The 72,089-nt window shown below is 44.1% G+C and overlaps 1 protein-coding gene and 1 long non-coding RNA gene across 3 annotated transcripts; both read right to left on the reverse strand.

The window, feature by feature from the left end:
- Window positions 1-21,346: 21,346 nt before the first annotated feature.
- On the reverse strand, window positions 21,347-22,968 carry LOC126991352 (uncharacterized). Its single transcript, XM_050850115.1, has 2 exons — window positions 21,522-22,968; window positions 21,347-21,378 (listed from the first exon to the last, which is right to left on the reverse strand). Exons 1-2 carry the CDS (start codon window positions 22,966-22,968, stop codon window positions 21,347-21,349), a joined length of 1,479 nt encoding a protein of 492 aa, XP_050706072.1.
- Window positions 22,969-32,206: 9,238 nt separating this feature from the next.
- On the reverse strand, window positions 32,207-34,491 carry LOC126991351 (uncharacterized). 2 transcript variants are annotated; one of them, XR_007745436.1, is made up of 3 exons: window positions 33,595-34,491; window positions 33,397-33,495; window positions 32,207-33,099 (listed from the first exon to the last, which is right to left on the reverse strand). It is a non-coding gene; the product is annotated as an uncharacterized LOC126991351 (long non-coding RNA). The 2 variants fall into 2 exon arrangements; XR_007745435.1 differs by having other exon boundaries at window positions 32,207-33,198.
- Between the last annotated feature and the right edge of the window lie 37,598 nt (window positions 34,492-72,089).

Here is a 72,089-nt window from a genome sequence, read left to right on the forward strand (position 1 = left end):
TGTGGGCGTTTCCAAGAGTAGCTTAACAACCCTGGTGATAGATTAACCTTTCTTCTTTACTCTGAACCAAAGAAAACAGTCAATAGAACCTGAATAAGCTCCTATTAGACCTTTAGAAATAGTAGACGTGGTTACCCTCATAGCGATGACATAATACCCTTATACAGCGCATGCTTGCCAAAAGGGGGCAGCACATAGCGGGGCATGTTTATACTTTTTCAGAGGATCCTTATACTTTTGACATAAGCTAATAGAGTGACTATGAGGGCTTAGAAATGGCACCCTATAGTTGCCAGGAGTCGCCACTGTAACCATTCCCAACCCCTCATAGCCCCTCGGCAACCACACATAGCCCCCAAAATCCCCACATAACCCCACAAAACCCACATACGCACATTGTTATGGTTGTATTTTACTAACGAGACCAGAGCAATTTTCATGCTAGGAGCGGGGGTGTCATGCGGTGAAATTTCCCTAAACCTATTATAACCCACTTTCAAACTCACACAACTCCCCCACAACCCCACGTAACCCCTCCCCAACCCACCACAACCACATATATAAGCCCTTGCCAACCCCTACAACCCCACTTGACCCCAACACACCCCTCCCTCAAGTGTCTTAAACAGCGATGGTCCGCCCCTGGCTTCCCCTACTCCCACCCCTCCCTCCTACCCTTCTCCTTGACACACTGTAAGGTTGAATGACACTGTGAGGATGACAGACACTAAGCTTGATAGACCCTGTGAGGTTGACACAGCGAAGTTGACAGACACTGTGAGGTTGACACAGCGAAGTTGACAGACAATATGAGGTTGAGACACTGTGAGGTTGACACAGCGAAGTTGACAGACAATATGAGGTTGAGACACTGTGAGGTTGACACAGCGAAGTTGACAGACAATATGAGGTTGAGACACTGTGAGGTTGACAGACCCTGTGAGGTTGACACAGTGAGGTTGACAGACACTGTGAGGTTGAGACACTGTGAGGTTGAATGACATTGTGAGGGTTCAGACACTGTGAGGTTGACAGACGCCATGGTTGACCCACTGTGAGGTTGAATGACACTGTGAGGTTGACAGATACTGTAAGGTTGAATGACACGGTTTGGCTGACAGACACTGTGAGGTTGACAGACACTGTGAGGTTGAATGACACGGTTTGGCTGACAGACACTGTGAGGTTGACAGACACTGTGAGGTTGAATGACACTGTGAGGGTTCAGACACTATGAGGTTGACAGACACTGTGAGGCTGAATGACACTGTGAGGGTTCAGGCACTGTGAGGTTGACAGACACTGTGAGGTTGAATGACACTGTGAGGGTTCAGACACTGTGAGGTTGACAGACACTGTGAGGGTTCAGACACTGTGAGGGCTCAGACACTGTGAGGTTGACAGACACTGTGAGGTTGAATGACACTGTGAGGGTTTAGACACTGTGAGGTTGAGACACTGTGAGGTTGACAGACACTGTGAGGGTTCAGACACTGTGAGGTTGACAGACACTGTGAGGTTGAATGACACTGTGAGGGTTTAGACACTGTGAGGTTGAGACACTGTGAGGTTGACAGACACTGTGAGGGTTCAGACACTGTGAGGTTGACAGACACTGTGAGGTTGAATGACACTGTGAGGGTTCAGACACTGTGAGGTTGACAGACACTGTGAGGGTTCAGACACTGTGAGGTTGACAGACACTGTGAGGTTGAATGACACTGTGAGGTTGAATGACACTGTGAGGGTTCAGACACTGTGAGGTTGAATGACACGATAAATAGAAGATTACTGAACATATCTCAGCACTAAAACAACCCTACACAACATAATAAGGACCGGTACAGCCTTAACATATGGAGAAATGTATCCGGTAGTGAAGAATGGCAACACCCTACAGCTTCCATACTTCCAAAATTAAGCTCGAAGAGGCATTGTATGATAAACAGAACACACAGTATGATAAACAGAACGTTGATTAACATATCTCGTCACGAAAACAAACATTAGCAACACCAGCATGGCCGGTAAAGCCTCAGAACGTGGAGAAATAATATGACAACTACTCGATCGACCGTCAGCTGGCGGCCCCAATGACCCGTAACTCGCACCACGTAACACAGTGATAGACAGCTTCAGGGGCTCATAAACTAGTACAAAACTCGTCCATTACAATACCTAGGCTTTCATTTAGCATAGAAAGACACCGGGAATACTTAAATCTGATAGCGACTGCCATCAGCTGGCGACCTCAATGACCCCAAAACTAGGTCACTTAACTCAATGATAGACGGCTTCAGGGGCTCCCACACTGGTACAAAACACGTCTGTTGCAATACCTAGGCTTTGTTTAGCATAGAAAGACATATTGAAGCGTCAAATGCTCATATACACACATAAGGAAAAAATGGTCAACTTGTGGGAAACGGCAACACCTCCTACCATGTATACAGGCTTATACCGTGCTTTGTTATCACGCAGCGTGGCTAACAGTGTACTAGTGAAGATATTTGACCACTGCCATACTGAAGAACAACAACACAATGATCGGTATTGCCTAAAAGCAGGATTAAATATATCGGCTTATGGCACCTCACGCGGCAAAAAGGAAATTATTCAACAAGACTTTGGGCCCACGGCAACACCTCCCATCACATATACAGGCTTGTACGGGGCTTTGCTATCCCTCAGTGTGCTTAACAACAGACTGAACAAGATAACTAACCACTTTGATATGCAGGAACAACACTGCAATAACCGCTATGGCCTAAAAATAGGGTTAAATATATCCTCACATGGCACCCTCACGCCGCAACACACGATTCGTACCCAAAATATGCAAGTCGACTCGGCCAAACGGCAACACTTTTCAACACAGGTAACGCTCTCACAGGCCTACGAGGGCGTATATACCTGCACAGTGCGGGGAATATTACATAACTAAGCCTATTGTACCAGGAAGATAAACATAAACCACACTAGAGTCCCCGCCATGGCCTGAAAAAGGGAGAAATATACACTTGACGGCACCTCCACATTCTCTCAATCAACCAGGCAGAATGAATGGCACCTGGCCGCATCGGGCGTACAGCCACTCCCGGTGAGGCCTATACTGGATCCTAGGGGTGCTGTAGGCCTATAAATCAACCTCAATATAACTCCTGTCGCCTCAATACGCGATAATGGAAACTTAAACATTCCAAAAATTACATCGGGGTTGCGTTTTGGGGTTGACCTTTTGACCTTGAGACCCGGAGGAAAAGGAGGAGTTACGTTATCAAGGGAGGGAAAATTAACATAGGAGTGTTTCTACGGCTATATTGAGTCTATATCTATGTATCTATTTACCTATCTGTATGTCTATCTGTCTAACTACCACTGCAATGACCTCTTTCTATCTATTGACCATTTCTTGTGTATTTGCCCGTCTGTCTGTCTGTCTATCTGTCTATCTATCTACTTATCTATATCCGTTTATCTGTTTGTCTATTTATCTATATCTCTGCCTATATATCTATCTATCTATCCCTGTGCAATAACCTCAGTATCTATTGGTTTATTATCTGTTATCATGCAATAACCTGTGTAAATCTATCTGTCTGTCTAGCTATTTATCTATTCTCTTCATTCTGCCCTCTCCTCCTACTCCTCCTCCTCCTCCTCGTTTCATCTTTTCTTTTTATCTCCATCTCTCCCTCTATCTTCTCTTATTGTTTCCTCCTCCTCCTCCTCGTTTCATTTTTTCTTTTTATCTCCATCTCTCCCTCTACCTTCTCTTATTGTTTCCTCCTCCTCCTTCTCCTTTCATCTTTTCTTTTTATCTCCATCTCTCCCTCTATCTTCTCTTATTGTTTCCTCCTCCTCCATCTCCTCTCATCTTGTCTTTCTTCTCTTTCTCTTTTCAGTTTTCACTCTTCTTTTCCGCTTCCTCTATTTTCCTCTTTTCTTCCTCCTCCAATCCTCCTCCTCCTTCTCCTAGCTCATACATGTCTTTTGTTCAATATATACTTTCTCCTTCTATCTGGGTATATGCTAATTGTACCACTACTACTACTACTACTGAAATGCCTGAATTTTTCTCTTTACTATACTCCCACACGACCACTGCGTGTAACGAAACACACGAGAAATTAATCCAGACAAGGGAAGTTTTGCCGGGGATCGAACCCGCGACCAGCGTAACGGGAGAGCCGCTCCTTTACCAGTCGGCCAAAGAGGTACCCCCCTGGCTAAGTGGGTTATGGGAGGCTCGCCCATCAGGCAAGTCGTGTCACTACACTACTACTACTACTACTACTACTACTAATGATAATAACAATATTAATAATAATAATGGATATGAAACATTGCTTGACTGTTTTGCACGTTCTATTTTGCTTTATTTAATTGGACAGCAGATAAAGACATGGTAAATACAACCAGGTAAACACACACACACACACACACACACACACAGATTGAAGGAGATGGACTTGACGACACTGGAACAAAGAAGGGAGAGAGGAGATCTGATCACGCTGTATAAGTTGGTAAATAAGTTTGATGAGGTGGATAGAGATGATCTCTTCTCAACTGTGAGGACACAGGGGCTGAGAGGACATGGAAAGAAACTTAATAAAGGAACCTGCTTGAGTGACTTGAAAAAGTAGGTTATAGTTTTCCACACAAAAGTGTTAACACATGGAACAGCTTGCAGGAAGAGGTGGTGGAGGCGAGCAGTGTCCACCTAATGAAGGAAAGGCTGGATGAATGTATTTATGGAGACGGGACTATTAGAGCTTAGCTCGGGCCACCTAGACTACAAATAGCTAAACACACACACACACACACACACACACACTTGTGAAAGCAGTGTAGCGGTACAGCGGTACAGTACCTATGATTTTTTTTTATATATATAGCCACGGACGCTAAATATATAGCTGCACCTTCCACCACCACACAACACCCAGCCGCACGTGCCCCAATAATGAGATTCCCTTGTAGTTATGACAGAAATCGTTATTCTGTTTTGGTAATGGTGGAGAGGGAGGAAGGGAGACCCGAGCCCCAGACCAAGGCCGAGTAGTGCCTGGCGGGGCGTGTTGACGTGTGTGTGTGTGTGTGTTGGTGAGCAGCGTTCATTGCAAGGTGTGTTCCTCCATATTTACCGCATAAAATGAAGACAAAGATTCTTGTGTTGCCCTGTAATGTGTTGTTCTATGGCTGTGTTGTTGTCAGTGCTAAGAGGCTGGGGGAGGGAGAGGCTTAGTGAGGCAGACTATGGTGATGCCAAGGTTATTTACTTTGTTGAATCTCGTCGACTACGGACACAGCTGAGGTGGACCTCCGCTGCTTCCCACTGGCTCCTCTCCTCTTGCTGAAGGTTTGTAGAAAAGATATATGAAGAGATAGTGATGTTTCATAAAGTAGATTATGAGATACTGGCACGGACCTAAAACGAATCTTTACCAAGACGATTTCCGTTGCCACTTGGATAACCTGGCGCTGGTGGCTGGTCAGGTACTGTTGACAGCCACTTGTCCAGGTGGTACTTGAAGGTGTCGGGTGCTACTGCAGTCAGGTTCCTTATGCTGGGAGGCACTGCATTGAATAGGCGTGCTCCAGTGTGGGTGAAGCTGTTGTGCACGATGGTTTTCACTCTTGAGGACTCTCTTGCCTCGCATTCATCTTCTGCCTCTCCGACTCAGGTTGCCTCTGGGGATGATTTGAGAATGTCTATTCGGGAGGAAATAGTAGAGATGGACGAGAGAAGAAAAGGGAAAGAATCAGTCATATTCAGGGGTGTAAAGGTCGAGTCTAATGAAGATGCAAGGACTAGCATTGCAAACATCACTCGCTATCTTCTGAATACCACTCCATCTATGTCTGATTTATTTTGTATTGATAGAATCAAGGGTCTTTACAGAGTTAAAATTGCCGATGATGACTCGCGTAGGAAGCTAGTGATGGAAGCAAAAAATCTTAGAAACAACCACGAGTTCAATGGCATTTATGTTAATAGGGATTTAACATTCAAACAAAGAAAAGAACTGTATGAGAGGCGACAAAGGAACAGGCTAGCTGGTGCCTCAGCTCAGCCTGTAGCCCAGCCTGCCAGTTCTGATTCTCTTGGCTCAACTGCCCCCCTACTACCCAACTAAATGTTAGTTTGTGTAATGTAAATAGTCTTATCAATAAGGTTGCATTTGTTAAGCACTTCTTATTTTCAAATAATGCACATGTATTAGGGGTTACTGAGACTTGGTTAATTAGTACTATTCCAGATGCTGCAGTTTCAATTACTAATTATAACTTATTCAGAAATGACGTTTCTGGTTCAGTTCATAAACATGGAGTTGGCATTTATGTACATAATTCTTACAGATGTCTCAACATGAACATCAAAATACCTAACGTCTGCTCAGTCTTTCTTCCAGATTACAAAATATTTATTGTAGTTGTTTATAGACCTCCCTCTTACTCTCTTCAAGACAATAATAAACTCATAGATTTTCTAACAGATTTTTGTACTAACAGGGAAGTAATAGTGATTGGTGATTTTAACCTTCCTTCTATCTCTTGGTTTCTAGGCGGTGTAAATAATGTAACTGCTAATACTGATAAACTTTTTCTAGACTGTTTCACCTCATTAGGCCTCACTCAGTGGATTGATGAGCCAACAAACATCAGGGCAGGCAATACTTTAGATCTATTTCTCACTACTGAAACTGATCGAGTAGTCTCCTCTAATGTATTTCCCCCATTTCCCAACTGTGATCACTGTGTTATACTTTGTGGCTATATTTTCCAGTACAAACCTGTGAAGTCAAATGTCAGCGCTGCATCCCCTTTCTGGCCTAAAGCCAATTTTAAGCAAATTAATCAATTCTTGTCCACTGTAGACTGGGACTTTGAATTCCAGAATATGAACTCTAATGATTCATACAATAAATTTTGTCCTATATAAACTATCTTGGAAGAACATGTGCTCCACAAAAAACTCTTCGCTCCTCATCAAGTGCCCCTTACAAACCATGGGAATACAAACCTCCTAGAGCTCTTATAAACATCCGAAAGAATAGTTGGAACCATTACAAACAGATGAGAGCAGTACATGCTAGAAACTCTGTACTTGCTTTTGAAGCTTTGCAAACATTTCTGGATGTAAATTACCAGTACAGGAACTATTCCACTCAGAAACAGATTTCTTATGAGGAGGACATCCTTAATAATTACTCAGTTAAGCCCAAATTATTTCACTCGTACATACGCGGGAAAAAAGTAGGCTGTCCTTCCGTTGGTCCTCTCGGTAATGCAGAAAACTTAGTATCCGACCCTAAAGAGATGGCTCAGCTCTTAGGTGGTGCTTTTTCCTCAGTGTTTACCATACCCTCTGGTCTTCCACAGTCACCACACCAAATACATGATGGCTCCTTTCACCAGATACACTTCACAGTTCATGATGTTGCTAGGGAACTCGGTGCTATTAACCCTTCCACTGCAATGGGACCTGACTCTGTTCATCCAGTATTACTAAAACATTGCTTCACTAATTTAGCATATCCTCTGTTTAAAATATTCGTTTCATCTATAAATTCGGGGAGATTCCTGAAATTTGGAAAAATCTTCAGTAGTACCTATTTTCAAGAAAGGTAAACGAAGTGATCCTCTTAACTATCGCCCAGTAAGCCTCACTTCTGTTAGCTGTAAAATTTTAGAGAGAATAATTGTTGCTGCACTGCATAATTATTTGGAAGCCAATTCAATACTGAATGTCAACCAGTTTGGTTTTCGCTCTGGCAAGTCTGTGGAGGATCAGCTCTTACTTACGTATGATGCAGTCTCTGAGTGGATGGACACGGGCAATATGGTTGATCTTATTCTCTTTGATTTTTCAAAAGCCTTCGACACTGTTAATCACCAGATTCTATTTACTAAACTTAATTCAGTGGGCATTAATGGTGTTATTCTATCTTGGATCAAGACATTTCTATCCCATAGGACTATGGAAGTTGTAGTGGGCGGACAGATCAGTTCTTCATTTCCAGTAATTAGCGGTGTGCCACAGGGTTCTGTGTTAGGTCCTACTTTTCCTTATTTACATAAATCACATCTCCAATACTTTAGTATCAAACATAAAATTATTTGCTGATGATCTTAAACTTTATCTTCTGATAAAGCCTCAGAGCCTTAATACAGTGCTGGAGGGCATTAGTATTGTCCAAAGAGATATTGATTCTTTAATTAAAGTTGCAGAATCTTGGGACTTAAAGATTAATACTGACAAAACTAAACTCATGAGCTTTGGCACCGACCTCCGTCAGTCTTATGATTTGGGCCCGTATTCATTTTATACTGTTAAAGGCAATCCCCTAAGTTTCAGTTTTGCTGCAGTAGATCTTGGCATAACCACTGATCCGTCATTAAGATTCCATCACCATATCCAATCTGTAGTGTCAAAGGCTGCTGGTTTGTCATATTCCTTTCTTAAGTCAACCTTGTGTCGCTCACCTTCCTTTATGGTTAAACTATTCATTACACATGTACGTCCACTTCTTGAATTTGCATCCCCAGTATGGAACACAGGTTATATTACTGACTTATCTCTTCTAGAATCAGTTCAGTGTCGATGGACTAAGCTTATCACAGGTTGTGAGACTATGTCTTATGATCAGCGACTTAAAACTTTAGATCTTTACTCTGTGAAAGGAAGACTATTGCGGGCAGATATTATTAAATGTTGGAAGATCTTCAATGGTATGTCAGCTATATCACCTACAGATCTATTCACCATGGCACCAACAAGGGATATTACTAGAGGGCACAAGTTCAAAATTTTTGTTCCTCACAGCACTTGCGAAGCCAGACATAGATTTTTCTCAGTTCGTGTGGTGAGGCTGTGGAACTCACTCCCCCCAGAGGTAGCAGAGTCAACCAACCTAAACTCTTTCAAGAAGGGACTTGCTGAGTTCCTGGGAGACACTTTATTTCATTACTGAGCTCAATCTACTTATTACCATTCTAAACAGGCTTTTAGCACACTTTCCAGTCTTATCTTTCTTTGTCTTGGTTTTCTGTTGTTCTCTAATACACAAGACTGGCGTGCTAGCCACTGTGGGGTTCCCTCCAAGGGAGCCCAACCAGGTAAGAACCAGGTAAGTCTCCACGGCTGTGTGATACTGTTCGGGCAGGCAGGGAGGGGGCGGCCTGGTTCTCAGCGTTACCTTGGAGACTGGCTATTACCTTCTTTCTTCTTCTCCTCCTTTCCTCCTCCTCTCCTTCGTGCCTGTGTCAATGGCTTATTCTGTCTTTATCACGTGTTAGTCTCTACGGGTGTGTGATACTGTCATTGTTGGCAGGCCGGGGAGGGAGGGAGGCTTGTTCTCAGCACTGCCTTGGGGACTGTTTACCTTTTACCTTCTTCTTTCTTCTTCTCCTATCTGGCAAGGCTTTCCTAGGAGTTGTGGGCATATCCAGGCTTGACCCTGGTGGTGGTGTGACCCTTCTGCACCGTAAACCTGAAGAAACACTCATTAGAGCACGCCTGACCCCCCTTTGACCTTTAGAAACAGCTGATGTGAGAACCAAAAGTGTCTTATGATACCGACCTCACCTTCAATCCAAGGTCTCACAAATAGACAAAAGAGGCTCAATTCTAATTTCTTACACAAGGCCACAGATGGGTGGGGGTGTTTGTCTAGTATTACACCCGGTGCCCCCAAGGCCCAGTCTGGTTGGCAGTGTCAGACGTTTCCACCCCTCAACTCTTCCCAAAGGCCAAAAAGGAGATAAATCAGATTCTAATGAGTGTTATTGTAGGTTCATGGAACAGAGGAAGGGTCACACCACCACCAGGGTCATGAAGCTACCCTTGAAAACTCCCACAACTCCTATGAAAGCCTTGTCAAATGTGTGCACTTGGACGATGAAGTGCTTAAGAACATGACCACTGTCTTTAGGGTGTTTCACGGGGGTGGTGCAAGGGCTACAGATGGGGTGTTTGTCTAGTATTACACCCGGTGCCCCCATGGCCAGGCCTAACAGTACTTGCTATGATTTTGTTATGGGTCACTCAAAATAGGTGAATACTCTGAGCCTTGCCGTGCCTTCTCAACACTGGCCTGTGACGTCTGGTGTGTGTAATTCCCTGCCAGATTAATATTTAGGAAGTTATTGGGACTGTGTAGATTACCTTTGGTCACACCGCTGCCAGTGATAACAATGGTGAAGCATATTTCATATTTATCCTAAACAAATAACCTTAACAAATCTAACCTGATCAAACCCAACTATGGATAATATTGAAGTGAGGGCAGCCACCTCTAGCAAAGTTAATACAACATGGATTCTTTTGTCATCCCTGAATGCAGTACAATAACAAATGACCTCCGGAAAATAGAAAGGGGGTGACGCCCCCCGCTAGGTAGGTTATGTAAGGTTGAATTAGGTTAGGTTGGTTTGAACTAGTTGGGCAAGCGGTGTCGGCTGACGGAAATACCCAGCGTGGGATTTAATGATTTTATTTAGTGATTTCTGGAGAAAAAAAACAATGAAGAGAATTGTATTTTGTTCAGAAACAAGCAGTCGGTGTCTCAACATTATTAGGCTGCCCTCTCCTCAATAGTCCCCCTGACTGTTTCTGTCCCAACTTGCTTCACCCCCTGCCCAAAATGCAGTGTGTCAGGCTGTGTTCATTAACTTCTAACATAACTATTGAATTTTCTTTAATTTTCCAAAAGTTATTATTTGCTGCCCTGGTCTTGGTCCTGGTTCAGGAGGTAGTTGTCCCTTTCGGATCCAACTACAGCCTTCATAACGGCCTACTCCCTCAGGGCCAACTCCCTGAAAATCCAAAAATAAAATATAACCGTCTGAAAGAGCCCGTAGAGGCACAGATGGGGACATCTACAGGAGTCCACCCTATCCGGTGCGCTCTGCAAAGGCTCTCTCTAGGAATTCCTTAACCCCTTCTATTGTTCTTCTGGTCATTGTCTGCAGTGTACTCAGACCTAACAAGAATTCTATCACCCTTTCTACATCCCCCTCTAGCATCCTATTCCATACTTCTGTTCCTAATTCCTGTGTTATTATTTCTACCAAACTCTGCCTAACCCTATCATACCTAGGACACTCTAGTAGCATATGTTCCACTGTCTCGTCAACCCCCCCTTCACACATACGGCATACCTTGCTTCCCCCATTTGCCCACCTATATGTCCTATTATTCACCTCTAAGGATTTAGTCCTGGCCTTGAAGAGCAACACACACCCCGGCTACCATCGTAGAAGGCTTCACACTTGGGTTTGGCCTTCAACTTGTACCATTCTAGAGAACTCTTTGCCCCCACCCTTTGGCTCCAGTCTATCTTGCCCCTCTCCTGAACTCTGTCATTCACTGTACGCTTCACTTCCTTCACCTCCCCCCCTAGCGTCATCTCCGAGAGTGTGAAGCCCTCCAGCCCACATCTCTTGTCCCAGCGTATGCTAGACTTGTTCCACTTCGTCCCCTGTCCCGCCCACTCATATACCTTGCGCGCCCATCTATTCTCACTCATCTTTCTTAGCCTGACTTTGTACCCTAAAACTGCTTTACCTATTCTTTCCTCAAAGGTGCTCCAGCCTACTTCCCCTCGCACTGCATCTACCGCCGCATACCTGTTGGCACCCAGAGCCAGCCTGCCTACTCTGTTCTGTACTACCTCCAGCTTATCTAGCTCCTTGACTGTCCACCTCATGCATTCTAGGCCACACATGAGGCCTGGTACTGCCATGCCCTTCCATATCCCCCTAACTACCTCATACCTGTTAGCTCTACATCTAGCCACACTTCCTAGCCTTCCTACCCACTGATTTGCCCTAGAAATTCTATTCTGTTTGGTCCTATCTGTTCCATTCTCGTCAACTATGATCCCTAGGTACTTGTATGAACTTGTACGGCCTATGTTCATCTCTCCTAGCGCCCAGGTCCTTCCCTCGTCCGTAGCCTCAGCATTTACTACTACTACCTGACTCTTCTCACTACTAAACTTCATATCAAAGTCCCTCCCATACTGTGCTACTACATCCAACATTTGTTGTAATTCCTCACTATCCTCACTCATGAGCACAATGTCATCTGCATGCATGAGACATCCTAGCCGTTCACTCCCCACCCTTATCCCATACCCCGATGCCCTCAACCACTCTGCCAGCTCCTCTGTGTACAGCCCAAACAGTAGCGGGGGCAGCACACACCCTTGCCTAACCCCTCTATGACTGTTGACCCACCCTGTCTCTATATCCCCTAGGTTGTATACTGCCCGTGTGTTCTCATACATACTCTATTATCCCTACTACCCTCTCACTCACTCCTATTCTAGTCAACAATCGACTTAACAAACCCCTATTTACCCTATCATACGCTTTTTCTATGTCAAGGAAAGCAAGGTATACCTTGTTAACTACAAACATGTTGTCCTCCCCCTTCTGTCCTTACCAAAACCATTCTGTTCCTCCCCCATTACCCTGTTTCTTTCACAGCATTTACTCATCCTATCACTAAGTAGACCACTGAAAATCTTTCCTATTGTGTCTGTGACAGCTGTGGGCCTGTAGTTTTTTAACTCTTTCCTACTCTTGTGCCCCCCTTTGTGTAGCAGAGTCACCCTACCTTTGCTCCATTTTCCCGGTACTTTTCCCTCCAACCAAATCTTTCTAAACAACCTATACAGCCCCTCTATTTACACCTGGCCCTCCTTCTTTATAAAACTCATTAGGAATCCCATCCCTCCCTGTTGCTTTCCTAGCCTTGAGTGTCTTTACATATTCCCTGATCTCTTCCCTACTGAAGCAGTCCCCCATAGCCTCAAATATTTTCCTGCTAGATTCCAAGTGCACCTCCCCTAACTCTACAGGCTCAGTCACCCCCGCTATCTCCTCCCAGAAGTTTTTGATTTCCTTTATTATTTCTTCTTCCCCTTTCACTACTCTGTTTCCCGCTACTATTTCTTCTACGTTGGGCTGTTACCTATTTTCCTCCCCCCTCAGGAAGGCATACCAGTCTCTTCCCCCCTCCTCTCCCTTCTCCCTGAGTTCCTCTACTGTCTCCCTCTCAGTCTCTGCCCTCGCCTTCCTAATGAGTTGCTTTACCTCCCTTTGCTATACCGCTGCCACGTGTTTTCATCTTCTACTCTACCTGCATCACCGTTTGTTTCCTTCCTCAATCTCCTGGTTCTCTTATTCAGCTCCTTTCTCTCTTTCCTTGCCTTTTCGACGTCTTCGTTCCACCACCTCTTTCCCTGTTTCCTACCTCTTCCTATCTCTAGTATTCCTAACCTCCTCTTGGCTGTCTCATTTACTATCCTCCACATCCTGTCATTCGTTTCATCCACACTACCATCCGCTCCCCATTCTACACCTGTTAGGTCTCTTCTGAAGGCCTCCCAGTCACCCCCTCTCATGTTCCAGCGGCAATCTTTATTCCTGTTTCCCCCTCCTCCCTCTGGCCCTGGCTAACACAATTTAAGACCATCATATTGTGGTCACTTACTATATTTGTGAGCCCCTCCTCGTCTATCCACATATCCCTAACCATCCTCCTAGCCTTCTCGTTTACAAGGATATAATCTATAGCTGACTCCCTTCCCCTTTCTGCCCAGGCTACCCTTCCCTCCGCTATGGTTAAATTTAATATTTCTGAGTCATGCTCCTCCACAAACTCTAATAACAAAGTCCCATTTCTGTTTATCTCCTCTCCTAGGATACCAATATGTCCATTCATGTCTCCCATGGCAATTACTTGCTCCTGTCTATTTTCTGCTATTACCCTCCCTACCCTCTCATACTTCCTTTCCTTCTCTACCCTTGCACCCGTCCCTTCCACTGTCATGTAGCACACTACTATGATTAGGTGCTCCAACCTACCCTTGTCCCTGTACCCTATTCTCACTGCTTGATTATCCTCGCTTGCCTCACTGTTACCCACATCTAGTTCCTCAAAAGTTAAGCCCGAGTCCTGTTTTATAAATAAACCTACTCCCCCACCTTTCCTTGGGTTTGTACTCCTTCCCTTGGCTATAAAATTGTAGTCCCCTGACCTGACTTCTAGTCTTTCCCTCAGCTGGGTCTCGGTAGCCCCCACCACATGGAAGTCCCACTCCTCAATTCCTTAGCCATGTCCTCTAACTTCCCTACGCCCATGCCCCTAACATTTAGGCATCCCAGACGCCTCCCATGCTCCCTTGCCTCCCTCCCCTTCTGTCCCTGCCCTACACTGCTATGGTTTTTGTTCCCCCTAGGAACTGCACTCAGAGATCTAAAGGCAACAGTGTCAGTATTAAATTTTCTCAAAATAATTGCCATAAATGAAATATTATTCAAAATTGTGGTAATATTCCATGAGTTGAGCCGTCTCGCTGCAAGGGACACCTTTTTGCAGTGTGAAGCAGCTGCCTCGTGCACACTCAACACACGGCCGCGCTTCTCTCTGTTGGAAGTCACTTGTTCGTTATATATTAGTACTGTGAAATGTGGTCTGAGGGGCATGTGTCGAGCACAGGCCAGGCTATGTTAGGTTAGTTGTAGTTGGATTCGGTCAGGTTAGATTGCTTGATTGTCCATGATAAATAAATAAATATTGTCTGGGAGCATATATTGAGGTATTTATTTCCTCATATTGAATTTTGGCAACAGAGCACAGGCCAGGCTATGTTAGGATTCGGTCAGGTTAGATTGCTTGATTGTCCACGGTAAATAAATATTGTCTGGGGGATATATTGAGGTATATATTTCCTCTTATTGAATTTTGGCAGCAGAGCACAGACCAGGCTATGTTTAGTTAGTTTAATTGTTTATGATAAAGAAATAAATATTATCTTGGGGGGATATGCTGTATTGAGGCATGGGCCAGGTTTAGGTTAGGTAGAGCCAGCTTAGGTTAGGTTAGTTTAATGATAAAGAAATAAATATTATCTTGGGGGGATATGCTGTATTGAGGCATGGGCCAGGTTTAGGTTAGGTAGAGCCAGCTTAGGCTAGGTTAGTTTAATTGTTTATGATAAAGAAATAAATATTATCTTGCATGGGATATACTGTATCGAGGTAAGTTATGTTAGGTTAGGTTAAGTCAGGTTAGATTAATTAGTTGTTCATGATTAATACATTGCTAGCTTGTCGCTGCATTGTTTGTTGTTGTCTCAGGTGGTCGTCGGCCCGGTGGGTGTACTTCTGTAATTTTACTAATTATTATAAGGTAATGATTGATTGATTGATTGATAGTTTATTGTTGCAGGGAAACAACAAAGGAGAAGGGAGGAACATGCCATCCCAACCCCCAGGCAGTACAGAGTGTGATTATACAACTAGTAATACATGTGGAGGCAGTACCAAGAAACGATAAAGACACAATGGCAGGAATGAATGCACGACAAGGGAGGGGGGTACCAACAAGGAGGGGGGTGCCGGCCTCCCCCTGGGCAATGATGATGTGCTGTCCGTGGCAGTGTTCACCCACGAGGCGCCCCAGCTGGTGATGCTGTGCCGGGTGTGTTGTTCCCTGAGCAGTAATTATGCTGTGCTCCAGGTTAGCTGAGCCTATAGAATGTACTCTAATGCTTTATTGCTTGTTTTTGTTACCAAGGTATGTTTAGCTGATGTACTGTAACATTTTGGGGCTGTTTTATTATCAAGGTATATTTAGGCGAGGTTATAGAATGTACTCAATACTTTATGGGTTGTTTTTTATCAAGGTATATTTAGGCGTTGTATATACTGTTTTATTATCAATGTATATTTTTTGATGTTTTTATCAAGGTTTACTTAGTGAGGTTATAGAATGTACAGTAATCTTTTAGGGGTCTTTTTTTATCAAGGTGTTTTGTTGGGCCTGTTTTTTATCAAGGTTTACTTAGTGAGGTTATAGAATGTACAGTAATCTTTTATGGGGCTTTTTTTTATCAAGGTGTATTTTTGGGCCTGTTTTTTATCAAGGTTTACTTAGTGAGGTTATAGAATGTACAGTAATCTTTTATGGGGCTGTTTTTATCAAGGTTTACTTAGTGAGGTTATAGAATGTACAGTAATCTTTTATGGGGCTGTTTTTATCAAGGTGTTTTGTTGGGCCTGTTTTTATCAAGGTTGACTTAGGTGATCATAAAATGTACAGTATTTTTTTATGGGGCTGTTTTTTTTATCAAGGTATATTTAAGTGAGGTTATAGAATGTACTATTTTCTTGGGGGGGGCTTTTTTATCAAGAATATTTAGGTTGTTATGAAATATACTCTAATATTCAAGGGGCAGTTTTTTACCAAGGTATATTTAGGTCTGGTTAGATTAGTTAGTATTTATTTTATTTTAGGTTGTTAGGTAAGTTAAGGTTATTTATTTATTTGTTTATATTTTTTCTGTGGTTTCCAGCACTGGCGGCAGTGCTTCCAGACAGTGGCGTATATAGATCCATGGAGAGGGGGGGGCCACAGTCACCCGGCCCATAGGAATAAATCTAGGATTTTTCAATGTGTGAGCAGCGACCAAAACGAGCCTCTAGAGTTGGGGTTTGGTGAATATTTTTAAAATGAACCATTTTAGGGTTACTTTGTAGTCTCAAGATCGGTATATTGCACAATTAATATATATTAATGGTAAACCAATTTAAAAGCTTACGTATACCTATACATACCGGGTAAAATAAGAATTACAGTTTTTGAACAATTTGTATTTGGGAAACAAAAAAAAAAAAATATCTATATATATATATAGATATATATATATATATATATATATATATATATATATATATATATATATATATATATATATATATATGACACACAACTGTCTTCTTCCTCTACCCTAGACATCCTAGGACTGTCCTTCACTAAAATCTCTTGAAACTTCATATTATCTCCTGAGGAGATAATATGAAGTTTCCAGTTGCTAAATCAGCTCATATATAAAACTAAATTTCACCTGATTAAGGAATTGAGAGAGAGAGAGAGAGAGAGAGAGAGAGAGAGAGAGAGAGAGAGAGAGAGAGAGAGAGAGAGAGAGAGAGAGAGAGAGAGAGAGAGACGTTTCCAATATTTAACTACGTATGGTAGAAATGTATGAAAGACTGAAAGTTGATAAATATATATATATATATATATATATATATATATATATATATATATATACATATATATATATATATATATATATATATATATATATATATATATTGTGTGTGTGTGTGTGTGTGTGTGTAAAAGTAGAGTCTATAGAATTATATACTACAATATAATGAACAAAAGTTATTAAATTATACTTACATTCACGATACTGCCACTGGACTTTCTAGAAGGATGTTTGGGTCTAATCTGCGAGAACATCATTTCTTTCATTTTCTGAGTATTTGGCAAAGTATCTTGACCTTGCACAAGAATAATGTTTAACCTAAGACGATGTCACATCAAAGGTTGAGGGAAAGCTTTCAGAAGTTTTGATAATTGATTCCAATGTCTTTACAGACGTCAATGGTCAGCCGTCTGTCTGTCTGTCTGTCTCTGAATTTTTCCCCTACGTTCCCCTACGAAAAGACGATTTTCACCGTAGGTGCCCCCTACTCCCTACAAAGCCCTGAAATCCCCTACCGTAGGGATTTTCCCCTACGCGTGGCAACACTGACTTAGCTCCTCCGGCGGCCCGCTCCTGAAACCGACCAGCCAATAGGAACATGAAAATCTGGTAATCTCTGAATTCTGATTGGCTCGTGCTCCTCCCCAGGCCTTCCATTCCTAGAAACTAGAGCTTTCATAAAAGTCAGCCGATGTCAGCAAACTGTCATCGGATCCCACCTCTTCGCTCTTCTCTTCACTCATTTTTAGATCAGGAAAACACATTTCTCCAGTCTATTATTATTTTCTTCTATCAGTTTAAGAACGGAATTAACTAATGTAGTATGTAATGAGAACACTGTTTTATGGGCTGGTTTTCTTATGATAGAAAACGTATGGAGAAGTAATGCAGGAAAGAGAACGGAAAATTGTAGGGGCTCTATGTGGAGATATTCTATTTATAATAGCTAAATAATTTAGCTATTATAAATAGGTCCGCATCAGCCTAAATATGAGTTTAATGTAAGAAGGGGGCTCTGAAGGGCACATTACTGATGTTGAAGACTTGGAGAACTAATAATCAATATCAATAAAAAAAAAAAATCGCCAAATTTTAACAGGATAAAAAAAAAAAAAAAACTGAACCAAAGGGGGGGGCCATGGCCGAGTGGCCCCCCCCCTATATACGCCGGTGCTTCCAGATGGTCATCCTCAGAGCACCACATTCATCAGAGTCGGCCCCAAAACCTTCATGGGCACTCCAGTAATGAGGTCCAATCAAACCACCATCCAGGCCCCTCAAGAAAGCCTACTGCCGCTATAGGCTGACACATAAAAAAAAAAAAATAATAATAATAATAAATAAAATGAATAATAATAGTAATGATAACTGTTAGGTAATGTGCCGTGGGTTATGGTTAAACTGAGATTGGAGTGGCTGCACCTTGCAGGGACTTGGTACCTTATTGTATTTGTTTATTTATTGTCTCCATATCCATATTTATCCAGGTTTCTTAAGTTTCCACAAGCTCTTTGCCTCCATCACCTTTTCTCTTAAGTCATTCCCAGTGTTTATGTTTCTCCTTGGAAAGCTGTAGTCCTTAGTATCATGATGACATGTTCCCTTCCTCATGTTTTTCCTGTGACTTCCTAGCTCTGCCTTCCCTTCCCTTGTCAGTAATAGGTCTTTATCACCTGACTCCTGCAAGTCACTCACTGGTTCACATCCTGCAGTCAGACCTTCTCTCTCCCCTTTTATAGAAGTGAATGTATTGATATTTTATGTGAGTGTAAGGAAGTGACCCTTTGTGTTTTGTGCAGGCATTACCCGGTGGGCGTGCTGCTTGACCTCCCCTGACCCGGAACCTCACGGCACACTTCCCAGAACAGGACCTCATCCACTAACCCTCAAGGTAGGCTAGAGTTCCTTGACAGAGAGAGTACATAGGTGGCCCTGTGTATGAGGCTGCTGGGCGCCATTATTGGCCCCTCGAGCACTAGGCACGAATGGTCTGCTGACCCTGTGCCGGGCTGTGCCCAAACCAACCCCTCGAGCACGGCGCCAACTTTGAACTGAGGTATCAGAGACATAGTTTTTTCCTATTTATGGAGTGGACACGGCTGCTTTTTAATGTAGCAATGCCTCTCCACCAGGCTTGCTGCTGTAGTAACAGGCTGGAGAGGGGAAACAAAGTTTATAAATTCCCAGCAAGTCTGCTGAGAAGATAGAGTTGTGCCAACAAAGTCAGTCTTCTCGGGAGGACAGCATCTTGTTGGTCAGGTTGATGCCAGATATGCAGTGTGTGTGTTTTGCTATAATAACTGCCCTCCCTGTGTACTGTCTATGGGGATTATTGTGAGAGATAATGCTACAAGGACTGAAACAATCGTTCACCTCACTGTCACCAGAGGTCCAGACATGGTTGCTGATGAGGAAGCTGTCGCCCATATGTCCAATATTATTGGGTGTGATCTCTCCACAGGGCTTGAGACCCATAATGGATATTTCACAGTCTCATAAATGGCAGTCTCACGGACTGGACGTGTTACAAGATTTTGGATAAAAAGAATTGATGTTACTTCCGATATGCCATTCATCTTGGTAAAACTCCAGAATCACACCCAACTCACTCTAATGGTTAAAACTTTCTTTTTTTAGATATATTTACTAAGCATTACTCTGATACCAGTTTCCATTATTATTACTCGTTTCAGAGATTTTAACATGCGGGTAAAGTTAGTGTTTGAGAGTGCTGGGCTAGGTACTACTTGCTCATGTGACGGCTCTTCAGCCAGAGACTCCTCCAGGTAGAGCTACAAGTCCCTCTTTATCTAACAGCCTGATGGATAAGGCTGCACAGTCTTCATTTCCTTGGGTACCAATGTCATTATATATGGTGAAGACATTTTTCTACAGTTAATAATCTCTTAACCTATTTTGACCCTCAGACAAAATGAAATATGTTTAAATAGCCTTAGTATTTTATTGTATTATTTTTTCATCAACAATAAGCATTTCAATATTGAATTAAACTCAGTGTTATTGAACAATAATCACTGATGAACTATTTTCACAATTCCTTGGAATTGCACAGTGACTACATTTATTGCCTAGCTACATCCTGCCCAGCAAACACAAGTACGTCGGGTCTCCAGCGGCCCGACGTGTGTTGTTGTAGCGGCCCGACGGTGCAAAACTCCGTCGGCCCGATGTCCTTTATGGTCATCGTTTTAATGGAGGCCCAACGTAGTATGCCGATCATTTGCCACCCATATGCCGATCATTTGCCACCCATATGCCGATCATTTGCCACCCATATACCGATCATTTGCCACCCATATACCGATCATTTGCCACCCATATGCCGATCATTTGCCACCCATATGCCGATCATTTGCCACCCATATACCGATCATTTGCCACCCATATACCGATCATTTGCCACCCATATGCCGATATATATATATATATATATATATATATATATATATATATATATATATATATATATATATATATATATATATATATATATATATATATATATATATATATATATATATATATATATATATATATATATATATATATATATATATATATATAGATATATATATATATATATATATATATATATATATATATATATCTATATATATCTATATATATATATATATATATATATATATATAGATATATATATATATATATATATATATATATATAGATATATATATATATATCTAGATAGATAGAGAGATATATATATATCTATATAGATATAGATATATAGATAGATAGATAGATGAATAGATAGATATATTATTTACAAATGTGGGATGGTGTGTGGTAGGGATATATATATGTATATATATATATATATATATATATATATATAGATATATATATATATATATATATATATATATATATATATCTATATATATATATATATATATATATATATATATATATATATATATATATATATAGATATATATAGATATGGGATGGTGTGTGGTAGATATATATATATATATATATATATATATATAGATATATATATATATATATATATATATATATATATATATATATATATATATATATATATATATATATATATATATATATATATCATTGAATGTGATAGCTAGTTGAGCATTGATTATTTTCTTAAGATATTCTCCTTATATCTTATGATAGTCTTAAACTCTTTCTTAATCGGCTGTATGACTTCGCCGAAGCTAGTCATGTTCGCTAGATCGAGATTTAGGGTCCTAGAACCTTCCTCAGAAGCGAGGTCTTTCATTGGTAAGGATACCTGATAGAATGTCTTGTGTGGGGAGCGGGGGTGGATTTATACCGCTGTGTTGGTCGTCCCACTGCGCGTCCTGGTCTCTGATTGGCTGGCAGGTGTTACTACGGGCTGCGCGGGGGTACTCGTCAAACTTGTTCTTCGCGCACTTGGTAGGGCTTGTAGATCTTCTGCCTGCATGTTTAATGTCGGGTTTGTTGTTTTGATGTAGAGTGCCTCTCGGCTGGTGAGGCGTCTTGTGTCAGGACATGTTGTCAGGATCTCCGTGTTGTTTTCCAGCATTTCTCTTGTGATGTTGATTCTATGCTGCTCCTTCAGGTGTTTCTTGGGTGCTCCTGACGCGAGGTGGAATGTCAGTCGTCGCGAGAGTCTTGTTGTCGTCATGCCAACATAGGTAGAGGGAAGGACTTCACAGTTTCCTTGGTTGCACGTGAACCTATATATGACATGCGACTTTTGTAGGCTCTCTATCTCTTTTGAGGGGGTGTTTTTCAGAAGGAGATGGCTGGTTTTCTTGGTCTTGTAGTATATGACCAGCTTTACTTGTTTGTTGGGGTCGGATGGCTTGACGTTTCTTCTTACTATTTGTGTAATGACCCTCTCATCTTCTTTGTAGGCGGTAGAGAATGTCGCTTTGTAAAAAATGCTGATGTCTTCTTTCTTCTCCTCTTTCTGCTTCTTGCTGTGCCAGCCGTCTATGATCTTCTTCGTCAGGCGGCTGATGTCCTTTTCGCTGAAGCCGTTGTTTATCAGAACTTGAGTTGAGCGCTCTATTTCTTGATGGACTTGCTTCCACGTACTGCAGTGTGTGAGCGCTCTTCTGATATAGGCGCAGATGGTGGAATCCTTGTACTTCGTGGGGCACTCACTTCGTCCGTTTAAGCAAAATCCTGGGTTCGTTGGTTTGGTGTAGACGCTGGTGGTAAATCTTCCGTCTTCTTGTTGGACGAGGACGTCTAGAAAAGGCATGGCTCCGTCTTCGCTGTTTTCCATGGTGAATTTCAGTCCGGAGGTTTCTTGGAGGTGGAGTCTAAGGCGTTCTGCTTCGGTGGCATCCTTTGTCTTGATGAATATATCGTCAATATACCGGCAGTATATATCTGGCTTTTCTATTATCTTGAAAACTTCCTCCTCGATGCAGCCCATGAAAAAATTTGCCAAGAGTACACCAAGAGGAGAACCCATGGCTACGCCATCTACCTGGCAGTATTTGTTTCCCCGGGGGCAGATGAACGGTGCTTCCTTTGTACAGCATTCCAGTAGTTCTCGAAGTACAGCTTCTGGGATGGCGAGGGTAGGTGTAGAGTTGTTTTTATACACACGGTCGATGATGTAGTTGATGGTGCGGTCCACGGGGACATTCGTAAAGAGGGATTCGGCGTCTAGTGAAGCAACTCTTCCTCCCGCGTTGTTGTTCTTGAGAATGTCGATGAAGTCTGTTGCTGACTGCAGGCAATAGGTGGTTGGGATGTACGGTGTAAGGAGGGCGCACAATCTCTTTGCGATGTTGTAGGTAGGGGTTGGGATTTGAGATATTATTGGTCTCAATTTGTTGCCTGGCTTGTGAGTCTTGACATTGCCATAGCAGTTTCCCATCTCATATTCGCCGGTGAGTCGGTCGAACTTGACGTCGCAGGTGGAGTTATTTTCGCTATTAGTTTGTTGAGTCTTTTCTTGAGGGCTTCCGTCGGGTTTCTTGTTATTTTCTTAAACTTGGTTGTGTCGCTGAGGATGTTGTCAATCTTGCTTAAGTATTCCTTGGTGTCGATGAGAACGTTGGGAACGCCACGTCCCTCTTGAGGAGGCTGATATTGATGATCTCGCATTTGCTTTGGTTTGGTATTAGTTTAAGCTCCTCACACTGAAGATGAGCTGTGGTGATTTGTTCTTGGACTGGGTTATTTTGCAGGTCGGTTGCTTTGGTCACTGCGTATACAGTGACGTCATCAACAAACTTGGCTTTACACGATGACTGAAGCAGAAGACTGTTGATAACTGCTAGGGAAATGACTGGCCCAATGCATGTTCCCTGGGGCACTCCACAGGTTGTTGGCAGCCACTCAGATGTCTCGCCGTAATATCTTGTGCACTGCTGTCTGTCAGTAAGGAAGGATGTTATGAACAGCAGCAGTGAAGTTCTGCATCCGAGGTGGTGTAGGTGGGTCACTGCTACACTGTGATCCACGTTATCAAATGCTTTTTTGAAGTCAATGAGACACAGGTGGGCTACAGTGTCTCTTTGCTCCAAGCCTTTAAGTATGGCGTCCAAGAGGTACACCATGTACAGCGTGGTGGAGCGCCCCTTCAAGTTTCCAAACTGCTGGTGGTCGATTTTGTGTAGAATGTCTGCAAGAACCAGGTTTGCTGCGTGGCCCTCCAACGTCTTTCCGAGTGTGTCTGTGAGTGACACAGGCCGTAGTTGTCAAAGGCTGGTAACATTTGGAGCTTTGGGGAGTCCTGTCACTGTCGAGCTCTTCCATCGCGTAGGGCAAGATGGTAAGCAGCTGTTGTACATGATCTCCAAAGGTTGACACAGTTCATACGCAAACTCCTTTATTAGTTTTAACGGGAGTTCACCGGGGGAGTGTCTTTCCTTGTTTTTATTTTCTTTAAGTCTTTATATATGTGTAGTTTAGAATAACGAGGCGGAGGAAGCGATGGCTGGTGGGCCGGTACTACACCTGGGCCGATGGGTGGGTAGTTTGTACATATGGCAGCGAAGTGTTCGTTAATCATATTTGCAATTTGTCGATGGTCATCAAGGTTAAAAGCCGAAAGATTCACTGGTATGCGTTTAGGTTCAGTTAACATTGTGATACATTTATTAAGACCACTTTCATTTTGCACTGACTCAAAAATATTCAACCTTTGCTTGTTTGATTTTCCTTTTTGAAGCAGAATTATGTTCACGATATCGCTCTGTGTGATGTTGGTTGTACGCACGGCGCTTTTTGTTTATCAGACGTTTTATCTCTGGGGTCATCCACGGTTTGTCATTATCTCGTTTGCGCCAAGATTTAAGGGGAAATGTGTTTCATACTGGTGCTTCAGGACGGCGAACAGTGCATTTTCTTGTTGTTCCACGGTTGGCATTATTTGTAAGAACGACCAGTCCACTACCGTGATCCAGAATCCGAAGCTCCTCACGGACGAATCCTTGAACGGTCTGTATTGGAGGGTGCGATGTTGTGGGGGAGGTGGTAGTGCCGTAGGTCTTACCAAAACACATTTATGTCTACTAAGACCAATAGGGGCAGATATTCGGGAGAACAATAATCTGAGTGTATGTCTGTTAAAATCAAGTCTATCCCTGAGTTTTCATGGGTCGGCTGAGTCACTAGGTTTCGTATATGGAGAGCATCACACACTCTGTTCTTATCAAGACCATTAAAATCACCAGCAATAACCACCTTGCAATCAGTGTGCGTTGAACGGAATAAATCAACACTAGACACCACACGGTTAGTCAGTCCGTCATGGACAGGGGAATCTGGTGGGTAGTACAATACACACAATAATATTTGTCCTATTCTCCTAACACTTTTCAAAGGCACCCATAAACACTCTAACTGTGGAGGAACAGCGATTGGTGCTTGTACAGCATTCATGGGCTGTCTTACGTACACACACACGCCGCCACCACGGCTGCCTCGGTGTTTGTGAAACAAATCATAGTTTCTAAGTTCGTACATGAATGATGGTTTATTGATTGAAAACCAGGTCTCACTTATTGTGATAACATCGGGATCCTTTTGCTCAGCGACCAGACATAACTGCTCAAATTTATTAGTAATACTTGTGGGATTGGTCAAAAGCATCGAGGGGGGTTGGGAGGGTATGGGGTTGGGTTGTCTAGGGATGGGGGTGAGAAAGCGGTGTGATATGGAAGGGGGGCTGGGGGAGGGGTCACGGGGCTGGGTTATGTGTGTGTGTGTGTGTGTGTGTGTGTGTTAACACAAGAGAGCAGGGCGAGTAATGGGATCAGTGTCCCCTCCCACCTCCCCGTCATTACTTTGCACTAATTTTCTCCATCGTCTAAAGTTTACTGCAAGCAAGTAACAGAAAGGAAACGAGGTGCCTTGGCGTTGATGGAGCCTTGGTGGTGTGTTGGCACCGTAGCCTGTGACAAGTATATTAGTAGGTCGAACAGCTTACCACGTTCAGGAGGCAGCGTCCCTCCCTGCAGGCAAGGGTCACGCGAGGAAGGGATTTGTGGGTAAGAGAGAGACTTCCTCAACTACTGCCAATATTTTTCTGCAACACTAAGTATTCTTACCCTGAAATAGAAGCGTTTTTAGCCTCACGTGCCTGTAGTAGCGACGTCCAGAATCCCGGACAAACTTTGGGGGTAGAAATCCACATATAGGAATGGTACAAAGTTTATTTAAAAAATGTTCACTTAAATTAGATGTTATTCTTAACTCTTTGAACTATGAAATAACTAAGCATGCTGTGGGTCTTGCCCTCCTCCTCCTGTTGTTTCTTTCCTCTTCCTCCCTGTCTTGTTGCAAAATGGTGTTGATAGAAATGTCATCCGTGACCTCACAAGCTCCATCCCCTCCTCCAGCGTCACATCACCACCTCCAGACACACACAGACTTTACTTTTCTAAATACATCTTGCTAAATTATAGGTGTGTCTTATACTCCGGTGCATCTTATGTGGCGGGACACACGCTACCTTAGAAATTAGGAAATGTACTTTCCAAGGAAAAGATTGGACAAAGCGCATCAGATCTAAGTGCTGAGTGTGTCTGGCTACACCAGTGGTCTGCACATTAGCCAAAAGGAAAGAATAGATAAAAATGTTGAGGGGAGTCTGTAGATTAAGCCGCACAGTGTTGTGTGGGGAAAGTGTACTCATACTTGTGCCGGCCAATGGGGCGTTGTGTGTGGGGGTAAACTTTACCAATTTATTTCCCGCATTGTTTCCTGCCATTGCATGGGTGGATGGTGGATGGGAGGTCTGTGTCATCTTCACCTACCCTTTCCAGTAATAGGTCTGTGTCATCTTCACCTACCCTTTCCAGTAATAGGTCTGTGTCATCTTCACCTACCCTTTCCAGTAATAGGTCTGTGTCATCTTCACCTACCCTTTCCAGTAATAGGTCTGTGTCATCTTCACCTACCCTTTCCAGTAATAGGTCTGTGTCATCTTCACCTACCCTTTCCAGTAATAGGTCTGTGCCTTCACCTACCCTTTCCAGTAACAGGTCTGTGTCATCTTCACCTACCCTTTCCAGTAATAGGTCTGTGCCTTCACCTACCCTTTCCAGTAATAGGTCTGTGTCATCTTCACCTACCCTTTCCAGTAATAGGTCTGTGTCATCTTCACCTACCCTTTCCAGTAATAGGTCTGTGTCATCTTCACCTACCCTTTCCAGTAATAGGTCTGTGCCTTCACCTACCCTTTCCAGTAATAGGTCTGTGCCTTCACCTACCCTTTCCAGTAATAGGTCTGTGCCTTCACCTACCCTTTCCAGTAATAGGTCTGTGTCATCTTCACCTACCCTTTCCAGTAATAGGTCTGTGCCTTCACCTACCCTTTCCAGTAATAGGTCTGTGTCATCTTCACCTACCCTTTCCAGTAATAGGTCTGTGTCATCTTCACCTACCCTTTCCAGTAATAGGTCTGTGCCTTCACCTACCCTTTCCAGTAATAGGTCTGTGTCATCTTCACCTACCCTTTCCAGTAATAGGTCTGTGTCATCTTCACCTACCCTTTCCAGTAATAGGTCTGTGTCATCTTCACCTACCCTTTCCAGTAATAGGTCTGTGTCATCTTCACCTACCCTTTCCAGTAATAGGTCTGTGTCATCTTCACCTACCCTTTCCAGTAATAGGTCTGTGTCATCTTCACCTACCCTTTCCAGTAATAGGTCTGTGTCATCTTCACCTACCCTTTCCAGTAATAGGTCTGTGTCATCTTCACCTACCCTTTCCAGTAATAGGTCTGTGTCATCTTCACCTACCCTTTCCAGTAATAGGTCTGTGTCATCTTCACCTACCCTTTCCAGTAATAGGTCTGTGTCATCTTCACCTACCCTTTCCAGTAATAGGTCTGTGTCATCTTCACCTACCCTTTCCAGTAATAGGTCTGTGTCATCTTCACCTACCCTTTCCAGTAATAGGTCTGTGCCTTCACCTACCCTTTCCAGTAATAGGTCTGTGTCATCTTCACCTACCCTTTCCAGTAATAGGTCTGTGTCATCTTCACCTACCCTTTCCAGTAATAGGTCTGTGTCATCTTCACCTACCCTTTCCAGTAATAGGTCTGTGTCATCTTCACCTACCCTTTCCAGTAATAGGTCTGTGCCTTCACCTACCCTTTCCAGTAATAGGTCTGTGTCATCTTCACCTACCCTTTCCAGTAATAGGTCTGTGACTTCACCTACCCTTTCCAGTAATAGGTCTGTGTCATCTTCACCTACCCTTTCCAGTAATAGTTCTTGTTCTTCTTCACCTACCCTTTACAGTAATAGGTCTGTGTCATCTTCACCTACCCTTTCCAGTAATAGGTCTGTGTCATCTTCACCTACCCTTTCCAGTAATAGGTCTGTGTCATCTTCACCTACCCTTTCCAGTAATAGGTCTGTGCCTTCACCTACCCTTTCCAGTAATAGGTCTGTGTCATCTTCACCTACCCTTTCCAGTAATAGGTCTGTGTCATCTTCACCTACCCTTTCCAGTAATAGGTCTGTGTCATCTTCACCTACCCTTTCCAGTAATAGGTCTGTGTCATCTTCACCTACCCTTTCCAGTAATAGGTCTGTGTCATCTTCACCTACCCTTTCCAGTAATAGGTCTGTGTCATCTTCACCTACCCTTTCCAGTAATAGGTCTGTGTCATCTTCACCTACCCTTTCCAGTAATAGGTCTGTGCCTTCACCTACCCTTTCCAGTAATAGGTCTGTGCCTTCACCTACCCTTTCCAGTAATAGGTCTGTGCCTTCACCTACCCTTTCCAGTAATAGGTCTGTGTCATCTTCACCTACCCTTTCCAGTAATAGGTCTGTGTCATCTTCACCTACCCTTTCCAGTAATAGGTCTGTGTCATCTTCACCTACCCTTTCCAGTAATAGGTCTGTGCCTTCACCTACCCTTTCCAGTAATAGGTCTGTGTCATCTTCACCTACCCTTTCCAGTAATAGGTCTGTGTCATCTTCACCTACCCTTTCCAGTAATAGGTCTGTGCCTTCACCTACCCTTTCCAGTAATAGGTCTGTGTCATCTTCACCTACCCTTTCCAGTAATAGGTCTGTGTCATCTTCACCTACCCTTTCCAGTAATAGGTCTGTGTCATCTTCACCTACCCTTTCCAGTAATAGGTCTGTGTCATCTTCACCTACCCTTTCCAGTAATAGGTCTGTGTCATCTTCACCTACCCTTTCCAGTAATAGGTCTGTGTCATCTTCACCTACCCTTTCCAGTAATAGGTCTGTGTCATCTTCACCTACCCTTTCCAGTAATAGGTCTGTGTCATCTTCACCTACCCTTTCCAGTAATAGGTCTGTGTCATCTTCACCTACCCTTTCCAGTAATAGGTCTGTGTCATCTTCACCTACCCTTTCCAGTAATAGGTCTGTGTCATCTTCACCTACCCTTTCCAGTAATAGGTCTGTGTCATCTTCACCTACCCTTTCCAGTAATAGGTCTGTGCCTTCACCTACCCTTTCCAGTAATAGGTCTGTGTCATCTTCACCTACCCTTTCCAGTAATAGGTCTGTGTCATCTTCACCTACCCTTTCCAGTAATAGGTCTGTGTCATCTTCACCTACCCTTTCCAGTAATAGGTCTGTGTCATCTTCACCTACCCTTTCCAGTAATAGGTCTGTGTCATCTTCACCTACCCTTTCCAGTAATAGGTCTGTGTCATCTTCACCTACCCTTTCCAGTAATAGGTCTGTGTCATCTTCACCTACCCTTTCCAGTAATAGGTCTGTGTCATCTTCACCTACCCTTTCCAGTAATAGGTCTGTGTCATCTTCACCTACCCTTTCCAGTAATAGGTCTGTGTCACCTGATTCCTCCAAGTCATTCATTGGTTCATATCCTGCAAGCAGACCTTCTCCCTCCTCTTGTACAGAACTGAATGTATTGATATTTGATGTGAGTGTGAGGAAGTGACCCTGTGTGTTGTTGCAGGCATTACCTGGGGGGCATGCTGCTTGACCTCCCCTGCAGGGTCGCCTTGCTGCCCTGGAACCTCCCGGCACACTTCTCACACTTCCCAGAACAGCACCTCATCCACTGCCCCTCAAGGTGGGTGTATGTGCAGCCCGACAGCCTGCTTTTTCCCAGGTAGACAGATCATTGTCATCATCATCATCATCATCGTCATCACCATCATAACCATCATCGTCATCATCATCATCATCACCATCATCGTCATCATCATCATCACCATCATCATCAGCATCATCATCATCACCATCATCGTCATCATTATCATCACCATCATCGTCAGCATCAAGAGTATCAAGACGCCTCTCCAATTGAAACTGAGCCTCTCTTTTTGGCCTCCTGTGCTGACTTCCTTCAGCTGGAGCAGTGCTTGATAGTCTGCTGTCTCATTTTTGTGGCTTCCACTGCCGTAAAAAAATCACCATCATCATCATTCTCAGAGAAAGTAGAGTCCTTTCCAAGTCTCTGAGTGTGTCCAGCCAGCCTCACTCTGCCTGCAGGCACTGTTCAGGCTTCAGCAGGCCCTCTGGTCAGGCCCAGGGTCTGTAGGCCATTCTGCACTGTGTCATCATGTCTGCCTTAGTTACCCTCCACCTCAGCTGCAGTGTATCCTCATCTAATGTAGGTTTTTGTATCTGTGCCTCCAACTTGTTAGAGAAAGTTTGTGTTGCAGGGACTAGAGGAAACTTTTTCTTTGGCCCCTTCCCTAAATCCCCTCTTTTTCTCCCCTTCACTCGTGAGTGCCCTTACGTAGCCACATAGAAATTAGAAAATACACTCTGCTGCCGTTCACTAAGTTAGAAAAATACGATGTGAGCACAGTGGAATTTGAGAAAAACAACACTTTATTGACCTCAAGAGAGAAGTGCGCACACACCAAGCCTGAGGGGAGGGAGAGACTGGCTAAAAACCTTCCAAGTTGAGGGAACTCACAACACATCTCATTAACTTACTAGTGTTCTGCATTGCCTCCTCTTCTTGCCCCTGCAGGATGTTTCTCTTAACCCGTCCACTGCGATTGTCACGGATTTTGCCTTCACTGTTAGCCTGGTAACACACACCCAGGTCTTTCTCTGGCTCTGTGGTGGATAGTGGAGTGTTTCCCATGTGGTATTGGTATGGTGGATATCCCCTCCCAAGGTGCAGGACCTTACACTTTTCTTCATTGAATTGTAGCAGCCACTTTTTGCTCCATTTCTGTATCTTGGTGAGGTCTTCTGGTAGGAAATCCCCAGTCAAGGGGTTAATGTGCAAAGTGGCAGGTGCCTGTCTGCCTTGGTTTCCTTGGTCTGTGTCCATGCAAGTGTAGACGGAGACTGCTTCTTCCAGCTGCCTCACCACCTCATTGGGAAGCGTTGTTGGCTGTGATCAACACCTTCTGGCACTCCACATGACTCAGAATGGGATGCAGGAAGCATAGTCTTGGCCTCCTCCTCCACCTCCCCCTCCTCCTCCTCCTCCTCCTCTTGTTGTTTTCTTTCCTCATCCTCCCTGTCTTGTTTCATAATGGTGTTAACAGAAATGTCATCCCCTCACAAGCTCCCTCCCCTCCTCCAGCGTCACACCACCACCTCCAGGCAGGGTTCGGGCAGCAGCAGCAGCAGCCTCTATGCAGTGTGTGCCACAAAATGGGCCTGGGAGTAGCAGGGAGGGGCGGCAGGGTGGGGAAGGGGCGGCCTGAGGCAAGGAGGAGCGGGGTGCTGATTAGTTAGTGGCTGAGAGCGAGAGACATCAAGCGTTACAGTAATTTTTCTGTGGTTGAGTTAGAGTTCCTTACCGTGGAATCATGCCCGGGTTAGACGAATTTCCTGTTACAATAAACTGCGAAAGGTGAAAAGTTTTGCTTAGTCGGCACAACATCTGTGGTCATATGCCGAAGAGAGACAGGAGGGGGAAGGAATTATAGAAGGGAACAGATCCCAGGAGACGGGACACAACCCCAGATTAATACCTGGTACCCATTCACTGCTGGGTGGACAGGGGCGTAGGGTATCGGAAAAGCTGCCCAAATTTTTCCACTCCGCCTGGGAATCGAACCCGGGCTCTCAATTGTGAGCCGAGTGTGCTAACCACTGCACCACGAAGCCCCCTCTGTGTAAGATGAGGATAAACTGTACGGCCTCTCTCACCCTCACCCTGACACCCTTCACTCCTCTCCATCCATACAGCCAAAGCACCTCAGTAACCAAGGGTATGTAGGTCTTTCTGTACTGTATCATCCTGTGTCTTCTGTGATCTTCCTCCACCAACACTACCCATCACCTGCTGCCTCCCTCACCCTCACCCTGACACCCTTCACTCCTCTCCATCCATACAGCCAAAGCACCTCAGTGTACCCAGGATCTGTAGGTCTTTCTGTACTGTATCATCCTGTGTCTTCTTTGGTCTGCCTCCACCAACACTACCCATCACCTGCTGCCTCCCTCACCATCACCCTCACCCTTCACTCCTCCTCTCCATCCATACAGCCAAAGCACCTCAGTAACCAAGGGTCTGTAGGTCTTTCTGTACTGTATCATCCTGTGTCTTCTTTGGTCTGCCTCCACCAACACTACCCATAATCTACTGTGTCGCTCACCCTCACCCATTCTCTCCTCCTGTCCCGACCACCTCAGTCTTCCCCTCCTCAGTACAACACTTCACACAGCCAAGACTCATCCCACCTCTCAGACCATTCACCGTGATTTAGTATGCAGTGTCACCGTGATTTCTGGGACTAATTCTCCCACCAACAGGGGAGTAAGATAGAAGCTGTGTCTGATATTGGTTGAAATCTTGCCTCTCCTGCCAGGGCAAAATAAAGTACACACAAAATATCTGGGAAACTGAACGTGGGAATTGTGATGCAGTGATTGGAAGACAGGCACAACAGTCTGGTATTAGGAAATGTAAGGATGAGAGACGAGTGGGAATTTAAGGGAATAGGAAGAGATCTAATGTGAGGAAGGAAGTGTCCAGTGAGAGACTGGTACAAGCAGAGGTACAGAAGGAAGGTGAGGGAAGTATTTGGCAGAGCAAGAGTAGGAGTGAAACACAGTGCTGGAGTGAGTGAGGATGTGAGAGTCTTAACCCCTTGGCTGCAGATTTCCTGCCAGAACACCTCACCAAGCTACAGGACAGGAGCAAAAAGTGGCTGCTACAATGCAGTGAAGAAAAATGTAAAGTCCTGCACCTTGGGAGGGGAAATCCAGCACACCAATACCACATGGGAAATGCTCCACTATCCACCACAGAGGCAGAGAAAGACCTGGTACTGTATGTTACCAGGATAACAGTGAAGGGATATCCAGCACACCAATACCACATGGGAAATGCTCCACTATCCACCACAGAGGCAGAGAAAGACCTGGTACTGTATGTTACCAGGATAACAGTGAAGGGATATCCAGCACACCAATACCACATGGGAAATGCTCCACTATCCACCACAGAGGCAGAGAAAGACCTGGTACTGTATGTTACCAGGATAACAGTGAAGGGATATCCAGCACACCAATACCACATGGGAAATGCTCCACTATCCACCACAGAGGCAGAGAAAGACCTGGTACTGTATGTTACCAGGATAACAGTGAAGGGATATCCAGCACACCAATACCACATGGGAAATGCTCCACTATCCACCACAGAGGCAGAGAAAGACCTGGTACTGTATGTTACCAGGATAACAGTGAAGGGATATCCAGTACACCAATACCACATGGGAAATGCTCCACTATCCACCACAGAGGCAGAGAAAGACCTGGTACTGTATGTTACCAGGATAACAGTGAAGGGATATCCAGCACACCAATACCACATGGGAAACACTCCACTATCCACCACAGAGGCAGAGAAAGACCTGGGACTGTATGTTACCAGGATAACAGTGAAGGGATATCCAGTACACCAATACCACATGGGAAACACTCCACTATCCACCACAGAGGCAGAGAAAGACCTGGTACTGTATGTTACCAGGATAACAGTGAAGGGATATCCAGCACACCAATACCACATGGGAAACACTCCACTATCCACCACAGAGGCAGAGAAAGACCTGGTACTGTATGTTACCAGGATAACAGTGAAGGCAATTACAGCAGACGGGTTGAGAAGAGTTCAGTGTCAAGGGCAGCCTGGGACGTAGTGGGACACAAGGTGTGTGGAAGAGGAAGGGAGGGAATGCATGCTGGACAGACGATACAAAATAGACAGTTAAGGAACAGTAGGGAAAGTAGACAGAGTATATGACTATTTTGGTAGAGTGACATCAACAAACTGTTTAGAGAACAAAAAGCTTTCTGAAAGAAGTCGAGATAAATTGGGGACTTCAACGGAGAAGTCACACAACTTTAGGCCTATGAATCACCTGGTTTAAGGCTGCTTTTTCTGAAACTTGCTTCACCGCACAATGCAGCAAGAATTCAGGTGCCAGATGCCGCCAAAAACAGTACTTCCCGCTTTGATTGGTTTGGTCACAACTTTTACACCAACGCCTCACATGGCCAAGCTTGTGAGCAGGGTGAGGTGCCGGAACACTGGAGGAGGGCCGTCACTGTGCCACTGAACAAACGGGAAGGAAGAAGGGATGATTGTGGCAGTCACGGGGAATAAGGTGACTCAGTGTGCCAGGGAAGGTGGAGGGAAGGGCTTTAAACGAAAGGGTGAAAAGAATGATAAAAAGTGTCGGCGATGAACAAGGGGGTGATAGGGAAGGGAGGGAGGTGTAAACATATGTTTTGACTGTCAGGATGCCTTGATTTTGTCCAGCTCTTCTGAGTCTGCCAAACAAGTAATGCTGTAGTTATTTATCCTTAAGACAGGCTGTTGAGCCCCTCTTCATGTCACTACAAAAGTCAGCACAAACATGTACAAACATCCTGAGGCTGTCCACACTCCACAAAGCTGTTCAAGTTATCCGAGCCCAACAAATGCCGGTAATGGTGAGACTGTTCTTATTGCAGAGGTTGTTGAGTCACTCTTCACGTCCTCCCTGAAGGAAGCCGGCGGCCTGAAGCACCGCGGGCAGGTCACCACCACCAGCCTGCAGGCCAGGGACCACAAACACCTCTGGATGGGACTCTGGAATGGCAGGCTTCACTGTGGCTTCACTAAGGTCTCCTCACTCTTATATATACTCAATTTTGCATCAGTACACACGTCATCGTCATTGTCATATATTGGTCGGTATTATCAAACGCTTTCGTCCATCACATCAACTGTTTCCAAAGGCCAAACAGGAGATAAATTGGGTTCTCATGAGTGCTCTTTTAGGTTCATGGTACAGAAGAAGGGTCAAACTACCACCAGGGTCATAAAACTGTCCTTGGAAATGCCCAAAATGCCTATGAAAGCCTTGCCAAGTATGTGTGCTTGGGTGCCAAAATGTTGAGTTATACAGCCCATTATTTCTCTGCTATAGGATGAAGGTCTTTCACAACTCTTTTTGGCAGCTCCTCTATACTTTATTTTATTGGAGCAGAGATTAGTGTTTTTTTCCCCCTGGAGTTGCTTCCTTTAATGAAAACAAAGTCCATTTGTCTCTGTGTCTGATGTTAATACACTTCATCCTGCCCCACAAAGCTTCTAATTTCACGTCCTGCTTCTCTGTCTGCCCTGACTTACACGCTGGCTGGGTGCTTTGGTTCCTCAGCTGTTGTGAGGTGCATGAGATGAAGTGCACAAGTCCAAGCCTCACCTTTCATAGGCACCAGGACACCTTTAACCTTTGTCTGTTCCCTGGTCCAGGACACTCAAGGCCTGTCTCCCCATGTTGTGCCTGGCATTCTTCTCCATTCAGCTTGGCACATTTCTTAACTTCTCTCTGGATCTTGTGTGAGGTGCAGAGTTTATGAAGCACATTTTAGGGCTGGGAATATGCACAGACTGCACCCTTCTCCTCAGGGAGAGGGGCAGGTTTATAGTCATAATAATACAATGTTTACCAAAATTGTTCCACTCCATTTCTCTCCTGATTTCTTATTCATTTTGTAGGCCTGGTTTGCAGTAATTAGGTAAAGTTTGGGGCACATGTTACAAGTGTGCCTGGCTGTGGTGCTCATCTCCATCCCTCTGGCCCCTGAGCCAGCAGCGGGCAAGGACCCTTCAGCCCCAGGACATGGCCACTACAGTATCTGGGTCACCACAGCTGCCTTGCCCAGGTTCCCTTTTATAGACCAACCCAAAAGGAAGGATGAACAGCTGGGTGGGTCGTCATTATAACCCAGACCGGTGTGTTCATAGCTAGCCGTCAACCTCTCCTCCAAGGTGTTAAGAACATAAGAACATAAGAACACGGGGAGACTGCAAGAGGCCGAGTGACCTACACTGGGCAGCTCCAGAATCCCCCCCACTACTCACGATGGGTGAGGTGTAGTTTCTGGGGGCGTACGCTCCAGTACCCTGTCACCTTACTGCATCCACACCTCACTGCCACCTGTCGTCCTCGTCCATGTAGCTATCCAGTCTACTCTTAAAACAAGCTATCGTCCCTGCACTAACTATGTGATTGCTGAGTCTATTCCATTCCCCCACCACCCTATTACTAAACCAATGCTTGCCTATTTCCCTCGTAAATCTATACTTTTCTAATTTAAATCCATTACTGCGTGTTCTATCCTGCCGGCTAATTCACATAACTTTACTTATATCGCCTTTGTTGTAACCCTTGACCCATTTGAATACTTCTATCAGATCTCCCCGCACTCTTCGTCTCTAGTGAATGTAAGTTTAGATGTTTCACCCTATTTTGATATGGGAGGATCCTCAGCCCCTGAATCATCTTGGTCATCCTCCTCTGAACTGATTCTAGCAAGTTGATGTCCATTCTGTGGTGTGGGCACCAAAACAGGACAGCATAATCTAAGTGTGGCCTAACTAACGCTAAATAGAGTCTGAGGATGACCTCTGCACTCCTGTTGGTTACCATCCTGTTAATAAAGCCTAATACCCTGTTAGCCCTATTCCTCGCACTAATGCATTGCTTCCTTAGTTTTGGGTCAAGATTTCACTAACACTCCCAGATCCCTTTCACACTCTGATCTGCCTATTGCTGTGGAGTCTAAACTATACCCGTGTAATGGGTTGCGTGTTCCTACACTAAGTACGCTACACTTGGTGATGTTAAAATTCATCTACCATTTCACTGACCAAGCTGACAGTTTGTTGAGATCCTCCTGCAGTGCTCTAGCATCCTCCCCTGTCCTTATAGTCCGTCCTATTTTGGTGTCATCCGCAAATTTACCTGTCACTAGTTATCCCATTGTCTATGTCACTGATGTAGATAATGAATAAAAGCGGGCCTAAAACTGAACCTTGGGGAGCCCACTGGTAACATTACCCCATTCAGATTTTTTACCGTTAATGGTAACCCTCTGTTTCCTGTCGCAAATCCACGCCCTAATCCAATCAAATACCTTCCCTCTAATCCCATGAGCCCTGACTTTATTTAACAGTCTCTGGTGAAGTACCTTATCGAAGGCCTTACTAAAATCAAGATAAACTACATTGTAACTCTCATCATTGTCAGCTGCCTCGTATACTCTATTGTAAAAGGATAAAAGATTAGTAATGCATGACTTTCCTTTAATAAATCCATGCTGTGAGTCGTGAATTAAATTATGTCTGTCAATATGGTCCCTAAAACCCTAATACTATCTGCTATTATTGACACAAGCATTTTACCTGAACAGGAGAAAGCTGAAAGTAAATGTCAACAAGAGTAAAGTGATGGTTTGTGAGTGAAGTAGAAGTGAGGTTGTAGATTTTGTATGCCCATATAGAGTGGGAATTTAATGTGAAAAAGAATGCAAAATAATTTTGAATGGTGAAGAAATGGAGGAGGTCAATGAGTTTAAGTACCTTGGATCAGTTATGTGTAAGCATGGTGGTATGGAGGGAGAGACAAGAGAAAGGGCATTGCAAGGAAGAAGGGTGGTAGGGTCTTTGGGACGAATCATGAATGGCAGAAGTGTCAGCATGGAGGTAAAGAGGGATTTGAGAAATACAATAATAGTACCAACCCTCACATATGCAAGTGAAACGTGGGCCTGGAATGAAAGTCAGAGGTCTAGAGTGCAGGCAGTGGAAATGAGTTATTTGAGGAGTGCTTGTGGTGTGAGTAGAATGGATGGAATGAGTAATGAAAGTGTGTACGAGCATTTTGGAATGTGTCACGGGGGTGAAGGGAAGAAGCGTGGAGTGGTGGAAGAAGTGAAGCGACAGACTTTAAAGTGGTTTGGCCACATGGAGTGAATGGAGGAGAGTAAGATGACCAGAAGGATGTATGTGAGTGAGATAGAGGGAGGGAATGCTAGAGGACGACCTCCAGTGAAATGGAGGGATAGGGTGCAAGAGTACATTAGGGAGAGGGGGGAAAGATCTTTGAGAAACTTTGAGCAGGCAAGGAGGGAATGTCTGGATAGAGGAAGATGGAAGCTCTTCTGCCGTGGCCATCCCCTGGTGGGAGCTCCTAGGAGCAGGCGTCCATGAAATGATGGTGATGATGATGATGGGTCTAGAACAATGTTTTCAAAGTCACAATCAACAAACTAGCTCTGTCTTGCCCTAACCTTAAAATCAACAAAAATGAGAACACGCCAGGTTTGCCAAGACCCCCAAAGCTCCCCCAGTAACAAATAAGATCACTAGGTTTTGCTGAAGTCAACACTAAACCTTCTTCCTCCTCTTCCTCCTCCTCTCAGATCAACCGCACGTGCAAGACATGCCAGGCTCTGATGTCCAGTGTGGAGGAGATCGGAATTCCTATCATGAGGGAGACACACAGCCGCACCACACCCTCACCGGACGCCAGCAAGCTATTGCCATCCTGTAGTCGCCACACCTCCAGGTTGGTCGTGGCTTGGGGGGGAACCGTACATTTTCTCCTCAGTTCTGTGTCTTAATTTTAGGTTTGTTTGTACATCAAGCTTGATATTTGCCATCCTGAAGTCCCCCTCACTGTCATGACTACTCTTGCTCATTCCTATGCTCTCCAGATCCCTTATGCAAGGGTTAACCACCATGTTCATTCTTTCATCCCTATTCTATCCAAATCCCTTATGCAAGAGTCAAACAGCATCTTCATTATTTCATCCCTGTACTGTCCAAATTCCTTATACAAGAGTTTTCCAGCATCTTCATTCTTTTATCCCTTCCACTGGTAAACTCTGAAACAGCAATAGCCTCCCTTTGTCTGTATTTTTACTCCTGCTCATCCCTATACTATCCTGATCCCTTATGCAAGAGTTGAGCAGCAGCATCTTCATTCCTTCATCCAGCAGGGAGTTCTCCAGGCACACGCCAGCATTGCCGCCAAGGACTTCACACTGCACTGCCCGAAACACCCGTCGAGGGTGATGAGGATGAGGAGACAGTCAAGATTGTGCAGTGGGTGAAGAGCAATGAGCCAATGGTAGGAATCTTGTCTCTCTGTCTGTATCTTAAATGTATTTGCCCTTCACTTACCCTGTTTGAAAAGTCTCTTGTCATAGAAGTTGCTGCTGGGACTTTGATGGAGTGGTTTGTGATCCTGGTGATGGCTTTACATGGCTTTTGCATCTTGAGCGGGGAAAACACCAATGAACACCCGGTTAGTCTTTTCTGTGGCCTTGGGAAACAGTCATGGTGGGAGCCTGACACGTTAAGGATGACCTCACTTTGTTGTAGAGAGTCTCATTAGTAAGGAAGCATGTATGAATTTTCTGAGGCAAGACCTATAGTAACTGTTTGGGGCTTTGTTAGGTTAGGTTAGGTTAGCTTCTCAATATTCTGATGTAATAAATATTCTAGGCGAGTACAGGCTGATTCAGTGTTTTAAAGAGACAGCCAGCACCTCACAACAGTCATCTGAGGCAGTGCACTTGAAAAGATTGGCATTTCCTTCTTTTTATTTATTTTTTCTTTGGTCGAGATGGAAGTCATGGCCACCCAGTTTAAGAATCATTATGTAAGACACTGTATTTCTGTGCCTCAGTCTGTGTTGAGTTCCCTGACCCTTGTGGCTGTTTGCCCAGTGCTTGCCACAGGAGGGAAAGGGAGCAGAGCCTATTGTGGGGAGTAGTAAGACTGGTTTTGTGGAATTTGTGTGTAGATGTAGTGGCTGGGTGTGTCTTACTTGTCTCCTTCACCTGCATACCTCCTCCTCTCTCAACTCTTGCTCAGTCCTATACTATCCAGATCCCTAATGCAAGAGTCAACCAGCATCTTCATTCTTTCATCCCTTTCGCTGGTAAACTCTGGAACAGCCTCCCTTCGTCTGTATTTCCACTCCTGCTCATCCCTATACTGTCCAAACCCTTTATGCAAGAGTTAACCAGCAACTTCATTCTTTCATCCCTTCTGCTGGTAAACTCTTTCCTTCCTTCCTCTTGTTCTTTTTCTTTCTTTCTCTTTCCTCCCTTCCTTTCCCTGCCTTCTGTTCCTTCTATCTCTCTGTCTATCTTGCCTTTGAACTCCCTCCTTTGCCCCCAATAAACAGTAAAAAAAAAAAAAAAAAAAAAAAAATGTGGAGGCAATGGCAGCGTCTTCAACATTAACACGTCCCTTCCTTACTTACCCCCAGGGAGCCACCATCAAGCAGGACGACCACTCCGGAGCCATCATCATCACCCGCATCATGCATGGCTGACTGCTCCGGCCTCATCCATGCTGCCGACGAGGTGCAGGGGTCAACACCTTCAATGTGGAGGGCAAGACACCGGCGGATGTCCACAAGATGCTGGTGAGGGAGGGAGGGGGGAGGGAAGGGAAGGGGGAGAGAGAGAGAGAGAGAGAGAGAGAGAGAGAGAGAGAGAGAGAGAGAGAGAGAGAGAGAGAGAGAGAGAGAGAGAGAGAGAGAGAGAGAGAGAGAGAGAGAGAGATAACTGTTGGTCAAATTTTATTCTCTCTTTTGCCTTGCTTTTCCTGTATACTTGCTCTGGAAGAAATAAAGCTATCATTACAATTATTAATATCATTATTTATTTTTCCGAGCCCACAAGTAACCAGCCCACCTCCTGTCCCCTTCCAGGTGCAGGCGGAGGGCACCATGACCTTCAGACTGCTCCCGGCCAGCAGCTCAGTGCACCTCAGGGAGAGCAAGGTGAGGGTGCACGCCTACTTCCACTATGACCCCAAGGAGGACAACAAGCACATTCCCTGCAAGGAAGCCGGGCTGCCCTTCAACAAGCTGGACATCCTGCACATTGTGACCCAGGATGACCCCTACTGGTAAGCCCTGGTGACCTCATAATGAAGCTTTGTGGCTCTCAGGTGATCCAGTGTCCCGCTTGACCTGCCCCACTCATGGGGAGCTATGCGGCTCAGGCCAACTGAGTGCTGGTGTGTGACATTGCCCCTGCAGCAGCCTGCTAGACCAGAGGACTTGACCGCTGCAGTGGTGCATTCCGTCCACTGGTGAGTCACACAGCTCCCCGTGGGTGTGGGGGTGAAACACACTGACACTGGATCAGCTGGGCGCACCAAACACAGCGTTCCACACAGCAGCCCCATCACAGTGTTCCCTCAGCAGCTCTTATAGGCGACCCTTTACTGAAAACAACAATCACAGTCAAAGGAAACATTTGTAGAAGGTGCTGCAAAGGTGTCACTGGCCACTCACATAACTACATCGTCTGCCTTATGTACAAACACTGCCCCCCGTCTGCACAACAACAGGCCAGCCCGAGGCAGGGCTGCTGCAGCTCCAGAGGGGGCTGCCGTGTGTCTCGCTGGGTGTGGTGGTGGGGGTGGCAGTGGTCACGGTGGCAGAGGTCTGGGCTTTCAGTGAGCAAACACACTCCCAACATCTGTATTCAATAGAGAGCACACACAGTCAGAGCTTTTTCGTTGCTTTCCTTATTGGTGGTTATGTTCATCTAATAATGTAGGTTGGGTTGTTTAAAGCACATGAGACAGAGCACAAAAAGGCATTTTCCAATGAGTTCTTGTCTGTTTTTATTTTTATTCAAAATTTTCACCCAAACCCAAACCCAAACCCAACCATTTTAAATAGTCTGTTTGGACGGCGGATTTCTTGGGTCCTTTCCTCCCCTCTGCTCTGCCGCTCACTCCCAACACCTGTTTTTCCCTCTCATGTGTTAGCTACAGGTAACATAGGAGAGGGAAAAACAGGTGTTGGCGCTGTGTGGCAGAGCAGAGGGGAGGAGAGGACCCAGGAATCTACTGCCCAAACGGACCATTTGAAATGGTTGGACATTTTTCAGCCTCTTAATATCACTAGAGCCATGGCCGCACTGTAGACCCTGAGTCCCCTCCATGGAGTATGAACACTAGGAGACAGTAAAGTAAGGGGAGGGCAGGGACAGAACAATGCCTGATGAGCTAACAAGAGGTGTGTGTTGCTTCTTGCCTTCAACTCACCAATGTCAGCAGGAGAAACAGTCTACACTACAAGTAGCCTCAGCCCCTGCCATCACGGCTGACATGCCCAATAAGCCCCACAGCCTCCCTCACCCTCCAGGCCAACATCAGCATCAGCTCCAATTTCTAACACTTGCTGTAGTATTGATGCACTGGGTCACCTTCATCAACACAACAGAAATAACCTGAGGCAGGGATCAGTCACACCAGGAAGGGGGGGTGGCTGAGGGAATAAGTCCCTATTTTTAAACATATCGGTGACTCAGTTTCCATTTGAAAAGCCTCTTGTAGCAGTTGCTGAAATTTTCATGGAGTGTTCTGTGATCCTGGAGACAGTGTTACACAACTTCTGCACCTTGGACGGGAAAAACAGCCACATGAACACCCGGTTCATCTCCTCTGTGGCCTTGGTTAACAGTCATAATGGGAGGCAGAGACGTTAAAAATTTAAGTATCATGGCAGGGACCTCAGTGTGTTGGTGGCCATGTCTGGCTCATAGTGGTACCAGTGCAGAACGCCTTGTAAGGGTGCGTCCACACGGTCGAACAATGTCCGTCGGACAAACGCTGCTACCAGTTAACAATGGAAAGCGGAAAGGCTCGCTGATGACGTCAGAAGCGAGCACCAAGAGGTGTACCAGACACTGCCCATGTTCGTAGTATCGGAACTTCGGACACTGCCTGGTGGGACAGAGGCTTGGAAGTACACGATACTGCCAGGCACAGGATGAACAAAGTTACTTGTTAACCAGATGAACTGAGGCTGTCAGTTGATTAGATCTCACCTGCCCTGTCAACATGGCTGACCGTACGTCTGTCACCTGTCTCTTGAGCCCATACTAACACTGACTTAGATACCCGTGGGTTGCCAGCGAACATCAACTTTGAACATTGTCTGCCGATCTTTGCCTGGTGAACGGAGTAGAAACTATGGTACACAACTTCATCTGGTACCACTGTTTGTTGCCATATCAACTTCCTTCATTTCAACGCCTATGACGTCATCCTGCTTCGCCTTATGATATGGTAACACAGTGTCTTTCCAACAGACAGTGTTTGACCGTGTGGACGGACCCTGACGGTTGTTGTGATGTGCAGGTGACGGCTTGGTGACGCAGGGCATGGAGGACACAGCGCTGCAGTGGCTCAGCGAACGCCTCGGCCACCCAGACAACTTCACTTCTGTGATATTCCTGCCCAGACCAAGGTATCAGCTGTTACACATTAAGGGATGTTGTTTATATGGGGGTGTGCTTTTTGTTGTGTGTTGAGATGGGAGGAGGAGGTATGCAAAGGTCATGCAGGGGAGGGAGCAAATGGAGACTTTTGCTGGGTCTCATTTTCCTTACTTAGTTTTTTCCTGTTAGTATTGCATATTAGTTGGAATGATGTGGACAAACTAGCTAAAACGCTCTCTTCGTAATGGCAGACCTTGCATTAGTATAACCAGTGGCCCAGCAAGTGAAGAGCTACTTGGGGTGTGGTGAGGCTGTTAGGTGAGGCTGATGGCGGCAGTGCTTCATCTGTGCTCTCAATAGAATGGCGACCCAGCAAGTGTAGGAATTGAATGGTCAGGCCACACAAACATTGGCTGGAGAGGTGAAATAGAATCTTGCCTGGAGTGAGGTGAGCTACACTGATGGACAGACAGAGGTGGGAAACCATGTGCTGAAGTACATCCCTGAGTGATATATAATGAGATGAAAGTGAAATTATTACCTTAGCCAGGGCAGGATGGATCACACAAGACCAGACGGAGGGAGATATGGAGAACTAGGAGTCATAGAAGCCAGGGCAGACAGCAGCCAAGGTGGAGGGATGAGATAAGAACCTTAGCCAGGGCAGGATGCATCACACAAGACCAGACGGAGGGAGATATGGAGAACTAGAGTCATAGCCAGGGGCAGACAGCAAGGATGGAACGGAGAAGGAGGAGTCATAGAAGCCAGCAGACAGGGAACCAAGTGTAGCGATGACATTAGAACCGTCAGCAGAGCAGGATGGAAAACACTAGCATCAGGGAGAGAGAACTGAAGCTTGGTCGAAAGGCTTTTTGTGCAGTGGACTAGTACTGGCTGATAATAATAATAATAATAATAATAATAATAATAATAATAATAATAATAATAATAATAATAATAACAATAGCTGATAATGTGCCTGGTTCCTCTGCCCTGTGTCTGGTGCTGAGGTGCCCCATCAGTCACTTCATGTGTGCCTGGTTCTCTGCCCTGTGTCTGGTGCTGGTGCCCATCCCAGTCACTCACTTCATGTGTGCCTGGTTCTCTGCCCTGTGTCTGGTGCTGAGGTGCCCCATCCCAGCCACTCACTTCATGTGTGCCTGGTTCTCTGCCCCTGTGTCTGGTGCTGGTGCCCCCATCCCAGCCACTCACTTCATGTGTGCCTGGTTCTCTGCCCTGTGTCTGGTGTTGAGGGTGCCCATCCCAGCCACTCACTTCATGTGTGCCTGGTTCTCTGCCCCTGTGTCTGGTGCTGGTGCCCCATCCCAGCCACTCACTTCATCTCTTCCTGGTTCTCTGCCCCTGTGTCTGGTGCTGAGGTGCCCCATCCCAGCCACTCACTTCATCTCTTCCTGGTTCTCTGCCCCTGTGTCTGGTGCTGAGGTGCCCCATCCCAGCCACTCACTTCATCTCTGCCTGGTTCTCTGCCCCTGTGTCTGGTGCTGAGGTGCCCCATCCCAGCCACTCACTTCATCTCTTCCTGGTTCTCTGCCCCTGTGTCTGGTGCTGAGGTGCCCCATCCCAGCCACTCACTTCATCTCTGCCCCTGTGTCTGGTGCTGAGGTGCACCATCCCAGCCACTCACTTCATCTCTGCCTGGTTCTCTGCCCCTGTGTCTGGTGCTGAGGTGCCCCATCCCAGCCACTCACTTCATCTCTGCCTGGTTCTCTGCCCCTGTGTCTGGTGCTGAGGTGCCCCATCCCAGCCACTCACTTCATCTCTTCCTGGTTCTCTTACACATTGTCAGGTGATGAGTTGCCCCATCCCAGCCACTCACTTCATGTGTGCCTGGTTCTCTGCCCTGTGTCTGGTGCTGAGGTGCCCCATCCCAGCCACTCACTTCATCTGTGCCTGGTTCTCTGCCCCTGTGTCTGGTGCTGAGGTGCCCCATCCCAGCCACTCACTTCATCTCTTCCTGGTTCTCTGCCCCTGTGTCTGGTGCTGAGGTGCCCCATCCCAGCCACTCACTTCATCTCTTCCTGGTTCTCTGCCCCTGTGTCTGGTGGTGAGGTGCCCCATCCCAGCCACTCACTTCATGTGTGCCTGGTTCTCTGCCCCTGTGTCTGGTGCTGAGGTGCCCCATCCCAGCCACTCACTTCATCTGTGCCTGGTTCTCTGCCCCTGTGTCTGGTGTTGAGGTGCCCCATCCCAGCCACTCACTTCATCTGTGCCTGGTTCTCTGCCCCTGTGTCTGGTGTTGAGGTGCCCCATCCCAGCCACTCACTTCATCTCTTCCTGGTTCTCTGCCCCTGTGTCTAGTGCTGAGGTGCCCCATCCCAGCCACTCACTTCATCTGTGCCTGGTTCGTTGTTTGCTGTGGCTCATGTGGTTCCTGGCTTGACACACTGTTACTTTGGTTGTCTCTTTGTTATCATTTATTTGCATGTTGATGTGACCTTCCCAAGTCTATTTATTATCTTTATTTGTTACTAGAATATTCTGAACCTTTGTTCCCTAATCTATGATGCTATCTTCCTTGTAAATCTTTCTCTCTTTCTCATTTCCTCCAGGCAGTGGTGGGCACGGTTCCACTAACTGCTAATTACCAAAGCTAACTTTTTTGTTACTTTTTTGCTAGCTGATTAGCATTTTCACTAACTTTGGAAGCAGCTAGTGGACCAATTAGCTTCTGCTACATGTAGTTCCTCGTCCGCTAACTTAAAGTCCACTAAAAAGTTCATACAGGTTTGCTTTTATCCGTTGTGGGCAGACACAGCACCAGTTGAGCCACGTAGCGCAACAATGCCAGTGCTTCCAGTTTTTGGTAAATTATGCCTTAAAGTTGGGTAATTGGACAATTATTAGGGAAACTTTTGGGTATTTTAGGGTAACGCATCTTCCATTTCCAACTCATTGAACTTGGGGTTTAATACCAAGAATTTAATATTTTCCACCTGACAAGAAATAAACTTAAAATGATATAAATAAAAGTGACAGTTATGGAAAAAAGTAAAATGTGCGTAAATTTGCTGGAATTTTTGGGTAAAATATATGGATTTAGGAAAAACTGGAGGCTTCTTTCTCTTCTCTTTTTGTTGTTGCTCTTTGGGCTCCTTGTTCAGTTCAGCTGCAACGTTGTCACTGCAGTTGTGTTCATTATTGTCGCCTTGTTTATCGTTTGATATCAAAGTCATGGAAGGTGACCGGAGTGAGGACGTTTTTGTTCCGCCTGAGGATGCTGGCCCTGTTAGGGGGCCGTCAGCAGCTGTGGGTGAGGCGGAGGACACTCAAGCTGACGGCCAGGAGTCCCAGAAGATCTGGAACCCGTGGCCCCACCTGGAGAAGTACTTTGTCCTTAAATCAAGAGATATGGCGAACCCCAATGTCTTGCACTTCCGGTGCGTCATGTGCCACCCCAAGAGGACCATGCATGCTATACCTTTCTAGAAAGCTCTGTGTCTAAGCTACAACATTTTGAAGTTTCAGGTCACTAGGTTTGTTTATAAGGGTTTTAGAGCCAAAATACTAAACCGGAGCTAAATCCATATAAAAAAAGTTAGCGGTTAGAGGTTAGCGTTAGCTTCCACTAATTTCTTTATCAGTTTAGCAATTTAGCGTAAGCGAAGCTAACTTTTAGTTAGTGCATTACCAGTCAGCGAATCTAACTTTCCGGTTAGTGGTGCCCACCACTGCCTCCAGGCAGCTAGACACAAGGGAAGTTTGTTGGCCTGATTCTGTCCTAAACAGTGATCATGTCATCATGAGCCAGGCCACAAGTCCCCATCAGTAGCCAGCTGCCTTGGACTCTGAAGAGTCAACTTTCCCCGGATGAAGGTTATTGCCAGGTGGCTGCAGTGCAGGCCACAGAGAAATTATGTGAAGCCGTACATACAGCTCTGTATATATAATAGGGCAAAGGGCAGATTGAACACCTGACAGTTTATTTGTACAGTAATTCCTCACTAAAGTGGACTAATGGAAGGGCAAGGAGTGTAGATTGATGCTAAAAGTCTGTTGAATTGAATGTATGATTGATGCCAGCACCATTTTGTTTGTAAAGAGTGGGGCAGCAACCTGTGGGCCTCGCCATTCTCTGTGTTGTTATGATTGTGCTGAGACAAAAATAATGCTCCATTAATTGAGGATTTACTCACAGGGCAAAAACTCATTTTAATTCACATGTAATCAATCAGCAAGGGCATTCATTTATAAGTCATCATCATCATCATTTTGTTTAACGTCCGTTTTCACTTCCTGAGCGGCTGGACACTTTATGACTCTCCTCCATTCCACTCTGTTTTCTGCCCTATGCTCATCCAATCCCATCAATGCCAAGTCTTCCTGTATACACTTCTCCACGTTTTCCTAGGTCTACCAACTGGTCTCCTTCCTTCTACCTCCAATCTCTCCAAAATGCCCAGCACTGTGTCCTCCCCTGCTCTCTTCACATGTCCAAACCATCGGAGTCTTTCCCTTCTGAGCACTGTTTCCAGGTCCTGTACTCCACATCTGTTAGCTACCTCTGCACTGGACACCCTGACTTGCCACCTGATGCCCGCCACATACCTCAGCCTTCTGCGATCATTTGCTCTCAATACCTCTATCAAGTTTCTAGTTAAAGCCCATGTTTCTGCTCCATACAACATCACTGATCTAATACACCCCCCTTTCCCAACTCTGGGGTCGCTAAGCGATTTTCTTGGGGTTGCCAAAACCTCAAAATATCAAACATGGTGTTATTCCATTATAGTAACACATATACAACTAAACTAGTGGGGTCGCAGTCATGTCTAGAGGTGCATGATTGGGGTCGCCTGAAAAGAAGGTTGGGAACCACTGTAATACACGCTTGGTACACCGCTGCTCTGCTCTTTAGAGGGATGCTACGATTCACAAGTAGACTAGTCACCTCCCTCCACTTTAACCACGCTGCCGCCACGCTCGCTCTCACTGTCCTCTCCACTCCTGCCTCACAGTCCAGAACATCTCCCAGATAACAAGAAATGTACTACCTCATCCAGCTCTCCTCCATTCACCTCTAGCTCATCCCTCTCAGTTTCTTGTCCTTGCTGTCTCCTTACACAAGCCGGGCATGTAAAATTCTGCACTCCTCTTACACTTCTGAGGCCTGAGCATCTAAGGTGGCACCACTGCCTGCAGCATAAGACTAAATTTATCCCTACTCCCTTCCCACAGCATCCACCTGAGTGTTTTCCTGATTTAATCTTCTCTCTTGCTTCTTTTACAGTCACCATATACTTTGTTTTTTCCATATTAATATTCAAACCTCTCTCCTCCATTCCTTCCTTCCATTTATTAAACTTTTCTTTAACTTCTTCTGCTGTCTCTGCATTTACTACCAAGTCATCTGCATACAGCAGCTCCCATGGTGCCTCTCCTCCTGCTTCCTTTGTTGCCTCCTCCATTACTGTTATAAACAGGAGCGGGCTAAGGGCAGAGCCCTGCTGAACACACACTCCAATTTCGAACTCATTTGATGTTCCCGCCACTGTTTTCATTCTTCATTTTGTACCTTCATGTAGTGCCACCACCGATTCAACCAATCCTTGTGGTACTCTTTGTCTTCTCAATGCCCATCTTATAATTCCCCATGGTACTCTGTCAAATGCCTTCTCTAGATCTACAAAAACATGATACAGTCTCCTCCTCTTCTCCATGAACCTTTCCTGAAGCTCTCGCATAGTATATATTGCTTCAGTTGTTGACCTCCCAGGACAAAAGCCAAACTGACATTTATCAGTTCTTATCATCCTTCTCAGCCTCTTCTCCAGGACTTTTTCATACACCTTCCTGCCATGCTCCAGTAACCTTAGCCCCCTAGAGTTACCACATTTCAAAGCATCTCCTGTCCCTTTAAAAATGGGTATAGTGTAGCTTCCTTTCCAGTCTTCTGGTATTTTTCCCTTTTTTAATCCATGGTTTAACACTCCTGTCAATTCCACCACTCCTTCCTTTCCTGCTGCTTTTATTAAATCTACTGTTAGCCCTGAGGGTCCTGCTGCTCTATACTATTATAATTTCCTTAAGTGCTTCTTTTACTTCCTCTTCCATAATATTTTCTTGTGGGCCTTCTACTTTTTCAGTTTCATTTATCGTATATTCATTTTCCTCATTTAACAGTTCACTGAAATATTTACTCCATCTTTCCAATATCTTCTTTTTCCACCATGATGTTCCCTCCTTCATCTTTTACACACTTTGCCCCAACTACATTCTCTCTCTCTCTCTCTCTCTCTCTCTCTCTCTCTCTCTCTCTCTCTCTCTCTCTCTCTCTCTCTTATATTCATAGCTATCAGGTGCTCCTTGCCGCTTACTCAATAATTCTGGGAACGTCTGAACACACAGGAGGGCATTTTTATGTACGAGTATGTGTATGGGAGGGGAGGACCTAAGATGGGCATTAAAGTTAAAAATAGAAACAGCTGGCTAATTTTCTTTATGGGCTCAACTAACACTTTCGAATCGGTGCTCGACCCAGGCCTGGAGCACCGCTTCACGAGGAAGTAAATCTTCATTCCCGACGAGACGAGCGGCGAGGCGGCACCGCGGCTCCAGGCGGGGCCTCCGACACCCGCGTCATGCCCTTCAGCTTCCAGCAGGTGAGTCCCGAGCAGGTTTTTTCATTATGAAGCATCCTGTGCAGTCACCGTGACAGTCACGCAGCACTTGATCTTTGTTGATAGAATATTCAATGCTAATCGAGTTCAGGTGGACGCTAATATGTTTGAATAATTATATTTGTATTTAGATGTTTTTGATAAGATTTGACAATGTTAGCACAGATTGAAAAAGTACGCATGACTAAGATTCAAGTGTCCGAATTTTTAAGCTTTTCTACACGTGTCATTCTCAATCAGGCTTGTTTGGCGTGCGTGGCACACACACACACACACACACACACACACACACACACACACACACACACAGTCTATATATGACGTTATGTTGTCATGGCAACTGTTCCAACCAAATACCTAACAAGCCAACAGTAATGAATGTTGACTATTCAATCAGTAAATCAGCGGAACGAGGCACGCCGGATGGTGTTATTAACCGTTAAATAATATGAATGAATCCAGTAGTTTACTTAATAGGTAGTCTATATGTTAATAAGAAAACATCACGCTTCACGCTGACAAGCCTTATTCTCGAAAATATCTTATCCGTTCACTGTAGCTCGACTTTAATATTTGAACTTTGTATATTAGGAAATTTGTCAATCTCTTTCTTGGCACAATGTTAATAGATTAACATTCTAATGATCGTCAGACGGCAACATCCTCCATTCAGTCCTTACCCCCCCTTACACACACACTGGTACAAGGGCGATAAGGAAGGAACCTCGCAGAGGCCTAATTTCCATGTTCAAGCAGCCTTTGTGTCCTCTTCTGAACACACACTGAGAGATCCAGTACGATCATTTGCTGTGTTGTGGCACCTCTCCAGGCGACTGAGAGCCTAATAACACCCAGGCAAGTCACTACGCGAGATGCCTTGCGGCGAACGGGAAACTGAACCGGTGGTTGAAGCTTCGGTTCGTGGGTAGTTGCTAGATGTCTGGTAATCAAGAATTCTAGAAGGCTCTACATCCAAGCATGGGAACTATGTAGTATCCTTGCAGTTAACAGACCACAGTCTTGCAGATGCACTGGCGAGGTAATGTGCCTGGCTTTGCGTTAAACTGTAGTCCTCCCTCCCGGCCCATCATAATTTGCTGACCGCATGGGTGAGTGGCACCTCTTCCATCATTTTGCTGCCGATATGTGCTCAAAAATAAAGCAAAAAACACCACAACGCGACTTAATTAATTAGGGATGCAGACATATGGGTGAGTTTAAGACATTCCCAGAACACTAACAGACCGTCGTGTCCCGTACATCGATGTGTGTGTGTGTGTGTGTGTGTGAGACTGGTGACTGTAGCTCAGCGGTGCGTCAGTGAACGGTTTATATCAAGGGTAGGCAAGCCTCCTTGGTTCAGATGTCGGGGTGCAGCGGGCGAGGCCCCAGTGAGTCGATTTGTTGCCACGCTGTTACCCTTTCCTTGTCAGTATATTTTATTTCCTGAATATGCTTTTCATTTATAAATGGTGTGTGAAAAACACCATAAAATAAAACCTTTCTAGAATAAATGTTTTTTATACAATAACACAGCCTGGAAGGATTGTCTAGCATATAGGCTATTCCTTTTCTCCACATAGGTATATCACACAGGTATATACTTTTTTATATACCCCAGCAGACGAGCGGCTGAACAGACACTCCCCGGGATGTCTGAACGACAGCCAGGCTGGACTGAATGATCCAGCAGTTGCAGGTTAGTGATTGTCACTGCTTAACACACACACACACACACACACACACACACACACAAACGTATGGAAGTGGATTTTCTATAGGTAGGTAGACTGATAAAGAGGTAGACCTAACCAGGTGAAAATATTAATATATAAATCTAATTACACAAAGAATTTTACCCTAGTATATATTTTGCTTATTGTTCATTATCTTCATTTGCATGAAATGCTGAGCAGCCATTATGAAGGTGTATCGAGGGAGGGAGATAGTTAACTAGTCATTGCCCTGGGTTATCAGTGATCCTGATCATGGGCTGCATTTCGTTCGTATGAATAGGCCAGCTGGGTCGTGTGTCTAGGCAGGGACATTTTGGAACAGTGGAATCTTTACTGCGACACGGACCAAAGTTAGCATCGCGATTGCTGTTTACCTGTTTGGGTCTTGTCATATGACACATAGACATACACTGCTGGCCTTCTATCCCGTACAATGCATGTTTATTCCCAGAGGATAGTAACGAGATGGTTAGGTACTTGTTGCCAGGGACCGACACTTGAGTGGCAATCCGGGGGTCAGGACTCAGGAGTGGGCTGGACAGGTCAAATTTGACACAGTTGCACCGTAAGTTAATTGGCTCTAATTTTGAACACGACAATGTTAGCAAATTTATTAGTGTGGTGACGCAACCTTAATAATTGTTCCCAGCACCACAGATGTGCCTAGCCTGGGCCATCCCGTCTGATCATTTATAATTATATGGGCCATTAAGTATTAGACGGACCAGTCAGAGGGCAATAACTAATAATATTTGACTCCTTAACCTTTGCAAATGGTAACTTAAAAACAATAAGTTGTAGTTTGTCATAGTTCCCAAACAAGGGCCTTTTGAGTGTATTTTTGTTAGTGAAACTATTATAAATACAAGTATTACTGCATGTCACTCCTGGTGACTGTATTCCTAGTAATACTGACGGCATACAGGCTTTGAAGGAGGGTCATTAGTTTTCTTCATATTTATCTTCAGACCTGAATACTTTCAAACTGTGTAATCTTGATATTTTTTTTTTCAAAATAATTCAGTAAGACTATAGCAACAGTAGTTGTGGAGGAACAACACAGAACCTGATGATTGGTTAGAGAATGAATATGATGAAAACCAGAGTTTACCTTCCCCAGGTTTCCATTTATCAAGCATCCTGAAAGGGAGGATGAACAGCTAGGTGGGCTGAGTTTTTAACACAGGCACACACATTCAGGAGACCGTGGGAAGTAGACTTTGGGTAACCCGCACGGTACACAGCCTTTATGTGAATGTGTTCCTGCCCACCAACATTTATTCAGGCTTTGGGAATTCTGATTCTGAAAGCATTTTGTATATACTTGAGCTACTTTATTAAACTCAAGTATAGGAATTTCTGAACTAATTATAAGGTCTTTTCAAAGGCTTCTCATCATGATTTACTCCCACACATTTCGTTTTCTTTATTTACTTATCTACAGTTACACTGGGACTTTCCAAATACAGCAAAACATACTCGCCACCTTCCTCTTGGCCACCCTGACTGTTGTACAATTCCATGTAGGTAAACTCTTTACGTACGTAACAACCTCTTCCATATTATTTGTGACATTCACAAGAGCAAACAACTGGTATCTGCCAATGCCCAGTCTACTGGTTGTGTTCATGTTTCTGCTGTTCTTCCAGCTTGTCCATGCTAGATTTAGATCAGATGTCAGACAATTTTAAGCTCAGTTATCCCAGCTCTGTCATCTACGTAGTTTTCTTCCTAATCTTTGTACTCCATCAGGTTTTCTGTTTCATTTGTTTACTGCCACTGATCAGGGGTATATTTCCAGGAACATTAGTCAGTTTGCCATTTGCTTTTCTTATATTTCCTCCAGTCACATTAATTAGAAATTCTGATTATACAAATTGATTTAATAAGCCATTTCCCTGAGCATAGGGATAGTGGAGTGTTGCTACTTATGTGACAAAAATTGGTAAGGAATATATGAGTAGGTCTAAGATTAACAAAAAAAAAGGTCAGTGGCTCTGGAGAAGAACTGGAACAATTATAAAATAAAACAAGATTAATTACCCCATCAGTATATTAATGAATAACAAATGCATTAGTAAAACCTTTGTAGCAATCAAATTAAAGTTTTTAATGACATTGCAGCATGTTGAGGGTGGAGGGCTATTCTAATATTGGTGTTACTTTCTTTCAGGTGTGGTCAGGTGTTGCAACCCTCCAATAAGCACCTGTACCAATCTGGATAGAGATGTGTAGTTCACAGTGTAAGGACAATCCAGTTGTCAGTCAAACATCTGGCACTGTTCCCCAAAAGAGCTGACAAACTCCGAGCCAAGTTTTTTTTTTCTTTACACTCTGGCCTATAGCGCTGGTAGGCTTTCTTCTGGGCCCTGGTGGTCGACCCAAGCCCGTCATGGCGCAGGCAAGTGTTTATAGCAGCAACATTTCTTCTTGGCTCATGCTGCCCGCCGGAGCTCATTCTTGATTCACTTGGACAGTTCCTCTAGAGTTGGGGTTGATAGGTGATCTTCAGGACAGCACGTGGGTAGCCTTATGCCACTTAGCAATGACTGAAAAATCCCAGGTGGTAGCAGAGAATTTGAACCCGCATTGTCCAGAACTTGGTGAACGCAGGACCTGCACACTAACCATTCAGCCACTGCCTCTCTGTTCCAACATGAGTGAAAAATGAGAGGCCAGAAGAGAGTGGTTGATTTCAAATGGAGAAGTGTCTAGATAGGCAGGAGGAAATAGATGAAGGAGGGCTGCTCTGGAGTTAACCTGCATAAGGAATTAGGATAGTATAGAGACGAGTAGAACGTTATGTAAAAAGGGACCACAGTAGAGGTGGAGGCATGTAGTTAGCAAGCTTAGAAGGGCAATCATCATGAAAATGTCTGTAGAAGACAGAGGGCAACATTGCAGCAGAGTTTGCTATAGAAGAAGAGAGTTTAGGTTTGACTCCATCGAGTCCAAAACAGCTATGTTAGTGAAGCCCCTCCTATATGAAATGCGCTCTCCATACGAGGACAGACAAGGCCCCTGGATATCATTTGTGAGGGGTAAAAAACTGAAAGACTAATACAGAACACACAACTTCAAAGAAGCTGATTTAGGAAGAGGTGAGATGAAATTATGAGTTGAGGATAGACCAAATATGATTATTGTTTAAATGGACAGCTGAGTGTTGTCATAGAATAGGGAACAGATGTTCGGAATTCTATCCCTCTGTTTTTATATCGTGTTTCCTTTCAAGCTGGTCTATCTATGCTGTGGTAATCCTGCCACTGTCTTCCCCTAAACCTCTCAGCACCTGTATTCTGTACGACTATTTTATTTCCCTCTCTGAGGAAAAAGTCAATTTCTCTGCCTATCAACTGAACAAATTCCATCGTCTATTCCCTAGTCTTCGACCACACTCAGCGGTCCCCTTCCTCTACACTAAATATTCTCTGTCTATCCTTAACTCAAAACATTAACTGAAAACTTATTTCCTCTCTTGCTAAATCAGATTCTTCGAGGTTATGCATTTGTATCGTTTTCACCAGTTCTATTCCCCCTCACACATGCTGTCCACATACAAGGGTCTTTTCTGTCCTCATATGGAGTATGACAGAAGTCTTAGACAAATGGTGGAAAATTCTGTCGGATCAAGGTCATGGGCACGAGAGGAAGTGACATCTTGGCATACATAGATGCAGCATCCAGCTTGGATTGAAAGCTGGGATGAAGATAGCAAGAGACACATCACGGCAGCCACTAATGGACTGGAGTTGTCCAAGAAACCCCCCAAGAAAGCCTACCCTCACTATTGACGATTACTGTCAGTAGCCCCAGAGACCCGTGTTTCAGTTAAGAAGAAGAGGTAAAGGAAGAGGAGGTAAAAGAGGAGAGATGATGTTCTACAGGATGGAAGCTGAAGCAAAGATCGTGAATGTTGCAAAATTTGGAAAAAAAGGTGAGTTATCAGGACAGCTGTGTACTATAGGTTTGTTATGTCATTGCACAATACATTCAATAAGCTGTAACTTAAAATAATTCGTATCTTTTGAAACTAGATGCTTATAATATTTCTCCAGAGGCTGCCTGAGTTATTACTTAGTACAATTTTGAAGACCGATAAACATTTCCAGCTGTTCTTTACTGCATATTAATCATGATTTGTATTGTAAGATAACTATATCAAAATTCAAATCTAGAGACAGCTGCCATTAAATTGAGGTTTTGCATATTTTTGAGTTTCACTGTAGAAAGTACCATGAATCAATATATTTTGTAGACTTTGTTCACTTGTCATCTCTGTACCATCAAAATTCCAGACTGACTTTCACAATGTATACAAGAAGCTGAAAATTTTAGAATACCTTGGAAGAAGGAAGGCTGGGAGGATCGAGGCAGGCACGGGCAGTATACTGGCAGGAGAGAGGACAGCACAGCCTCTACCATGATTGAGTTCAGAAGAGCAGACTTCAGGGCAGGCTGATAGACGTGACCCTCTGCAAAATTTACATTGAGTCACATTTTTATGTAGTAGTACTATACCCATCTATCTCAATGCCATGTTCCCTCAAGGGAGCAGTCACACTTTTTTTTTATTTATTTATTTATTTTTTTTACGTTGTTGCCTATTGCGCCGGTAGGCATCTTCCTGTTCTGGCGCAGGCGAGTGTTTATAGCGGTGCCATCTTGCATTGGCTCATGCTGCCCCCCGGAACTCGTTCTTGATTTGCTTGGACGGCTTCCTCTAGAGTCCGGGTTGATGGGTGGTCTTCAGGACAGCATGTGGATAGTTTTAAGCCGCTCGGCGGTGACTGAAAAATCCGAGTGGTAGCGTGGGGACTCGAACCCGCGTCGTCCATCACGCGGTGAATGTGGGCCCAGTATGCTACCAGTTCGGCCACCGCCTACCCAATGGAGTATGCATCCCACGTGTGGGGGGCTCCACTCACACAGCTCTTCTGGACAGAGTGGAGTCTAAGGCTCTTCATCTCATCAGCTCTCCTCCTCCTACTGATAGCCTTCTACCTCTTAAACTCCGCCGCGATGTTGCCTCTCTTTCTATCTTCTATCGATATTTCCACGCTGACTGCTCTTCTGAACTTGCTAACTGCATCCCTCCCGCGGTCCCGCTGTACACGACTTTCTACTCAAGCTCATCCCTATACTGTCCAAATCCCTTATGCAAGAGTTAACCAGCATCTTCACTCATTCATCCCTCGCGCTGTTAAATTCTGAAATAATCTTCCTGCATGTGCATTTCTTCCTGCCTACGACTTGAACTCTTTCTAGAGGAGAGTATCAGGACACATCTCCTCTCGAAATTGATCTTTCTTTCGGCCACCTCTTTTAATTATTTTTGGGAGCAGCGATTAGTGTTTTTTTATTTTTTTTTGTGTGCCCTTGAGCTGCCTCCTTTGTTGTAAAAACCCACCATGTCTCCTGTTCAGTCACTTCCTCTCAGTACACACATTCTCTCATCTACCAACTATTTGTTTCCATTAATCATCTGCTCTATTGATCCATTTCACAAGTGGTCTCCCCCTCTCCTCAGTCCTGCTCTGTAAAGTCTCTTCACAAACTCATACTTATTCGTCATGTGGCCAACCATCTCAAAGCACCATGCTTCACAACTCACTGCTTTTGGTGTCACACCTTTACCAAACCTTTCATTCATGCTCTAATGCCTTCTCCATCCCACCTCAACACACAAAATGCATCTCGCATTGCTCATTTCTACTAGTACACACATTAGTGATCGGCACGCTACACCACTCATCCACACCTCTGATGCATGAGACAGTTGGGGGGTTAACAATTTTCTTTATTACCCTTTTCACAACCATTAGGGTTTATGCACATAGGGCTACCCACACCAGTCCTACCAGTCATCCACACTATCATCAATCCATTCCATCCATTTTCATCTATACTCTTGAGGAGACCAATAATGCGCCCCCTTCCTTTCCTATTCCCTTTTCATCTGCTGCCATACCAGTCCTTTTCTCTCCGCATGCCTACAAACTATTTTTGTCATTATTTGAACAAGTCTGTGCACCACACCATTTCTGGGTTTCACTAATACCTAGAAATACCTTTCCTCTCCTGAATGCTTCTATAACTTGTTCTCCTTTTTCGTTCTTCAGCCAGTTCATTTAAATTCACACATGCAACAATAAGGACCTTGCCCTCCTCCCCTTCCTGGGGAGAATGGAGACCAGCTCTGCTTGGCATTTTCTATCACCCCCACAAGGGGCCACGGGCAGCTAGCAGGACTAGTGCAGTGTTAATTCCTAAAGGAAAATGAGTCATCAGATCACTGAGAAACTATAGGCACCATTTTCAAAGTCAATACACTAATATAAATGTGATATGTAAAATAAAATGAAAACTGGAATACTCATTAAACAAAGCACTTACAGTACCTGACCTCTGCAAAGAAAAAAAGTTATTAAAGATAAATTACATAAATTAGAAGTAAATAAAAAATACTGATGAGATCACTTCATGAAGGCAAAGTAGGATTTTACTACTACATATAAGCAAATCATATGATAGCCCCAGAGGCGCAGTTAGTTCTCAACAATATAAACTTGCTACAAACTGTGCCACAACCCTTATATGTACACACAAAAATCTCAGCCTCGTTGGTTATGATAACAGGAAAGAGCCCTGGCAATTATGGCATAGAAGCAGAATTACCGAAATATAATTATGCCGTGGAATGGATGCCGTAGATATGAAATCTGGCATAGGAGCATGGTGAGGTCAGAAGACTGAAGAAAGGTTATCATATTGAGCTACTGAACAGAAGAAAAGGAAGTAAGGATGATTAAGCTATAGAGGAGTCTGTGAAGAAAGGTGTATGTGTTTGAGAAGATAATGATGCAAACAACTGATGACAGTGCAGATGAACAAGGGGGGTTGAAAATGGGAGGGATGTGAAACAAATTTTATGACTGAAAAGGACTCCAGAAGTAACTGAGAAGGATAGGAAGTTGTTTGCTGCTTTAATGGAACTGGAGAAGGCCTCTGACATGGTTGACAGTTAGGGATGTCCTGAGGGTAGGTATATGGTGTAGTAGGATATATACTTGGAGAAGGTATGTTTACATGAATGCAAGTGCCTTTGTGCATGTGAATAGGTACCTAAGTGAGAAATTTGATGTTGGTGTCAGTGCAAGATATCATGGCTGTTAAATAATTATATGGATGATGGGAGATAGGCGGCATGTCTCTTTTGCAGATGATACAGTCACGGATGCAGAAAATGAGAAGACAATGCTGAGGATTGTTGATGAATTTGACTGTGGAGATGAAAGTAAATGTTAGCAAGAGAAAGGTTATGATATCTGAGAAGACAAGAAAGTTGAATAATGATTTAGCAAAGTCATACAGAGTTGAGACAGAGAGCACAACAGAGTCTAAGATGTGGTTTGGGGAAGAGAAAATAAAAGTAGTGATTGCAATATGGGAGAAGTTCTCATTTAGGCAGTGTTCACACCATCCACAGGTTCGTTGATTACTTTGACAAAAAAGTTACATAAATTAACATTCATGAGTGTCAAGACTCCTGTGATGTGACTACTGACCAACTAACTGAGAAGTGTTATGGTATTGCAGGAAAACAAATACACTGGAGAAAGTACAAGAACTTGGCAGGACTTTCAAAGCTGCAAACATGTGATCCAAGTATTTAGAAGGCAAGGCAGCTATTACTTCTGAAATGCAGGTGAACAAAACATCAGTAGGCAACAAGCATAAAGACATGCAAGGAGAAATTTCAAATATATTATAAGTCTATAGTGTATGGCTTATCAAGACCTTCAAGGTGAACATAAAACATCCTTGCCAGAAAACAAAGCAAAAAATCTGAATGTTATAGTGGCACAGTGGCATGGTAGATCATGAACCATAGGAGTGGAAGAAATGTCCAGCCACAGGCAAAAAAAAGTGCTAAATGTGTCAACACGGGCAATTTCTCAAAACAATGTAGGGGATTTGAGCCAACACAAACTCACTCAACACCCTAGGAGAGGAGCCTCATATCTATTAGGCCTTCACAGCTTGCCAGATGAATCGGCTCTAATAATATGTCAAAACCTACCAATTTATGTTCTACCCATTTCTCTTACGGCCAGAACCTTATTGCATCACCCTAAACTAGCTTCAAAGCTCCTTGCACCCTTTGCCTTTCAAGAGAATGCAATTATATTAATGTTTAAGGCAACATTTTTAATCAATGAATAATTGTATCCTCTTTTGTACGGATTCCAGCATGCTGACGCCTATTTCATAATAACTCGAACTATACTGCATAGTCAAATTGAAGTCAATCTAATGCTATATCAAGGCTGAGGATGACCAGAGTTTCTGTTGCTCATGCTGTTTGCAATGACACCCAGCATTATATTTGAGCAATTTTTAGAATGATTGCAGTGGTTCGTTAGACAGTGATCAGAGCTCACAAAATGTATGTCTCTCTCACAAGTAGACTTGCTAAGGGTAGTGTCAGAGTATTTTTGTAGGGGGTTATTTCTTTCTACACTCGCATACTCATCCTGACATAGAGCTTCATACTACACTTCCTGGGATTGAGGTCCATCTGCCACATCCCAGCCAAATCATACAACCCATCAAGCTTGCCATGCAACACACTAGCATATTGGTCTGTTCTTATTTATAATCTGCTGACCAATGTTAAATTTCACCAACCTCTCCTCATGCACTATATAATTATTGTGCTAGACAAGGCATCAATCTGACTTCAGTATTTGAATCCTCTATTATTTTTATATACTTCTCTCTGTATGATTACCATACCACAGCGGCATATGTAGGCCTGGATTGCATCATGCACTTTTCTTTTGTTATAAATAAAAGCAGCTTATGTTTATGATAAATCTGAAAAATGTAAATAGCAACAGGTAACATGCTAGTTGACATACCTATACATCTAAGTTCTTTTGTGTTGATTAGTTCCTAGATAAATAATGATTAACCAAAGGTTCCAGTATACCTCTTATACCAAACAAACAAAATAAAACTTACCTCTCATGGAGCACTCGACCACAATTAATGTGCTGACTTAAAAAAAAAAACTACTGTGATGATAATGCAGTGGTTAATGCTCATGCTGATTATGATAAGTTAGACTGGTTTGATTTAGTTTAATACATACTGGAATATTTCTATCAGGCCCAGTGTATCTGTATTGTTATCTCCCACTTATCAGCCAAATGTTGCTGCTGCTTTTGACTTTTTGGGTTTATTTCTTCAGTCAAAAACTTACCCTATTTCTATCACAATATATTGATGTGGCAGATTTTTAAAAACAATGAATTGATAAAGAACACTATTAGGCTGTCTTATCCTCCTTTGTGGCGATCACATGGCATTCGTGTGAAGACAGCAGAGCATTATGTCACCTGAACTAATGTACTAGATGAAACATATAGCAAACCTTAACTTTGAGGAAATTCTACACCCCATCGTGCCATGATCAAAGTAAGATGGGCAGGAGCATTGGCAGTGGGGAGAATGATTCACGAACATGGACGTAAAAAGTTTTGAAAGGAATGAGCAGAGCAGAGGTGAAGCATACATGAGCTACCTATAAACCTAATCAAGGATGAAGACAATTCCATACATAATAAACTAGCTTGCAGAGGAAGAGTTTCTCGAGTATGGAAAAAAATGTCGCCATTATATAAATTCACGCACAAAAAAATGTGACGACTTAGAACCGCCGACCAATTATTACTTTCCCTGTAACCTACAAAGTTTTCACCGAGATAAAGAAGATAACAACAAAACTGACTGATTGATAGTTTCTAGACTTTAACCAACCAAACTGCTGTGTGAACAGATTCCGATCCAGAGACTTCCATTTTCGTGTAAAGTACTCTATGCGGCTTTATCCCCAAGAGACGAGAATGTCCTACACAGGCTTAGTCATATTTTTTTCTTTTTAAATATTTATCCACTATTATCACAAGAAACGGGCCTTGTCCTGAGACGGCCCGCTAAGGTGCAAATGCTCCCTCCCTGCGCGGGGAGCACGGGCTAAACATTGGCGGCCCGTAGCAGGATGCCGACAGACCGACTCTATCGGCGATCGAAATCTAGCCGACCGAGTCGGTCTGTCGACGAACTGGCGTGCCTCTGGCAAAGTCAATCTCTTGTACTAACTTTCAAACTGCTTCGGTATAACACTACTTCCCTAACTAGTGCTTCGGTATAATAAACCCCACACATCCTCAGGGCGTCCTCGTGTTCTTCCTCTTCTCGACTTTACTTCTTGTCAACCTCCAACCCCGGTGTATGCTCTTACTGACTGACTGTTATGCCACTGAAGCTGGTTAGATGGTAAGGGTCTTGATGTGCGTAGTGGTCATCGGCTCCCCCTCCCCGCCGGTGGGGCCGCGAGAACCTTCAGTAAAAACGGATGATGACAAGGGTCCCTAAGGTAAGTGAGAAATAAATGAGTCCATCCATTCATCCATATTTTGAGAGGAGAGGAGAGGTCATGAGCCTTTCTCAGGTGACGGCCCATGAAGAGGAGCCGACAGACCGACGTAATCGGCAGACGTCAACCGACCGACTCAGTCAGACAACAAAGGTAGGAGCTAAGGCCCCCTTCACACTGCCGACTCTGGGCCACGACAACCCATCGACTTTGCATTTGACAAGTCGGCTCCCACGCTCCAAGAATGGGAGGATATTTTTGGCGTCTTGGTGTCGGCTAGCATGACTGCCGACTGTCTGGGACATTCGGCCAACTATAGTTGTCAACATGTCTGCGACATGCTGCAAGACGACGTCTCAGACGAGTCTTAACGGTCATACGCAATAATCAGACAGATCAACTCCTTATGAGCTTTATAAAGGCGGACACACACTATGCGATGCGGCTGTCCGGCGGCCGAAAGTGAGCGGAGCCCCGTCGGCCGGATGAAGCATACACACAATGAAGCGGCCTCACCGGAATGCCGGGCGGCGGCCGTCACTCTGACCAACCGCCGCAGTGACAACAACGCAATTTGTGTTTTATGTCCCACAAACATGGATGGCCCTTGTACAGATCAATAAAACAGATCCAAAGTCTTCATTTATCCAGACATCAGACATCGTGGAGCGTAGATAATGTGTACACCACGGCTGTCAGCGTCTCCGAGATAATTCCGCCTCAAGGCCGCGCCGCAGGTCATACACACTGTGAGGCCGCAGGCCGCGTCGGACGAATTTCAAACATAAGCAGAAGGCCTTCCGGCCATGATGTGAGAGCCGCGCCGCACAAATTACACCCGTACACACTGCCTTCGGCCTCCAGCCCCGCCCACTTTTCGGCCGCCGGACAGACCGCATCGCATAGTGTGTGTCCGCCTTTACACAGGAGTACCAAAACATGAAATAAAATAGCGTTATTAGACCGTCATTACCTAACCCCATACGTCTGTTACTGCAATAAACTATTTTAATATATTCTTACCTTAACTCCCTTTCTGTGAACACTTCCATGAGGTGATGTTTTCCCGGTGCCTGGCCGGTACACACCATCTGGACACATACTATTGTACCGCCGCTTTTCCTCTTGTCTCCACACCGCACCCTCTCAGCGTCGAATGGTAACTGATCCAGCTTCTGAGCCCCGAGAGTCTTACAAGATTCGAAATCGTTCGAATATTAAGCTCAAATGTCTTCAGGTTCGTTACTAAAGGTGAGCACCCGACCACTGCCTTCCCATTATTCGGGAGGATACAAGTGTCTACAGTTTGCTACATATACTATGAAACTTATCAGTCTCCCTAAAACTTGAAGGGTATTTGCAGGTCCATGGCAAAACAATGTTATCAGTTATACCATACATGCTGAGAGCTGAATACTCTTTCCGCAAATCATGCTGAACTAGTTTCGGATGGAACTCTTACGTGATAACCTGATGTACATTTCAAACCGTAGCGCTCCACGCTTTATGAAAGAGAACAAGGTTGTCCCATACTCAACACGGGCATTAACAACATGGGGCCTTAGCTCGTTTCCCTACAGCAGAAGCTAAGTTCTTGACACGGGGATAAGGTCATGAAACTCCTTCGAAGATAATACAAGCCAAAATAAATCTAAGATAAAAGAACATTGCTATGGAATAAATCTACAAATATCTTTTAAATCATGTATGTTGCATAATACCGAGGGGTTTAGGTGGTTCAGCGTGGTCGGCTGTTGAGGCGGGGAGGGTGGTTTGTGTTACAGCTACCTAATTCATATCAGAGTTGATTGCGCGGCAGCCCCATCGCCATGCAGGAGCTAAGGGATGATACTGCCCCTGGTGATTTACCGCCTCCACCCTCAGTCAGATATTAAAACTACATACCATGGGATGGCTCGACGGCTGTTATTATGTTTTTCGGCATCAATGAATCGCCCCAGGATACATGTACCAGTGAGAGAGAGGTATATATACAAATAGTTAACATAAATAGAGGCCACTTACATAGGGCTTCCCTTCACAATGAGTCTGTATTTCATTTGGGCATTTGAAGCACAACAAACAGGTAAACATATATTACCGACTTTATTAAACGCTGCAGAATACCGGGTAGTAGTAGTAGTGCCGAGGATAGCGCTCCTTGGATAAGGGAAGTAGTGTATTATGGGTTTGTAGATTATATGCCTTTCTGAATTTATCCTCGTAAAATTGTACATATGCTTCTTTATCTGATAATGATCAAATCAAAATCAGTTTGGATTTGTAGTGCTAATCCTCTTTGTATCTCGCTATGAAAGCAGTGATATGTTATTAGTTTAAAGACCCTGTTGAATGAATAGCTGTTATGCTGCCAGAGTTTAAGGAAGATATACATGGCAAACCTTGACTCTTAGTCCACCACTGATCCTTCTTTAACAAAGATTAAAATACATGTATTACGACTCCAGAAATAATCACAAGCAAAAACATATTAGATGTGAGATGTTTACTGATAAACATTGATGAGAAACTTATGTGCAACCCCAAAGGTGAACACAAGCAACAAGGTGTTGGAGGTGAGGATGTTTACTGATAAACCTTATCAACACAAATGACCAACATACACAAGATACATGTTTAGATAAGCGGCAGAAACACTTCCTAAAGACATAGAAGTAAATGATTTTAAATATTTACAGGAAGACTAGTAATTAATATATATATATATATATATATATATATATATATATATATATATATATATATATATATATATATATATATATATATATATATATATATATATATATATTTAATATATATAATTTTCAATTACCAGTGGTGATTAAGATGTGTGACAGATATTGAGGAGATATCCACAAATATTGTCGAACAGCTAAGATAACTTTTGTTGAACATTATAAATTACTATTATCATTATCATCATCATTACTTCGGTGCTATTATCATCATTGCACTTAATATCAAACTACCCACGCCATAACTACTTATCACACTGATAAAGAAGTTTGAGAAGAATTTCTTGTTGTAATTTGTAGAAAATGTCATTTAGTCTTTACGTGCAGCTTGTAATGAAAACGTGTTAATTTACAAGTATTGATCAAAAAGATCTCTGCGTATACTACATGCTAACCACGGGAACACACACAGACTGTACAGGAAGATATTTAAGTAATCATTACTTGTATTGTGATACTCTACTTAACTTCAGCTCATTTAACGAAAAAAAAATCAGTTGCTTTTCTATTATCAAAATGTTCCACTTTCAATCACTGCAAAATATATATATATATATATATATATATATATATATATATATATATATATATATATATATATATATATATATATATATATATATATATATATATATATATACACACACTATAATGTGACAAGCCTACGATCGTGGAGTCAGTGGGCGCTTTGAGTGTTGCCAGCCGCACTGTTAACGTGAGCTCAGCACGCCTTCGCTTATATGATTCTTGCACGGCTTCCGGCATCCCCATTTCACGTTACACACAGCTTTGCCACAAGTCATTAATCAGACATTCTTTAGCTGGTTGTGAATCTTGTAGTGGAGCAAATCCCTGTTGATTATAGATATTCACACTTCTACAAGCGTCTGTGTCCCCATTCCTTTTGTTTATTGTAAATCTCATTTGCCTAGTCAGCTTTCTTATACAAAAAGATGATACAATTACCCATTTGTATGTGCTGCTGGATATATCAATTTATGATAGCTTTCCATACTTGCATTTCTATACTATTATATATCAATATCAACAATAACATTTAAAAGTGTCGAAGGAGATTTTTTTTTTTTTTTCAGAAGGTTGTTGCCCCTTTATATGCACTGCAGCCAAAAGCATTTTTTGTGGTAGAAAGTCAAATAATATTCTTCCTTGTTTTTAGTCGCTAAATTTTAAATAATGTAGTGGTGGTATCAATTGCAAGATCGTCTTTGTCTAACATACGCTTCTACACTAACTCATAATGTAACATCCACATGTATTACTCTCTATTGTCCGAATACTCCTACCGCCACCGAGAGGAGGTGGCGCCTTCCACACCTTCAGACCGTCTCCCTAGAGAGCAGCTGAGTGTCAACGGCTTCCCAGCATTGCACTACTACTCCACGAGTCCACACACCACTGTGATAGTAGAGCCAAATTAAAATAATGAGCAAATGTCCAGCGATCAGGGAAATATTACATCAGTTTATATATACTACAGAATAAGGAAGCATCAGACACCTATATGGGTGGTTACACACACACACACACACACACACACACACACACACACGCGCACCCCCACCCCACCATATATATATATATATATATATACTATATATATATATATATATATATATATATATATATATATATATATATATATTAGTTACATAACATTATATGCTACCTATATATTTATTTAGTTATTACGCATCTTTATCATTCTTAATATTATTATAATCAATATACATGATCTTATATTTAACAAACATATCTATTCTATATATAGATAGTACAATAACAAAAAATATTGCTAACTTTAATTATAATCTCTCTCTCTCTCTCTCTCTCTCTCTCTCTCTCTCTCTCTCTCTCTCCTCTCTCTCTCTCTCTCTCTCTCTCTCTCTCTCTCTCTCTCTCTCTCTCTCTCTCTCTCTCTCTCTCTCTCTCTCTCTCTCTCTTTCTCTCTCTCTCTCTCTCTCTCCTCTCTCTCTCTCTCTCTCTCTCTCTCTCTCTCTCACACACACACACACACACACACACACACACTAGTAATAATGACAATAATACATTGAGCTCACGGCAGCATGGGCTTATCCACACACTGTCCTCCGAGGCTTCACAGCGTTGTGCGTGCCAGCCTGTCCGTCTGTGGTTTACAAAGGGGGCAGGACTATCAAGATGACCGCGTAGATTCCTCCCTAATGCAACAAATCCCTAGTTAAAATATAACTACCTGTTGTATTTCTCATCCAACTTGAAGAATTAGGCTAGAGTACAAGGCTTCAAACATCATTGTGACAACCTTCGTTAAATGAATAAGAAATTCTGACTGGATATGCCTGCCTTGAGCCAAAGTGGCGCCAAACAACAATGAGAATCAAAATATGGCCCTGTAATTTGTGAAACACTTTTTTATGAATTAACTCAAACAGTATGATCTGTTCAAAGTTCCATGCAGAAACTAACACCGAAATAGGCATGCCAACATCATGTTGTATCTCACCAACGCATCTGTTTTAGCGCACATAAACAGACATCACTTTGGAAACCTGTACTTCTAAACACAATGCTTAAGCTTAAGTAAGGAGGTAAGTATATGTACTCATCTTCCTTATCTTTATATCACAGGTACACACAGTGCATGCAGGAGCAGGTATTCGTGGTCGTCCATCGGTCTCCCTGTGCAGGGTGTTGACGACGCACCACATAGGAAGAACGTCGAAGATGGTAGCTAAGACATTCACTGCACCACCACACACTGGCCTGTCCGAGAGCCTCGTCCATCAACACCAACACTTATCCACGGACTGAGTCATGATCCACCCTTTCCCACAATGCACTATGAATTTTGTCCATTCAGTTCATCTTCCAAAACCCCTTAAACTAACTTTACAATCTCAAATATTCATCCCCTAGACCACAAAAACATCGTAGCACCCAAAATGAGAGTCTATCCATCCTATTTCCTTTTGAGGCATAGCCAAACTGCTACTAAAGGCGTATCCCTATGATTATCCTGGTGTGAAACTAACGTTTCCATTTGCTTCTCCAAATCGTTAGATAGCTATTTATATTTTCTTTTCACCACTGTCTGCAGAAAGAAGTGCAGGCGGGTTTGATGTCGGTGAGGGCGTGAACTGAGCAGCCGAGGCAGGTCAGTACGCCATCACACTCACACAGCACCATGGAAGACGGGTGCCACCTGTTGGCAACCCCGCTCCTTGCCTTGATGTACGAAACGACCCTTGATGGTGAGGACACTCCACGTCACGCGCTCTCTGCTCACAGGGACAATGGATTAGTGGATTAGATATGCTGTGTGTGTGTGTGTGTGTGTGTGTGTGAGAGAGAGAAGAAGAAAGAAGAAAGAAAGACCAACTTTGAATGCCTGGAAACTGATGTGTGAAGTAATAGTCATAATTTGCTTGGCGCTGCTGAGGACCCTGAAGTCGTATCATTCATCGTCTCAACACATGTGTTTCTGGTGAAGACAGTCAAAATCAACCTTACCTGAAGAGCGTTATTCAGTCATGATAGAGCGCACTTTTTGTCGGTCCTGCGGCGACAGTGTGTCAGGGCGACATGGTTCGACTGAAATTTAAGCGGGTCAAGGCCGAAACCACGTACTCTCAGCCGGTACAGGGTCTGCTGCTGAATATGATCAGATGCAGGCTAATGTGAGATCAATACCACTGGTTAAGTTTGGATGGCTTTTCAAACACAACAAGGGAACGGCTCAGGGCACAAAAAACAATAATAAAAAAAACCCGCTACTTGCTGCTCCTAAAAAGAATCCAAAGAGTGGCCAAATGCGTGTAAGTAAATATAGAACATAGAACCGTAATGTTCAGGACACACGTTGTAGGCTACAACGCTCTTCTAAAAGGTGACATTTTATACTCATGATTTACTATGCATACCAAAAGCCATCCCGCTCCTATTTTCTTCCTTATTATTTTTCGACGGCTGGTTTGTTACATCTGTTAGAAGAAAGAAGAAGAAAGTAAAAGAAGAAGAAGAAGAAGGAGAAAAAAGAAGAAGAAGAAGAAGAAGACATATTAAAACGAAAACGAAAACTGAAGAGGGGAGGAGGAGGAGGAGGAGGCAGATAAAGGGAGGAGGAATAACCAAAGTAGTGGGAGGCAGGCCGGACGTTGATTGCACCGGTGTCGAATGGCAAGGTGAGAAGTACCGGAGTCTCCTGCTATAATTTAATCTGCCATGTTTATTATTGGCCTTACATAACACATCAGTAGCAAAAAAAGCAGCTTAGTAAATTTAAGTAAACTCGGCGCGATCCTCACTCAGCTGGTGCCGAATACGTTAGTCAAGTCGATGATTCTACTACCCCGCTTAGATTTTATATTTTTACCATGTCAAATTGTAGCGTGTAATTATCATGAATACACGGACTTTTAATTAAGGATGCGGAGCCTGTATATTTCACGATCAGACTCTGCGGATGACAGGTGATGTGCAAAGATTGGCATAATTGGATTAATATACGTGTTGAGGCTCACTGAGGGTCCCGCCCGCACGAGGGGTTGCCAGACTCACTTTAAACACAAGACCTGCGCCGAGGAAGGGAATATGCCTCATCTTAAACCTCGCTTGCTTGTCTCAAAAATACTATATCGGCCACGCTTCTTCATCTTTAAGAGAAAGCTAATTAACAAGAAAATATAGATGCCAGGTTTTTGTGTGTTCTAACTAACGCTCTGGACCATTAAGTACTTATCAGCCAAACTCGTACGTTTCAAGACAAAAGTTCCTGGCAGGTACGTATCTCTAACCTCGCTTGAAGACTGATTATAGGCGGCTGACTAGAGGACGCTACAGTAAAACACAAGTATTGCGTTGCCCATTTAAGTCTGAGGACCAGGGCTAAACTGACACCTATATAGACTTGGGACGTAATGCTGAATATAGGAAGTTGTTTTCGAGTGTGTGTTGCTTGTTGACCCTCTGTCCCCACCCCCACCCACACCTCTCAAATAGTTTTTAAAGGAGCCCCCCCAAATTCCAAAGAACGTTCTTTGTAATGCAGTGAAAATACGGTGACAGTCCGAGTGCAGTGCTGGTATGGTAGAAGAAGATGCATAGCGATTGTTGAGTATGTCGCCCATCTACCCCGTCCACCCGCCCTGCCGACACGCCGAGGTCCCCAGGGTACATCACGATCAGACTCTGCGGATGACAGGTGATGCAAGATTGGCATAATTGATTAATATACGTTGAAGTTCACTTTCGAGGTCCCGCCGGCAATGAGGCTGCTGACTCATTTTTAAACACACAAGACCTGTGCCGAGGAAGGAGTATTCTCATCTAAACCTCGCTTAAGCTTGTCCTTCAAAATAATTATATCGGCCACGCTTCTTCATCTTAGAAAGTTAATTAATAAGAAAATATAGATGCCCGGTTTTTGTGTGTTTTAACCAACGCTCTGGACCCGGGGATTGGGGTCTATCAGCCAAACTCGTACGGTTTCAAGACAAAAGCTCCTGGGCAGGTACGTATTCTAGCCTCGCTTGAAGACTGATTATAGGGCGGTTGACCAGAGGACGCTGCGCAGTAAAACCGGGCATTGCGTTGCCCATTCCGCTGAAAACCACTACCGCGACGCCTGGCTGGCACATAACCATACACACAATTCTAAACGGCAACTTCCCGCAATGGTAAACTATCATTTGGGGACGCCCGTCATCGAACAGGGGCATCAGATAACTTCAGTGACAATGCGCCCATTTAAGTCTGAGGACGGCAGGGCTAAACTGACACCTATATAGACTAATGCAATGCTGAAGGGGGGGGGGTACAGGGAAGCTGTTTCGTGTGTGTTGTTTGTTGACCTTCTCCCCCTCCCCCACCTCACCTCGCTAACTAGTTTTTTAAAGAGCCCACTATTCCTTAAAAGAACATTCTGTGTAATGCATGGAAAATACGGTGACAGCTGAGTGCAGTGCTGGTATGGTCGAAGGTAAGATGGCGCGATTAGTCGAGTATGTCAGCCCATCTACCCTGTCCACCCGCCCGGTCAAGGCTGAGGCCCCAGGCACGCCTGTCCGCCCACCCTGATACTGCATGCGTTCTGCAGTGGCTGGTTTCTCGCTCACCAGGTGGAATACGATGCACGCCCCCCGGCTCCCCCTCCATGCCAGCAGAAGCTCCTCAACCATCATCTCCCAGCTGAGCAGAACCCACCTCCCCTATTAATGTCCAGGACGGCAGCAATTACTAATAAGCCTGTAACCTGAATAACCTTCGGCACCATCACCTGCCTCGCCGTTCTGTTATATGACCTACTTTGACCAGGGGCCAGTACCGCTGGCCAACAACTGTCTAGCGCCACCACACTGCACCACTGAGCCTCATCTCCACCTCGTGCCACCAAATCATCATCAATCCCACACATATTTTAAAGAGATTTATTATTTCAAATATATTACCGTTCAAACAGACAGAGGGATTATTTGCATACAGTCCACCCCAGTTTAATGCTCCCCACTACGGTCTAAACATTGCCCCTTCTACACTTCGCGTTCTGGCAATACTTGCCCCTGTTAAAATACTTCTGCCCCTGCTAAATCACTTTCACCCTACCAGCCATAAGCCAGACACCCACCGGGGCAGCTGGTATCGGCGCGGACGCGGTTAAAGCCCTGCCCAGTCCCTCAGTGGCAGCTGATGAGGGCGGTGGCACAGGGTTAGATGGACCTCTCCCGCTGGGGGTAAAGTGACGTAGCGGCCCTTGAAGGGAGTTGAGGCAGGCGCCGCTCCAGGTGTCGGTCCAGGGTTGGCTCAAACACCTGCAACAGTGCACAGGTGACGCTCTGATGTACATTATATTATTGCTGATCTATCGTTGAGTTATTTAGGTCACGCGAACAGCATCTCGGCCGTCACGGAGTGTTAGGGACGAGGTTAGGTGCGGCCTTCACATCTGAGGAAAAAGCTGCGGGTTAAAATTACACTTGTTGCCTTAATGCATTTTGAAATTAGTAAGATTTTTATGTGAATTTGTGATGTGATGTGATGCTTGAATGTACTTGAGGGCTGATTCTCTCCAGGCGTTAGGTGAAATTTTTGACAGGATGGTAACCGAGACTGTATTTTTTATTTTTATATATATTTATCTATTTATTTATTTTGTTGATTTTTATTTGCTTTCTGGCCCATAGCACCGGTAGGATTTCATGCTGGGCCCTGTTGGTCGGGCCCCAGCCCGTTGGTGGCACAGGCAGTGTTTTGTATGCCATTTATGCTTGGCTCATGTTGCCCTGAGCTCCACCGATCCTCTGTGAGAGTTTTGATCATTATGATGTCTTCTCTTGTGGAAAGTATATGGGTAGACTTTTGGTCACTTAAGGTGACTAGAAAAACTGCTTTCAGCTTTCAGGCGGCGGGCGGATTCTGAACCTGGCTTCCACGACA

This window comes from Eriocheir sinensis, unplaced genomic scaffold (genome assembly GCF_024679095.1).
Source record: "Eriocheir sinensis breed Jianghai 21 unplaced genomic scaffold, ASM2467909v1 Scaffold263, whole genome shotgun sequence".
Classification (NCBI taxonomy): domain Eukaryota; kingdom Metazoa; phylum Arthropoda; class Malacostraca; order Decapoda; family Varunidae; genus Eriocheir; species Eriocheir sinensis.

Coding starts and splice junctions, on each gene's coding strand:
- LOC126991352 (XM_050850115.1), bottom strand. CDS start 22,968: ATGGGAAACTGCTATGGCAATGTCAAGACTCACAAGCCAGGCAACAAA. Junction 21,379..21,521: donor AGATCTACAAGCCCTACCAA/GTGCGCGAAGAA, acceptor ACATTCTATCAG/GTATCCTTACCAATGAAAGA.